Genomic DNA, 72,089 nt, shown 5'->3' with positions numbered 1-72,089 from the left:
TGATTTACAGTATTTACATCACTCTACTCTAACTACTCTGATTTACAGTATTTACATCACTCTACTCTAACTACTCTGATTTACAGTATTTACACCACTCTAACTACTCTGATTTACAGTATTTACACCACTCTAACCACTCTGATTTACAGTATTTACATCACTCTACTCTAACTACTCTGATTTACAGTATTTACATCACTCTACTCTAACTACTCTGATTTACAGTATTTACATCACTCTACTCTAACTACTCTGATTTACAGTATTTACACCACTAACAACTCTGATTTACAGTATTTACACCACTCTAACTACTCTGATTTACAGTATTTACACCACTCTAACTACTCTGATTTACAGTATTTACACCACTCTAACTACTCTGATTTAGAGTATTTACATCACTCTAACTACTCTGATTTACAGTATTTACATCACTAACTACTCTGATTTACAGTATTTACATCACTAACTACTCTGATTTACAGTATTTACATCACTCTACTCTAACTACTCTGATTTACAGTATTTACATCACTCTACTCTAACTACTCTGATTTACAGTATTTACATCACTCTACTCTAACTACTCTGATTTACAGTATTTACATCACTCTACTCTAACTACTCTGATTTACAGTATTTACATCACTAACTACTCTGATTTACAGTATTTACATCACTCTACTCTAACTACTCTGATTTACAGTATTTACACCACTCTAACTACTCTGATTTACAGTATTTACACCACTCTGATTTACAGTATTTACATCACTCTAACTACTCTGATTTACAGTATTTACATCACTCTACTCTAACTACTCTGATTTACAGTATTTACATCACTCTACTCTAACTACTCTGATTTACAGTATTTACATCACTCTACTCTAACTACTCTGATTTACAGTATTTACATCACTCTACTCTAACTACTCTGATTTACAGTATTTACACCACTCTAACTACTCTGATTTACAGTATTTACACCACTCTAACTACTCTGATTTACAGTATTTACATCACTCTACTCTAACTACTCTGATTTACAGTATTTACATCACACTACTCTGATTTACAGTATTTACATCACTCTACTCTAACTACTCTGATTTACAGTATTTACATCACTCTACTCTAACTACTCTGATTTACAGTATTTACACCACTAACAACTCTGATTTACAGTATTTACACCACTCTAACTACTCTGATTTACAGTATTTACACCACTCTAACTACTCTGATTTACAGTATTTACACCACTCTAACTACTCTGATTTACAGTATTTACATCACTCTAACTACTCTGATTTACAGTATTTACATCACTAACTACTCTGATTTACAGTATTTACATCACTCTACTCTAACTACTCTGATTTACAGTAGTTACATCACTCTTCTCTAACTACTCTGATTTACAGTATTTACACCACTCTAACTACTCTGATTTACAGTATTTACACCACTCTAACTACTCTGATTTACAGTATTTACACCACTCTACTCTAACTACTCTGATTTACAGTATTTACATCACTCTACTCTAACTACTCTGATTTACAGTATTTACATCACTCTACTCTAACTACTCTGATTTACAGTATTTACATCACTAACTACTCTGATTTACAGTATTTACATCACTCTACTCTAACTACTCTGATTTACAGTATTTACATCACTCTACTCTAACTACTCTGATTTACAGTATTTACATCACTCTACTATAACTACTCTGATTTACAGTATTTACACCACTCTAACTACTCTGATTTACAGTATTTACACCACTCTAACTACTCTGATTTACAGTATTTACACCACTCTAACTACTCTGATTTACAGTATTTACACCACTCTAACTACTCTGATTTACAGTATTTACATCACTCTAACTACTCTGATTTACAGTATTTACATCACTCTACTCTAACTACTCTGATTTACAGTATTTACATCACTCTACTCTAACTACTCTGATTTACAGTATTTACACCACTCTAACTACTCTGATTTACAGTATTTACATCACTCTACTCTAACTACTCTGATTTACAGTATTTACACCACTCTTCTCTGATGTACTCTCCATTGTGGCTGATGAGAATCTGAGGAATGGCCACCTTTTTCTGCTTCACCCCCACCCTGGTCACATGACAGGGGTCATTACAATTACTACCAAGCATCTGGCAAATCAGAGGCGTGGGTGGTTGGGTGGGCAGTTTGAGCTCTCCTTTCCGGACGGTCCTGTGGTTAGGAGCTCTGAGGAGCTCACTGTGTGTGGTGTGTGCGCAAGCCAGCCAGCTGTCTGTCAGTAACTCTGGTACACTTGGTCTGGCTTGGCAAGGTTTGGCCCTGCTTGGAGAATACACCACAGCAACACCTTGGTCTGGCTTGGTAAGGTTTGGCCCAGTTTGGAGAATACACCACAACAACAACACCTTGGTCTGGCTTGGCACGGTTTGGCCCAGTTTGGAGAATACACCACATCAACAACACCTTGGTCTGGCTTGGCACGGTTTGGCCCAGTTTGGACACTACACCACAGCAACAACACCTTGCTGAAGAATGAAAAGGACAGTGGCATAAATAGGGAACAGAAATGACTGGCACCCTGCCTGGTAAACAGTCCCTTCAAAGCAAAGGGCCTAGTTTCCTGACCTTGACTACCACTACTGAAACCTGACCACAGACACACCAGCCTCATTTACAAGTTGCCATTATGTCTGTAATGGTGTTAAAGAGAGTCCCCCCACCCCACCCCCCCCCATTCCAACACTCCATTAAATGCCATCATTCACAGACGAGCACGGGTCACTCACACCATATTCAAATATAGCTTCATGTCATGTGCTCTCACTCTTAAGGACAGGATCTGTAACCTACTACACTTTAGTCACAGGAGGCTGGTGGCACCTTCATTGAGGAGGACCAGGCTCATAGTAATGTCTGGAATGGAATGTTAATCAAACACATCACACACGTGGTTTCCATTGAAGTCCATTAGTTTGAGTTAGTTTCCCTTCACCAACATCTTGTGACTTTAATAGTTAACCTACTTAATGTTACTGGGACAGTCAGGCGATTACCAGTTTTAGAGGGGAAGGGCTTTGAGTAAATAACATGAATCATACCAGCCTAGATCCTTTGTCTGAACTCCAGCAGCCAGAGGAAGAGGTTCATTTATATTTCAACAACCAAAGAGAGAGAGAGGTGGGGTGACAGGGAGATTCTCGTTTGGCCAAAAGACTGTCTTCTGTTAACCGGAAAACGATGTGGTTGAGGAGTGTGTCAATCAATTAGTAGGTGAACGGAAGACTGTCCTCCCCTCCTACACCAGCCACCTTTGATCGAGGATACATGTGTGTCCTACCGCAGAACAGTTTGGAAATCTACCACACTTTTGAATCTGCTGTTGTTTTGTCGGAAGAGAGAAATGTGCACGTTTTTAAAAACAATATGCTACTTATTAACTGTGTGGGTTTTTGTTTTTACCTCCTCAAAGCTCCTCTGCTCAGCTGCTTCCTGTGTAAACTGTCACAACCAGGAAGTTTTTTTATAGCAGTATTGTGGCAGGAGGCAGGCACATTGCGAGACAAATGTCCCCTTCACGCCACCGTACAGAGCATCTCTGGGGTTACACAGATGTCCCCTTCAAGCCACCGTACAGCTCATCTCTAGGGTTACACAGATGTCCCGTTCAAGCCACCATACAGAGCATCTCTGGGGTTACACACATGTCCCCTTCAAGCCACCGTACAGCTCATCTCTAGGGTTACACACATGTCCCCTTCAAGCCACCGTACAGTTCATCTCCAGGGTTACACAGATGTCCCCTTCAAGCCACAGTACAGTTCATCTCCAGGTTTACACACATGTCCCCTTCAAGCCACCGTACAGCTCATCTCTGGGGTTACACAGATGTCCCCTTCAAGCCACCGTACAGTTCATCTCTGGGGTTACACAGATGTCCCCTTCAAGCCACCGTACAGAGCATCTCCAGGGTTAAACAGATGTCCCCTTCAAGCCACCGTACAGCTCATCTCTGGGGTTACACAGATGTCCCCTTCAAGCCACCGTACAGTTCATCTCTGGGGTTATACAGATGTCCCCTTCAAGCCACCGTACAGCTCATCTCTAGGGTTACACAGATGTCCCCTTCAAGCCACCGTACAGTTCATCTCCAGGGTTACACAGATGTCCCCTTCAAGCCACCGTACAGAGCATCTCTAGGGTTACACAGATGTCCCCTTCAAGCCACCGTACAGCTCATCTCTAGGGTTACACAGATGTCCCCTTCAAGCCACCGTACAGCTCATCTCTAGGGTTACACAGATGTCCCCTTCAAGCCACCGTACAGCTCATCTCTAGGGTTACACACATGTCCCCTTCAAGCCACCGTACAGCTCATCTCTGGGGTTACACAGATGTCCCCTTCAGGCCACCGTACAGTTCATCTCCAGGGTTACACACATGTCCCCTTCAAGCCACCATACAGCTCATCTCCAGGGTTACACAGATGTCCCCTTCAAGCCACCGTACAGTTCATCTCCAGGGTTACACACATGTCCCCTTCAAGCCACCATACAGCTCATCTCCAGGGTTACACAGATGTCCCCTTCAAGCCACCGTACAGTTCATCTCTGGGGTTATACACATGTCCCCTTCAGGCCACCGTACAGTTCATCTCCAGGGTTACACACATGTCCCCTTCAAGCCACCATACAGCTCATCTCCAGGGTTACACAGATGTCCCCTTCAAGCCACCGTACAGTTCATCTCTGGGGTTATACAGATGTCCCCTTCAAGCCACCGTACAGCTCATCTCTAGGGTTACACAGATGTCCCCTTCAAGCCACCGTACAGTTCATCTCCAGGGTTACACAGATGTCCCCTTCAAGCCACCGTACAGAGCATCTCTAGGGTTACACAGATGTCCCCTTCAAGCCACCGTACAGCTCATCTCTAGGGTTACACAGATGTCCCCTTCAAGCCACCATACAGCTCATCTCTAGGGTTACACAGATGTCCCCTTCAAGCCACCGTACAGCTCATCTCTAGGGTTACACACATGTCCCCTTCAAGCCACCGTACAGCTCATCTCTGGGGTTACACAGATGTCCCCTTCAGGCCACCGTACAGTTCATCTCCAGGGTTACACACATGTCCCCTTCAAGCCACCATACAGCTCATCTCCAGGGTTACACAGATGTCCCCTTCAGGCCACCGTACAGCTCATCTCCAGGGTTACACAGATGTCCCCTTCAGGCCACCGTACAGTTCATCTCTGGGGTTACACAGATGTCCCCTTCAAGCCACCATACAGAGCATCTCCAGGGTTACACAGATGTCCACTTCAAGCCAACATACAGCTCATCTCTGGGGTTACACAGATGTCCCCTTCAAGCCACCGTACAGTTCATCTCCAGGGTTACACAGATGTCCCCTTCAAGCCACCGTACAGAGCATCTCTAGGGTTACACAGATGTCCCCTTCAAGCCACCGTACAGAGCATCTCCAGGGTTAAACAGATGTCCCCTTCAAGCCACCGTACAGCTCATCTCTGGGGTTACACCGATGTCCCCTTCAAGCCACCGTACAGTTCATCTCTGGGGTTACACAGATGTCCCCTTCAGGCCACCGTACAGAGCATCTCTAGGGTTACACAGATGTCCCCTTCAAGCCACCGTACAGAGCATCTCTAGGGTTACACAGATGTCCCCTTCAAGCCACCGTACAGCTCATCTCTAGGGTTACACACATGTCCCCTTCAAGCCACCGTACAGCTCATCTCTGGGGTTACACAGATGTCCCCTTCAAGCCACCGTACAGTTCATCTCCAGGGTTACACAGATGTCCCCTTCAAGCCACCGTACAGTTCATCTCCAGGGTTACACAGATGTCCCCTTCAGGCCACCGTACAGTTCATCTCCAGGGTTACACAGATGCCCCCTTCAAGCCACCGTACAGTTCATCTCCAGGGTTACACAGATGTCCCCTTCAAGCCACCATACAGCTCATCTCCAGGGTTACACAGATGTCCCCTTCAAGCCACCGTACAGAGCATCTCTAGGGTTACACAGATGTCCCCTTCAAGCCACCGTACAGCTCATCTCTAGGGTTACACACATGTCCCCTTCAAGCCACCGTACAGCTCATCTCTGGGGTTACACAGATGTCCCCTTCACGCCACCGTACAGATCATCTCTGGGGTTACACAGATGTCCCCTTCAAGCCACCGTACAGCTCATCTCTAGGGTTACACAGATGTCCCGTTCAAGCCACCATACAGAGCATCTCTGGGGTTACACACATGTCCCCTTCAAGCCACCGTACAGCTCATCTCTAGGGTTACACACATGTCCCCTTCAAGCCACCGTACAGTTCATCTCCAGGGTTACACAGATGTCCCCTTCAAGCCACAGTACAGTTCATCTCCAGGTTTACACACATGTCCCCTTCAAGCCACCGTACAGCTCATCTCTGGGGTTACACAGATGTCCCCTTCAAGCCACCGTACAGTTCATCTCTGGGGTTACACAGATGTCCCCTTCAAGCCACCGTACAGAGCATCTCCAGGGTTAAACAGATGTCCCCTTCAAGCCACCGTACAGCTCATCTCTGGGGTTACACAGATGTCCCCTTCAAGCCACCGTACAGTTCATCTCTGGGGTTATACAGATGTCCCCTTCAAGCCACCGTACAGCTCATCTCTAGGGTTACACAGATGTCCCCTTCAAGCCACCGTACAGTTCATCTCCAGGGTTACACAAATGTCCCCTTCAAGCCACCGTACAGAGCATCTCTAGGGTTACACAGATGTCCCCTTCAAGCCACCGTACAGCTCATCTCTAGGGTTACACAGATGTCCCCTTCAAGCCACCGTACAGCTCATCTCTAGGGTTACACAGATGTCCCCTTCAAGCCACCGTACAGCTCATCTCTAGGGTTACACACATGTCCCCTTCAAGCCACCATACAGCTCATCTCCAGGGTTACACAGATGTCCCCTTCAGGCCACCGTACAGCTCATCTCCAGGGTTACACAGATGTCCCCTTCAGGCCACCGTACAGTTCATCTCTGGGGTTACACAGATGTCCCCTTCAAGCCACTGTACAGTTCATCTCCAGGGTTACACAGATGTCCCCTTCAAGCCACCGTACAGAGCATCTCTAGGGTTACACAGATGTCCCCTTCAAGCCACCGTACAGAGCATCTCCAGGGTTAAACAGATGTCCCCTTCAAGCCACCGTACAGCTCATCTCTGGGGTTACACCGATGTCCCCTTCAAGCCACCGTACAGTTCATCTCTGGGGTTACACAGATGTCCCCTTCAGGCCACCGTACAGAGCATCTCTAGGGTTACACAGATGTCCCCTTCAAGCCACCGTACAGAGCATCTCTAGGGTTACATAGATGTCCCCTTCAAGCCACCGTACAGCTCATCTCTAGGGTTACACACATGTCCCCTTCAAGCCACCGTACAGCTCATCTCTGGGGTTACACAGATGTCCCCTTCAAGCCACCGTACAGTTCATCTCCAGGGTTACACAGATGTCCCCTTCAAGCCACCGTACAGTTCATCTCCAGGGTTACACAGATGTCCCCTTCAGGCCACCGTACAGTTCATCTCCAGGGTTACACAGATGCCCCCTTCAAGCCACCGTACAGTTCATCTCCAGGGTTACACAGATGTCCCCTTCAAGCCACCATACAGCTCATCTCTAGGGTTACACAGATGTCCCCTTCAAGCCACCGTACAGTTCATCTCCAGGGTTACACAGATGTCCCCTTCAAGCCACCGTACAGAGCATCTCTAGGGTTACACAGATGTCCCCTTCAAGCCACCGTACAGCTCATCTCTAGGGTTACACAGATGTCCCCTTCAAGCCACCGTACAGTTCATCTCCAGGGTTACACAGATGTCCCCTTCAAGCCACCGTACAGAGCATCTCTAGGGTTACACAGATGTCCCCTTCAAGCCACCGTACAGCTCATCTCTAGGGTTACACAGATGTCCCCTTCAAGCCACCGTACAGCTCATCTCTAGGGTTACACAGATGTCCCCTTCAAGCCACCGTACAGCTCATCTCTAGGGTTACACACATGTCCCCTTCAAGCCACCGTACAGCTCATCTCTGGGGTTACACAGATGTCCCCTTCAGGCCACCGTACAGTTCATCTCCAGGGTTACACACATGTCCCCTTCAAGCCACCATACAGCTCATCTCCAGGGTTACACAGATGTCCCCTTCAGGCCACCGTACAGCTCATCTCCAGGGTTACACAGATGTCCCCTTCAGGCCACCGTACAGTTCATCTCTGGGGTTACACAGATGTCCCCTTCAAGCCACCATACAGAGCATCTCCAGGGTTACACAGATGTCCCCTTCAAGCCAACATACAGCTCATCTCTGGGGTTACACAGATGTCCCCTTCAAGCCACCGTACAGTTCATCTCCAGGGATACACAGATGTCCCCTTCAAGCCACCGTACAGAGCATCTCCAGGGTTAAACAGATGTCCCCTTCAAGCCACCGTACAGCTCATCTCTGGGGTTACACCGATGTCCCCTTCAAGCCACCGTACAGTTAATCTCTGGGGTTACACAGATGTCCCCTTCAGGCCACCGTACAGAGCATCTCTAGGGTTACACAGATGTCCCCTTCAAGCCACCGTACAGAGCATCTCTAGGGTTACACAGATGTCCCCTTCAAGCCACCGTACAGCTCATCTCTAGGGTTACACACATGTCCCCTTCAAGCCACCGTACAGCTCATCTCTGGGGTTACACAGATGTCCCCTTCAAGCCACCGTACAGTTCATCTCCAGGGTTACACAGATGTCCCCTTCAAGCCACCGTACAGCTCATCTCTGGGGTTACACAGATGTCCCCTTCAAGCCACCGTACAGTTCATCTCCAGGGTTACACAGATGTCCCCTTCAAGCCACCGTACAGTTCATCTCCAGGGTTACACAGATGTCCCCTTCAGGCCACCGTACAGTTCATCTCCAGGGTTACACAGATGCCCCCTTCAAGCCACCGTACAGTTCATCTCCAGGGTTACACAGATGTCCCCTTCAAGCCACCATACAGCTCATCTCTAGGGTTACACAGATGTCCCCTTCAAGCCACCGTACAGTTCATCTCCAGGGTTACACAGATGTCCCCTTCAAGCCACCGTACAGAGCATCTCTAGGGTTACACAGATGTCCCCTTCAAGCCACCGTACAGCTCATCTCTGGGGTTACACAGATGTCCCCTTCAGGCCACCGTACAGTTCATCTCCAGGGTTACACAGATGTCCCCTTCAGGCCACCGTACAGTTCATCTCCAGGGTTACACACATGTCCCCTTCAAGCCACCATACAGAGCATCTCCAGGGTTACACAGATGTCCCCTTCAAGCCACCATACAGAGCATCTCCAGGGTTACACAGATGTCCCCTTCAAGCCACCATACAGAGCATCTCTAGGGTTACACAGATGTCCCCTTCAAGCCACCGTACAGCTCATCTCTAGGGTTACACAGATGTCCCCTTCAAGCCACCGTACAGTTCATCTCCAGGGTTACACAGATGTCCCCTTCAAGCCACCATACAGCTCATCTCTAGGGTTACACAGATGTCCCCTTCAAGCTACCGTACAGTTCATCTCCAGGGTTACACAGATGTCCCCTTCAAGCCACCGTACAGAGCATCTCTAGGGTTACACAGATGTCCCCTTCAAGCCACCGTACAGCTCATCTCTGGGGTTACACAGATGTCCCCTTCAAGCCACCGTACAGTTCATCTCCAGGGTTACACAGATGTCCCCTTCAGGCCACCGTACAGTTCATCTCCAGGGTTACACAGATGCCCCCTTCAAGCCACCGTACAGTTCATCTCCAGGGTTACACAGATGTCCCCTTCAAGCCACCATACAGCTCATCTCTAGGGTTACACAGATGTCCCCTTCAAGCCACCGTACAGTTCATCTCCAGGGTTACACAGATGTCCCCTTCAAGCCACCGTACAGAGCATCTCTAGGGTTACACAGATGTCCCCTTCAAGCCACCGTACAGCTCATCTCTAGGGTTACACACATGTCCCCTTCAAGCCACCGTACAGCTCATCTCTGGGGTTACACAGATGTCCCCTTCAGGCCACCGTACAGTTCATCTCCAGGGTTACACAGATGTCCCCTTCAGGCCACCGTACAGTTCATCTCTGGGGTTACACAGATGTCCCCTTCAGGCCACCGTACAGTTCATCTCCAGGGTTACACACATGTCCCCTTCAAGCCACCATACAGAGCATCTCCAGGGTTACACAGATGTCCCCTTCAAGCCACCATACAGAGCATCTCTAGGGTTACACAGATGTCCCCTTCAAGCCACCGTACAGCTCATCTCTAGGGTTACACAGATGTCCCCTTCAAGCCACCGTACAGTTCATCTCCAGGGTTACACAGATGTCCCCTTCAAGCCACCGTACAGCTCATCTCTAGGGTTACACAGATGTCCCCTTCAAGCCACCGTACAGCTCATCTCTAGGGTTACACAGATGTCCCCTTCAAGCCACCGTACAGTTCATCTCTAGGGTTACACAGATGTCCCCTTCAAGCCACCGTACAGCTCATCTCTGGGGTTACACAGATGTCCCCTTCAAGCCACCGTACAGCTCATCTCTGGGGTTACACACATGTCCCCTTCAAGCCACCGTACAGAGCATCTCCACAGAACAAATCAACAAGGAAACAGGAGGAGGAGAACTAAATGGACAGTGTGTACTCTTCTTCATCGTAATCTGACTCTTCGTCTTCTGTGTTTCTTTTTAACATTAGACCTGTTATTCTAAGACTGGGTCACCGTGTGGCCTGGACGGGTGGAGCATTAGACATTAGATCTGTTATTCTAAGACTGGGTCACCGTGTGGCCTGGACGGGTGGAGCATTAGACATTAGATCTGTTATTCTAAGACTGGGTCACCGTGTGGCCTGGACGGGTGGAGCATTAGACATTAGATCTGTTATTCTAAGACTGGGTCACAGTGTGGCCTGGACGGGTGGAGCATTAGACATTAGATCTGTTATTCTAAGACTGGGTCACAGTGTGGCCTGGACGGGTGGAGCATTAGACATTAGATCTGTTATTCTAAGACTGGGTCACCGTGTGGCCTGGACGGGTGGAGCATTAGACATTAGATCTGTTATTCTAAGACTGGGTCACCGTGTGGCCTGGACGGGTGGAGCATTAGACATTAGATCTGTTATTCTAAGACTGGGTCACAGTGTGGCCTGGACGGGTGGAGCATTAGACATTAGATCTGTTATTCTAAGACTGGGTCACAGTGTGGCCTGGACGGGTGGAGCATTAGACATTAGATCTGTTATTCTAAGACTGGGTCACCGTGTGGCCTGGACGGGTGGAGCATTAGACATTAGATCTGTTATTCTAAGACTGGGTCACAGTGTGGCCTGGACGGGTGGAGCATTAGACATTAGATCTGTTATTCTAAGACTGGGTCACCGTGTGGCCTGGACGGGTGGAGCATTAGACATTAGATCTGTTATTCTAAGACTGGGTCACAGTGTGGCCTGGACGGGTGGAGCATTAGACATTAGATCTGTTATTCTAAGACTGGGTCACCGTGTGGCCTGGACGGGTGGAGCATTAGACATTAGATCTGTTATTCTAAGACTGGGTCACCGTGTGGCCTGGACGGGTGGAGCATTAGACATTAGATCTGTTATTCTAAGACTGGGTCACCGTGTGGCCTGGACGGGTGGAGCATTAGACATTAGATCTGTTATTCTAAGACTGGGTCACAGTGTGGCCTGGACGGGTGGAGCATTAGACATTAGATCTGTTATTCTAAGACTGGGTCACCGTGTGGCCTGGACGGGTGGAGCATTAGACATTAGATCTGTTATTCTAAGACTGGGTCACAGTGTGGCCTGGACGGGTGGAGCATTAGACATTAGATCTGTTATTCTAAGACTGGGTCACCGTGTGGCCTGGACGGGTGGAGCATTAGACATTAGATCTGTTATTCTAAGACTGGGTCACAGTGTGGCCTGGACGGGTGGAGCATTAGACATTAGATCTGTTATTCTAAGACTGGGTCACCGTGTGGCCTGGACGGGTGGAGCATTAGACATTAGATCTGTTATTCTAAGACTGGGTCACAGTGTGTACCGGACGGGTGGAGCATTAGACACTGGAGGGATCGTTACATTGAATACAATACAATGCTATATAATGTCACTCACTCAAAGATATATCATAATGCCTGCACCAGCACCCCCCCACCCCCCCCACCCCCCCCAAGACCAACTGTAAATTATTGATTTTGACTGTGATGCATTTGGACAAAACAATGAGACTTTTCATTTGATCGGCATCAATACGTCATGTGATTAAATCCTTTATATCTGTGCGTGACAATGAAGGGCCTGTAGTTCATTTATATTTCAACAACCAAATTAGATTTTGAACTGAGAGCGAAAATACATGGAAGGAAGAGTGTTGTGCTGCCACGGCATACCTCCCGTGTGTGTGTGTGTGGGGGGTGGGGGAATCTGTGTGTGTGTGTGCCTGTGTGTGTGTGTGTGCCTGTGTGTGTGTGTGTGTGTGCGTGCCTGTGTGTGTATGTGTGCCTGTGTGTATGTGTGCCTGTGTGTGTGTGTGTGTGTGCCTGTGTGTGTGTGTGTGTGTGCCTGTGTGTGTGTGCCTGTGTGTGTGTGCCTGTGTGTGTGCCTGTGTGTATGTGTGTGTGTGTGTGTGTGTGTGTCAGCATTAATATGTGTCTATCCCAGTGACGGTTGGTGCCGTTTTAAGATGGGGGAGGACGGCCCTTATTTCTATTACAGCATATTGAAATGACTGTCATTCATATTCCATTCACCCAGTTCAATGTAACCATAGAGACACATAGAGGTCTGGACCATAGAGACACATAGAGGTCTGGACCATAGAGACACATAGAGGTCCGGACCATAGAGACACATAGAGGTCCGGACCATAGAGACACATAGAGGTCTGGACCATAGAGACACATAGAGGTCCGGACCATAGAGACACATAGAGGTCTGGACCATAGAGACACATAGAGGTCTGGACCATAGAGACACATGGAGGTCTGGACCATAGAGACACATAGAGGTCTGGACCATAGAGACACATAGAGGTCTGGACCATAGAGACACATGGAGGTCCGGACCATAGAGACACATAGAGGTCTGGACCATAGAGACACATAGAGGTCTGGACCATAGAGACACATAGAGGTCTGGACCATAGACACATGGAGGTCTGGACCATAGAGACACATAGAGGTCTGGACCATAGAGACACATGGAGGTCTGGACCATAGAGACACATAGAGGTCTGGACCATAGAGACACATAGAGGTCTGGACCATAGAGACACATAGAGGTCTGGACCATAGAGACACATAGAGGTCTGGACCATAGAGACACATGGAGGTCTGGACCATAGAGACACATAGAGGTCTGGACCATAGAGACACATAGAGGTCTGGACCATAGAGACACATAGAGGTCTGGACCATAGAGACACATAGAGGTCTGGACCATAGAGACACAGAGGTCTGGACCATAGAGACACATTCATCTGTCAAGTAGACGGGTCAAGTAGGGTCAAGTAGAGGTAGACGGGTCAAGTAGAGGAGGACGGGTCAAGTAGCAGTAGACGGGTCAAGTAGAGGTAGACGGGTCAAGTAGCAGTAGACGGGTCAAGTAGAGGAGGACGGGTCGAGTAGAAGTAGACGGGTCAAGTAGAGGTAGACGGGTCAAATAGAGAGGGACGGGTCAAGTAGCAGTAGACGGGTCAAGTAGCAGGAGACGGGTCAAGTAGCAGTAGACGGGTCAAGTAGCAGGAGACGGGTCAAGTAGCAGTAGACGGGTCAAGTAGGAGAGGTCTATAACAGGCTGAGGTCTAGCAGTAACAGGCTGAGGTCTAGCAGTAACAGGCTGTGGTCTATAACAGGCTGTGGTCTATAACAGGCTGTGGTCTATAACAGGCTGAGGTCTATAACAGGCTGAGGTCTATAACAGGCTGAGGTCTATAACAGGCTGAGGTCTATAACAGGCTGAGGTCTAGCAGTAACAGACAGGTCTATAACAGGATGAGGTCTAGCAGTAACATGCTGAGGTCTAGCAGTAACATGCTGAGGTCTAGCAGTAACATGCTGAGGTCTAGCAGTAACATGCTGAGGTCTAGCAGTAACAGGCTGAGGTCTAGCAGTAACATGCTGAGGTCTAGCAGTAACATGCTGAGGTCTAGCAGTAACAGGCTGAGGTCTAGCAGTAACAGGCTGAGGTCTAGCAGTAACAGGCTGAGGTCTAGCAGTAACAGGCTGAGGTCTAGCAGTAACATGCTGAGGTCTAGCAGTAACATGCTGAGGTCTAGCAGTAACAGGCTGAGGTCTAGCAGTAACATGCTGAGGTCTAGCAGTAACATGCTGAGGTCTAGCAGTAACAGGCTGAGGTCTAGCAGTAACATGCTGAGGTCTAGCAGTAACATGCTGAGGTCTAGCAGTAACATGCTGAGGTCTAGCAGTAACATGCTGAGGTCTAGCAGTAACATGCTGAGGTCTAGCAGTAACATGCTGAGGTCTAGCAGTAACATGCTGAGGTCTAGCAGTAACAGGCTGAGGTCTAGCAGTAACATGCTGAGGTCTAGCAGTAACAGGCTGAGGTCTAGCAGTAACATGCTGAGGTCTAGCAGTAACATGCTGAGGTCTAGCAGTAACAGGCTGAGGTCTAGCAGTAACATGCTGAGGTCTAGCAGTAACATGCTGAGGTCTAGCAGTAACATGCTGAGGTCTAGCAGTAACAGGCTGAGGTCTAGCAGTAACATGCTGAGGTCTAGCAGTAACAGGCTGAGGTCTAGCAGTAACAGGCTGAGGTCTAGCAGTAACATGCTGAGGTCTAGCAGTAACATGCTGAGGTCTAGCAGTAACATGCTGAGGTCTAGCAGTAACAGGCTGAGGTCTAGCAGTAACATGCTGAGGTCTAGCAGTAACATGCTGAGGTCTAGCAGTAACAGGCTGAGGTCTAGCAGTAACATGCTGAGGTCTAGCAGTAACAGGCTGAGGTCTAGCAGTAACATGCTGAGGTCTAGCAGTAACAGGCTGAGGTCTAGCAGTAACATGCTGAGGTCTAGCAGTAACAGGCTGAGGTCTAGCAGTAACATGCTGAGGTCTAGTGTGAAGTGTTGGTTATTCAATAGGAGGGTTCGTTCAGTTCATTGGGTTGACAGTTGCTGCCACCTGACTCCTTTTACTGCTACGCTAGTGACAATTCGTTGGCGTGTGTTGCGTGTGTGTGTGTGTGTCTGTGTGTGTGTGCGTGTGTGTGTGTGTGTTTGCGTGTGTGTGTTGCGTGCGTATGTGTGTTGCGTGTGTGTGTGTGTTGCGTGTGTGTGTGTGTTGCGTGTGTGTGTGTTGCGTGTGTGTGTGTGTTGCGTGTGTGTGTTGCGTGCGTGTGTGTTGCGTGTGTGTGTTGCGTGTGTGCGTGCGTGTGTGTGTGAGCGCACGTGCCCACATGCCTCCTTGTGTTTTATTTATATATTGAACCCGGTATTTGATTTCACCAGGTAAGTTGTCTGAGAACACATTCTGATTTACAGCAACGACCTGGGGAATAGTTACAGGGGAGAGGAGGGGCGATGAATGAGCCAATTGGAAACTGGGGAGGATTAGGTGGCCATGATGGTATGAAGGAAATGTATCCATGGACATCGTAGTTAACACCCCTACAATTATGATAAGTGCCACGGACTCTTTAGTGACCACAGAGAGTCAGGATACCCGTTTAACGTTCCATCCGACACACGATACACAGGGCAATGTCCCCATCACTGCCCTGGGGCATTGGGTTGTGTTCGGCGGGGGGAGACATCATCCACCCGATGACAAGTATCATTAACCCCAGCTGCTCAGCCCGCTCTTCTGTCATGTGGGAGAGAGAGGAGGAGAGAGTGAGGTGAGAGAGGACACATTTCATCACCCACACATGCCTGTGTGCGTGGGGGGGTGAGCGGAAGCCCTGGAATGTTCTTTGTTAACCACAGACTCCAGGGTAAAGTCATCCTGAACCACAGACTCCAGGGTAAAGTCATCCTGAACCACAGACTCCAGGGTAAAGTCATCCTGAACCACAGACTCCAGGGTAAAGTCATCCTGAACCACAGACTCCAGGGTAAAGTCATCCTGAACCACAGACTCCAGGGTAAAGTCATCCTGAACCACAGACTCCAGGGTAAAGTCATCCTGAACCACAGACTCCAGGGTAAAGTCATCCTGAACCACAGACTCCAGAGTAAAGTCACCCTGGACCACAGACTCCAGGGTAAAGTCATCCTGAACCACAGACTCCAGGGTAAAGTCATCCTGAACCACAGACTCCAGGGTAAACTCATCCTGAACCACAGACTCCAGGGTAAAGTCATCCTGAACCACAGACTCCAGGGTAAACTCATCCTGAACCACAGACTCCAGGGTAAAGTCATCCTGAACCACAGACTCCAGGGTAAAGTCATCCTGAACCACAGACTCCAGGGTAAAGTCATCCTGAAGCCAAAAATCGGGTGCTTCATTTTTCCAGGATGTTTCCTCAGACCGCCACTGTCCTCATTGTGCGTTGACACAAATATACTTACCAATATATACCACAAAATATATCTACCGATATATACCACAAATATACTTACCAATATATACCACAAAATATATCTACCAGTATATACAACAAATATACTTACCAATATATACCACAAAATATATCTACCAATATATACCACAAATATACTTACCAATATATACCACAAAATATATCTACCAATATATACCACAAAATATACCTACCAATATATACCACAAAACACCTACCAATATATACCACAAATATATATACCAATATGTACCACATATATATCTACCAATATATACCACACATATATCTACCAATATAGACCACGCATATATATACACCAATATGTACCACACCTATATCTACCAATATATATACCACAATTATATCTACCAATAGAAACACCAAGATCTGGGTCAATTTGAGCTGGGTTTTTTTTTGTTGTGTTGCTTATTTCGATGTGGTAAGTAACTTCAAAACTGCAAAACAAACATTTACACTTCAAACCCACAAACTTTCCTCTAACCTTAATCTATCAGCTAACCTCTCTCTCGCCTCGCCGGATGATTCATTCAAGGCTTTAAATAAAACAGGGAGGGTTGATTAATCATATAGCAGGGTGAGGTGCTGACTGTCCCTGCTGCCATGTCATGCCCCCCCCCCCCCCTCCTCTGTGAATGTGCAAAGCCAGCATGGGACCTGGGTCCTGTGTAAAAAGCATACAGGGTGAAGAGCCAGCTGGCAGCGTGGAGCAGCGTGGGACAGTCTGCTGCCGTGACCGGCTAGAACAAGGGATCATCAACTATCAACGACGGGACCATTTAGTTTTTTCTTGAGCGGATGGTCGAGGGGGCCAGAACATAATTACAAAATCATTTGTAGACTGCAATTTGACCGCAAGAAACCTAAAAGAGATATGACGTGCATAAACCTAAAAGAGATATGACGTGCATTCGTAAAGTATTCAGACCCCTTCCCTTTCTCCACATTTTGTTACGTTACAGCCTCATTCCAAAATTGATTAAATAGCTTCCCCCCCCCCCCCCCCCCCCCCATCAATCTACACACAATACTCCGTAATGACATCATAATAACCCATAATGACATCACAATACCCCATAATGAGGGGGGGCCCCCTATCCCCCCGTGAAGGTTGCGCCACCTGAATGATAACATTGTGAACCATGAGAAATAATTCCATTTTTTTTCAACAGAATCTGTCAAATGTGTCTTTTTTTTCCGATATATATATATATTGTGTGTACTTCCCTCAGAGAGAAGGTCTGTTTTGTTTCCTGACCTTGACTACCACTACTGAAACCTGACCACAGACACACCAGCCTCATTTATAAGTTGCCATTATGTCTGTAATGGTGTTAAAGAGAGTCCCGTCCCCCCCCACCCTCCCCCATTCCAACACTCCATTAAATGCCATCATTCACAGACGAGCACGGGTCACTCACACCATATTCAAATATAGCTTCATGTCATGTGCTCTCACTCTTAAGGACAGGATCTGTGACCTACTACACTTTAGTCACAGGAGGCTGGTGGCACCTTCATTGAGGAGGACCAGGCTCATAGTAATGTCTGGAATGGAATGGTAATCAAACACATCACACACGTGGTTTCCATTGAAGTCCATTAGTTTGAGTTAGTTTCCCTTCACCAACATCTTGTGACTTTAATAGTTAACCTACTTAATGTTACTGGGACAGTCAGGCGATTACCAGTTTTAGAGGGGAATGGCTTTGAGTAAATAACATGAATCTTCCTGGGCTCTGACAGGGTTAGGACTAGATGGGATACAGCTTGGAGTAAATAACATGAATCTGCCTGGGCTCTGACAGGGTTAGGACTAGATGGGATACAGCTTGGAGTAAATAACATGAATCTGCCTGGGCTCTGACAGGGTTAGAACTAGATGGGATACAGCTTGGAGTAAATAACATGAATCTGCCTGGGCTCTGACAGGGTGTGGACTAGATGGGATACAGCTTGGAGTGAATAACATGAATCTGCCTGGGCTCTGACAGGGTTAGGACTAGATGGGATACAGCTTTATGTCAGAACTGGAGTGTGTTAACTCAGGATCACCTCTAGCAGCAGCTAGTCTTCCTGGAGTCCAGACAGGGGACCTGATCAACAACACATGATTACACATTTACAATATAACATACACAATACCACAACATCACTGGGTGAGTGTGTGTGTAGAGTGCACGTGTTAGTGTGTGTGTGTAGAGTGCACGTGTTAGTGTGTGTGTGTAGAGTGCACGTGTTAGTGTGTGTGTGTAGAGTGCACGTGTCAGTGGGGGGGGGGGGGGGGGGATGTCTCGTCTTGTGGGGGGGGTTGTCTCGTCTTGTGGGGAGGTATGCCTTGTCTTTGGGGGGGGGCGGGGTGTGCCTTGTCTTTGGGGGGGGGGGGGGGGGGGGGTTTGTCTCGTCTTGTGGTGGGGGGGGATATGCATGGGTGAATGAGCCGTGTGCTAGTCGGTTTTTGAACAGACAGTTCGCTGCTCTCAACACGTCAACGCCTCTCATAATAACAAGTAGTGATGAAGTCAATCTCTCCTCCACTTTGAGCCAGAAGAGATTGACAAGCATGTTATTGATGTTATCTCTCTGTTATGTTATCGCTATCTCTCGCTCTCTGTCTACTTCTAAGTGCTGCCCTGTTCTGAGCCAATTGCAATTTTCCTAAGTCCCTCTTTGTGGCACCTGACCATATGACTGGGCAGTCGTCCAGGTGAGACAAAACCAGGGCCTGTAGGACCTGCCTTGTTGATGGCGTTGTTAAGAAGGTAGAAACTAGGGCCTGTAGGACCTGCCTTGTTGATAGTGTTGTTAAGAAGGTAGAAACTAGGGCCTGTAGGACCTGCCTTGTTGATAGTGCTGTTAAGAAGGTAGAAACTAGGGCCTGTAGGACCTGCCTTGTTGATAGTGTTGTTAAGAAGGTAGAAACTAGGGCCTGTAGGACTTGCCTTGTTGATAGTGTTGTTAAGAAGGTAGAAACTAGGGCCTGTAGGACCTGCCTTGTTGATAGTGCTGTTAAGAAGGTAGAAACTAGGGCCTGTAGGACCTGCCTTGTTGATAGTGTTGTTAAGAAGGTAGAAACTAGGGCCTGTAGGACCTGCCTTGTTGATAGCGTTGTTAAGAAGGTAGAAACTAGGGTCTGTAGGACCTGCCTTGTTGATAGTGCTGTTAAGAAGGTAGAAACTAGGGCCTGTAGGACCTGCCTTGTTGATAGTGTTGTTAAGAAGGTAGAAACTAGGGCCTGTAGGACCTGCCTTGTTGATAGTGTTGTTAAGAAGGTAGAAACTAGGGCCTGTAGGACCTGCCTTGTTGATGGCGTTGTTAAGAAGGTAGAAACTAGGGCCTGTAGGACCTGCCTTGTTGATAGTGTTGTTAAGAAGGTAGAAACTAGGGCCTGTAGGACCTGCCTTGTTGATAGTGTTGTTAAGAAGGTAGAAACTAGGGCCTGTAGGACCTGCCTTGTTGATACTGTTGTTAAGAAGGTAGAAACTAGGGCCTGTAGGACCTGCCTTGTTGATAGTGCTGTTAAGAAGGTAGAAACTAGGGCCTGTAGGACCTGCCTTGTTGATAGTGCTGTTAAGAAGGTAGAAACTAGGGCCTGTAGGACCTGCCTTGTTGATAGTGTTGTTAAGAAGGTAGAAACTAGGGCCTGTAGGACCTGCCTTGTTGATAGCGTTGTTAAGAAGGTAGAAACTAGGGTCTGTAGGACCTGCCTTGTTGATAGTGTTGTTAAGAAGGTAGAAACTAGGGCCTGTAGGACTTGCCTTGTTGATAGTGTTGTTAAGAAGGTAGAAACTAGGGCCTGTAGGACCTGCCTTGTTGATAGTGTTGTTAAGAAGGTAGAAACTATGGCCTGTAGGACCTGCCTTGTTGATAGTCTGGTTAAGAAGGTAGAAACTAGGGCCTGTAGGACCTGCCTTGTTGATAGTGTTGTTAAGAAGGTAGAAACTAGGGCCTGTAGGACCTGCCTTGTTGATAGTGATGTTAAGAAGGTAGAAACTAGGGCCTGTAGGACCTGCCTTGTTGATAGTGTTGTTAAGAAGGTAGAAACTATGACCTGTAGGACCTGCCTTGTTGATAGTGCTGTTAAGAAGGTAGAAACTAGGACCTGTAGGACCTGCCTTGTTGATAGTGTTGTTAAGAAGGTAGAAACTAGGGCCTGTAGGACCTGCCTTGTTGATAGTGTTGTTAAGAAGGTAGAAACTAGGACCTGTAGGACCTACCTTGTTGATAGTGTTGTTAAGAAGGTAGAAACTAGGACCTGTAGGACCTGCCTTGTTGATAGTGCTGTTAAGAAGGTAGAAACTGACTGCAGCTCTTTGTTAAGTGTTGCAGTGATGTCACTTGTTGTGGTAGAAGGTTAGGGAGAATTAAAGTAGAAGGTTAGGGAGAATTAACGTAGTAGGATAGGATAATTAACGTAGCAGGTTAGGAGAACTAATGTAGCAGGTTAGGAGAACTAACGTAGCAGGTTAGGAGAACTAACGTAGCAGGTTAGGAGAATTAACGTAGCAGGTTAGGAGAATTAACGTAGCGGGTTAGGAGAACTAATGTAGCAGGTTAGGAGAACTAACCCATCAGGTTAGGAGAACTAACGTAGCAGGTTAGGAGAATTAACGTAGCAGGTTAGGAGAATTAACGTAGCGGGTTAGGAGAACTAATGTAGCAGGTTAGGAAAACTAACGTAGCAGGTTAGGAGAATTAAAGTAGAGGGTTAGGAGAATTAACGTAGCAGGTTAGGAGAACTAACGTAGCAGGTTAGGAGAACTAACGTAGCAGGTTAGGAGAACTAACGTAGCGGGTTAGGATAATTAACGTAGCAGGTTAGGAGAATTAGGAAAATGGTTAGGTCAAGGGTCGGTTAAAATGCAAACCTTTGATGTACATTTGACAAAAGCTGTATCCCATCTAGCCATGACGCCCTTACAGGCCTTACCCTTTTTTACCTGCTTTGTTTCATCTGCCTCCAGCAGTGTCCGGTCCTGTCTGCCAGGCCTCCAGCAGTGTCCGGTCCTGTCTGCCAGGCCTCCAGCAGTGTCCGGTCCTCTCTGCCAGGCCTCCAGCAGTGTCCGGTCCTCTCTGCCAGGCCTCCAGCAGTGTCCGGTCCTCTCTGCCAGGCCTCCAGCAGTGTCCGGTCCTCTCTGCCAGGCCTCCAGCAGTGTCCGGTCCTCTCTGCCAGGCCTCCAGCAGTGTCCGGTCCTCTCTGCCAGGCCTCCAGCAGTGTCAGGTCCTCTCTGCCAGGCCTCCAGCAGTGTCCGGTCCTCTCTGCCAGGCCTCCAGCAGTGTCCGGTCCTCTCTGCCAGGCCTCCAGCAGTGTCCGGTCCTCTCTGCCAGGCCTCCAGCAGTGTCCGGTCCTCTCTGCCAGGCCTCCAGCAGTGTCAGGTCCTCTCTGCCAGGCCTCCAGCAGTGTCCGGTCCTCTCTGCCAGGCCTCCAGCAGTGTCCGGTCCTCTCTGCCAGGCCTCCAGCAGTGTCCGGTCCTCTCTGCCAGGCCTCCAGCAGTGTCCGGTCCTCTCTGCCAGGCCTCCAGCAGTGTCTGGTCCTCTCTGCCAGGCCTCCAGCAGTGTCCGGTCCTCTCTGCCAGGCCTCCAGCAGTGTCCGGTCCTCTCTGCCAGGCCTCCAGCAGTGTCTGGTCCTCTCTGCCAGGCCTCCAGCAGTGTCCGGTCCTCTCTGCCAGGCCTCCAGCAGTGTCCGGTCCTCTCTGCCAGGCCTCCAGCAGTGTCCGGTCCTCTCTGCCAGGCCTCCAGCAGTGTCCGGTCCTCTCTGCCAGGCCTCCAGCAGTGTCAGGTCCTCTCTGCCAGGCCTCCAGCAGTGTCCGGTCCTCTCTGCCAGGCCTCCAGCAGTGTCCGGTCCTCTCTGCCAGGCCTCCAGCAGTGTCCGGTCCTGTCTGCCAGGCCTCCAGCAGTGTCCCGTCCTCTCTGCCAGGCCTCCAGCAGTGTCCGGTCCTGTCTGCCAGGCCCACAGCATTATACAGTGCAGGAGGTAGGTGCCGGAGGTAGGTGCAGGGGGTAGGTGCAGGAGGTAGGTGCAGGAGGTAGGTGCAGGGGGTAGGTGCAGGAGGTAGGTGCAGGAGGTAGGTGGGTATGAGTTATACAACGACAGCCCTGTGATTGACGCGGTGTTGACACGCTGCTTCCTGTGTGAACTGTCACAATCAGGAAGTATTTATAAGAGACGGGACGGTCGGGAGGCAGGCACACGGCGTACAGTGCGTCTCTCTGGGGGTTAAACACAACCCAGAGGCCTTTGCTTTCAAGCAGCACGACAAGCTGTTGAGTGACTAATCAAGGAGGATGAGAACTAAATCAACAGCTTCATAATCCCATTCACGCCGACTGTATTACTGTAGGAAGGAAGGGCTTTTGTCACTGGGCTTTTACTTGTTCTTTTGGGGGCCTTGTTGTTACCGTAGCGACTATAAATCACTATCACAAAGTACCCGGTGACATAAAAAAAAAAAACATTATAAATACATTTGATTGGATAAATCTTTACTTTATTACAGTTTTTTTTTACCCAACATGCATCTGAGGGCCGAAGCGTTCATCTCACCTCCAAAACTCACTCAAAACCACCAAGTATTTCATGATATATATTGTTTGTCCTTCAAGTTCGAATACTTTAATGTTACTCCTTTCTTGTATTCCTTGTGTTTATTGTAAAAGATAATTATTTTAAATATATATATATATTTTTATGAATTCCATTATAGAATAAGAATAACACCTTTTCACGTTATTGACTGTACTAAAGTATGTGTAACAATAATGAATCAGAAATTCCAGTAATGTGCTTGAATAATCTTTATTTTTTTTCTATATATTTGAATATAGTAATTTACTTGTGAAAAATAAAACGTTTTTAAAAAATCCTGAAATTCCAGGGGATCAATTAAAAAACAACAACACGGTCAATAATTGTGGCCCTCGTCTCGTCAGTGACCACTTCTCTTGGTCTTCCTCTCCTTTGTCCTCCACGCTGTCTCCCTCTCCCTGCCACTCTTCTCTCCCCCACCAACCTGTCTCCCTCTCCCTGCCACTCTTCTCTCCCCACCAACCTGTCTCCCTCTCCCTGCCACTCTTCTTCCCCCACCAACCTGTCTCCCTCTCCCTGCCTCTCTTCTTCCCCCACCAACCTGTCTCCCTCTCCCTGCCTCTCTTCTTCCCCCACCAACCTGTCTTCCTCTACGTTGTCCTCCACGCTGTCTCCCTCTCCCTACCTCTCTTCTTTCCTCACCAACCTGTCTCCCTCTCCCTACCTCTCTTCTTTCCTCACCAACCTGTCTCCCTCTCCATGCCTCTCTTCTCTCCCCACCAACCTGTCTCTCTCCCCCTCTCCCTGCCACTCTTCTTCCCCCACCAACCTGTCTCCCTCTCCCTGCCACTCTTCTTCCCCCACCAACCTGTCTCCCTCTCCCTGCCTCTCTTCTGCCCCACCAACCTGTCTCCCTCTCCCTGCCACTCTTCTATCCCCACCAACCTGTCTCTCTCCCCCTCTCCCTGCCACTCTTCTTCCCCCACCAACCTGTCTCCCTCTCCCTGCCACTCTTCTTCCCCCACCAACCTGTCTCCCTCTCCCTGCCACTCTTCTATCCCCCACCAACCTGTCTCCCTCTCCCTACCACTCTTCTCTCCTCACCAACCTGTCTCCCTCTCCCTGCCACTCTTCTTCCCCCACCAACCTGTCTCCCTCTCCCTGCCACTCTTCTGCCCCACCAACCTGTCTCCCTCTCCCTCTCACTCTTCTTTCCCCACCAACCTGTCTCCCTCTCCCTGCCACTCTTCTTCCCCCACCAACCTGTCTCCCTCTCCCTGCCACTCTTCTTCCCCCACCAACCTGTCTCCCTCTCCCTGTCACTCTTCTTTCCCCACCAACCTGTCTCCCTCTCCCTGTCACTCTTCTTTCCCCACCAACCTGTCTCCCTCTCCCTGCCACTCTTCTTTCCCCACCAACCTGTCTCCCTCTCCCTGCCACTCTTCTTCCCCCACCAACCTGTCGCCCTCTCCCTCTCCCTGCCACTCTTCTTCCCCCACCAACATGTCTCCCTCTCCCTCTCCCTGCCACTCTTCTTCCCCCACCAACCTGTCTCTCTCTCCCTCTCCCTGCCACTCTTCTTCCCCCACCAACCTGTCTCCCTCTCCCTGCCACTCTTCTTCCCCCACCAACCTGTCTCCCTCTCCCTCTCCCTGCCACTCTTCTTCCCCCACCAACCTGTCTCCCTCTCCCTGCCACTCTTCTATCTCCACCAACCTGTCTCTCTCTCCCTGCCACTCTTCTTCCCCCACCAACCTGTCTCCCTCTCCCTCTCCCTGCCACTCTTCCTCCCCTGCCAACCTGTCTCCCTCTCCCTGCCACTCTTCTTCCCCCACCAACCTGTCTCCCTCTCCCTGCCACTCTTCTATCCCCACCAACCTGTCTCCCTCTCCCTCTCCCTGCCACTCTTCTATCCCCACCAACCTGTCTCCCTCTCCCTGCCTCTCTTCTTCCCCTACCAACCTGTTTCCCTCTCCCTGCCACTCTTCTTCCCCCACCAACCTGTCTCCCTCTCCCTGCCACTCTTCTGCCCCACCAACCTGTCTCCCTCTCCCTCTCACTCTTCTTTCCCCACCAACCTGTCTCCCTCTCCCTGCCACTCTTCTTCCCCCACCAACCTGTCTCCCTCTCCCTGCCACTCTTCTTCCCCCACCAACCTGTCTCCCTCTCCCTGTCACTCTTCTTTCCCCACCAACCTGTCTCCCTCTCCCTGTCACTCTTCTTTCCCCACCAACCTGTCTCCCTCTCCCTGCCACTCTTCTTTCCCCACCAACCTGTCTCCCTCTCCCTGCCACTCTTCTTCCCCCACCAACCTGTCGCCCTCTCCCTCTCCCTGCCACTCTTCTTCCCCCACCAACATGTCTCCCTCTCCCTCTCCCTGCCACTCTTCTTCCCCCACCAACCTGTCTCTCTCTCCCTCTCCCTGCCACTCTTCTTCCCCCACCAACCTGTCTCCCTCTCCCTGCCACTCTTCTTCCCCCACCAACCTGTCTCCCTCTCCCTCTCCCTGCCACTCTTCTTCCCCCACCAACCTGTCTCCCTCTCCCTGCCACTCTTCTATCTCCACCAACCTGTCTCTCTCTCCCTGCCACTCTTCTTCCCCCACCAACCTGTCTCCCTCTCCCTCTCCCTGCCACTCTTCCTCCCCTGCCAACCTGTCTCCCTCTCCCTGCCACTCTTCTTCCCCCACCAACCTGTCTCCCTCTCCCTGCCACTCTTCTATCCCCACCAACCTGTCTCCCTCTCCCTCTCCCTGCCACTCTTCTATCCCCACCAACCTGTCTCCCTCTCCCTGCCTCTCTTCTTCCCCTACCAACCTGTTTCCCTCTCCCTGCCACTCTTCTATCCCCACCAACCTGTCTCCCTCTCCCTCTCCCTGCCACTCTTCTTCCCCCACCAACCTGTCTCCCTCTCCCTACCACTCTTCTTCCCCCACCAACCTGTCTCCCTCTCCCTGCCACGCTTCTTCCCCCACCAACCTGTCTCCCTCTCCGTGCCACTCTTCTTCCCCCACCAACCTGTCTCCCTCTCCCTGCCTCTCTTCTTCCCCCACCAACCTGTCTCCTTTGGTCCATGTTTCCAAACTAAATCATTCCCGAAGCCGTCCTCTTTTTGTCTGTTTGGTAAGGAGACTAAAAACAGTGGGTAGGCTTTCAGCTGAAATTGCAATCAGCTGTGTTTGGAACGATTAAATATGCTGCTGATATTTTCTCCGTGTTTCCATCTGGTTCCTGCAGAATTGCATGACATTTTCCACCATTCTGTTTTGAATGTGTTTTTAACGGTTTTGAAAACGTGCTGCAGACATATATGATATATGGTTTAGCAGGTGGGTACGGAGGAGAAAAGAGAATGGAGGAGAATGTGCTGCAGACATATATGATATATGGTTTAGCAGGTGGGTATGGAGGAGAAAAGAGAATGGAGGAGAATGTGCTGCAGACATATATGATATATGGTTTAGCAGGTGGGTATGGAGGAGAAAAGAGAATGGAGGAGAATGTGCTGCAGACATATAGATATATGGTTTAGCAGGTGGGTACGGAGGAGAAAAGAGAATGGAGGAGAATGTGCTGCAGACATATATGATATATGGTTTAGCAGGTGGGTACGGAGGAGAAAAGAGAATGGAGGAGAATGTGCTGCAGACATGTAGATATATGGTTTAGCAGGTGGGTACGGAGGAGAAAAGAGAATGGAGGAGAATGTGCTGCAGACATATATGATATATGGTTTAGCAGGTGGGTACGGAGGAGAAAAGAGAATGGAGGAGAATGTGGTGCAGACATATATGATATATGGTTTAGCAGGTGGGTACGGAGGAGAAAAGAGAATGGAGGAGAATGTGCTGCAGACATATAGATATATGGTTTAGCAGGTGGGTACGGAGGAGAAAAGAGAATGGAGGAGAATGTGCTGCAGACATATAGATATATGGTTTAGCAGGTGGGTACGGAGGAGAAAAGAGAATGGAGGAGAATGTGCTGCAGACATATAGATATATGGTTTAGCAGGTGGGTATGGAGGAGAAAAGAGAATGGAGGAGAATGTGCTGCAGACATATATGATATATGGTTTAGCAGGTGGGTACGGAGGAGAAAAGAGAATGGAGGAGAATGTGCTGCAGACATATATGATATATGGTTTAGCAGGTGGGTATGGAGGAGAAAAGAGAATGGAGGAGAATGTGCTGCAGACATATATGATATATGGTTTAGCAGGTGGGTACGGAGGAGAAAAGAGAATGGAGGAGAATGTGGTGCAGACATATATGATATATGGTTTAGCAGGTGGGTACGGAGGAGAAAAGAGAATGGAGGAGAATGTGCTGCAGACATATATGATATATGGTTTAGCAGGTGGGTACGGAGGAGAAAAGAGAATGGAGGAGAATGTGCTGCAGACATATATGATATATGGTTTAGCAGGTGGGTACGGAGGAGAAAAGAGAATGGAGGAGAATGTGCTGCAGATATGTAGATATATGGTTTAGCAGGTGGGTACGGAGGAGAAAAGAGAATGGAGGAGAATGTGCTGCAGATATGTAGATATATGGTTTAGCAGGTGGGTACGGAGGAGAAAAGAGAATGGAGGAGAATGTGCTGCAGATATGTAGATATATGGTTTAGCAGGTGGGTATGGAGGAGAAAAGAGAATGGAGGAGAATGTGCTGCAGACATATAGATATATGGTTTAGCAGGTGGGTACGGAGGAGAAAAGAGAATGGAGGAGAATGAGGTCTTTAAATGCATTTTGTGTGAAACCAATGAGGGCCATGTACACTTCTGTTTCACTGACCGTGTGAACAGTTTTGACCAATGAGGCTTCAGCTTTGACCCATGTGACTTCAGTTTTGACCAATGGGACTTCAGCTTTGACCCATGGGACTTCAGCTTTGACCCATGTGACTTCAGCTTTGACCAATGGGACTTCAGTTTTGACAAATGGGACTTCAGCTTTGACCAATGGGACTTGAGCTTTGACCAATGGGACTTGAGCTTTGACCAATGGGACTTGAGCTTTGACCAATGGGACTTCAGCTTTCACCAATGGGACTTCAGTTTTGACCAATGGGACTTCAGCTTTGACCCATGGGACTTCAGCTTTGACCCATGGGACTTCAGCTTTGACCAATGGGACTTCAGCTTTGACCCATGGGACTTCAGCTTTGACCCATGTGACTTCAGCTTTGACCAATGGGACTTCAGCTTTGACCAATGGGACTTCAGCTTTGACCCATGGGACTTCAGCTTTGACCAATGGGACTTCAGCTTTGACCAATGGGACTTCAGCTTTGACCAATGGGACTTCAGCTTTGACCCATGGGACTTCAGCTTTGACCAATGGGACTTCAGCTTTGACCAATGGGACTTTGTTGAAGGATGCAGTGCACCATACTCCATCACCTCCCATGAAGAGACAAGGGCAACTTCACAACAAGAGGGTAACTTCACAACAAGAGGGTAACTTCACAACAAGAGGGTAACTTCACAAGAAGAGGGCAACTTCACAACAAGAGGGTAACTTCACAACAAGAGGGTAACTTCACAACAAGAGGGTAACTTCACAACAAGAGGGCAACAACAAGAGGGTAACTTCACAACAAGAGGGCAACTTCACAACAAGAGGGCAACTTCACAACAAGAGGGTAACTTCACAACAAGAGGGTAACTTCACAACAAGAGGGTAACTTCACAACAAGAGGGCAACAACAAGAGGGTAACTTCACAACAAGAGGGCAACTTCACAACAAGAGGGCAACTTCACAACAAGAGGGTAACTTCACAACAAGAGGGCAACTTCACAAGAAGAGGGTAACTTCACAACAAGAGGGTAACTTCACAACAAGAGGGTAACTTCACAACAAGAGGGTAACTTCACAACAAGAGGGCAACAACAAGAGGGTAACTTCACAACAAGAGGGCAACTTCACAACAAGAGGGTAACTTCACAACAAGAGGGTAACTTCACAACAAGAGGGCAACTTCACAACAAGAGGGTAACTTCACAACAAGAGGGCAACAACAAGAGGGTAACTTCACAACAAGAGGGCAACTTCACAACAAGAGGGTAACTTCACAACAAGAGGGTAACTTCACAACAAGAGGGCAACAACAAGAGGGTAACTTCACAACAAGAGGGTAACTTCACAACAAGAGGGTAACTTCACAACAAGAGGGCAACTTCACAACAAGAGGGTAACTTCACAACAAGAGGGTAACTTCACAACAAGAGGGCAACTTCACAACAAGAGGGTAACTTCACAACAAGAGGGTAACTTCACAACAAGAGGGCAACTTCACAACAAGAGGGTAACTTCACAACAAGAGGGCAACTTCACAACAAGAGGGTAACTTCACAACAAGAGGGTAACTTCACAACAAGAGGGCAACTTCACAACAAGAGGGTAACTTCACAACAAGAGGGTAACTTCACAACAAGAGGGTAACTTCACAACAAGAGGGTAACTTCACAACAAGAGGGTAACTTCACAACAAGAGGGTAACTTCACAACAAGAGGGCAACAACAAGAGGGTAACTTCACAACAAGAGGGCAACTTCACAACAAGAGGGTAACTTCACAACAAGAGGGCAACTTCACAAGAAGAGGGTAACTTCACAACAAGAGGGTAACTTCACAACAAGAGGGTAACTTCACAACAAGAGGGTAACTTCACAACAAGAGGGCAACAACAAGAGGGTAACTTCACAACAAGAGGGCAACTTCACAACAAGAGGGTAACTTCACAACAAGAGGGTAACTTCACAACAAGAGGGCAACAACAAGAGGGTAACTTCACAACAAGAGGGTAACTTCACAACAAGAGGGTAACTTCACAACAAGAGGGTAACTTCACAACAAGAGGGTAACTTCACAACAAGAGGGCAACTTCACAACAAGAGGGTAACTTCACAACAAGAGGGTAACTTCACAACAAGAGGGCAACTTCACAACAAGAGGGTAACTTCACAACAAGAGGGTAACTTCACAACAAGAGGGCAACTTCACAACAAGAGGGTAACTTCACAACAAGAGGGCAACTTCACAACAAGAGGGTAACTTCACAACAAGAGGGTAACTTCACAACAAGAGGGCAACTTCACAACAAGAGGGTAACTTCACAACAAGAGGGTAACTTCACAACAAGAGGGTAACTTCACAACAAGAGGGTAACTTCACAACAAGAGGGTAACTTCACAACAAGAGGGCAACTTCACAACAAGAGGGTAACTTCACAACAAGAGGGTAACTTCACAACAAGAGGGTAACTTCACAACAAGAGGGTAACTTCACAACAAGAGGGTAACTTCACAACAAGAGGGTAACTTCACAACAAGAGGGCAACTTCACAACAAGAGGGTAACTTCACAACAAGAGGGTAACTTCACAACAAGAGGGTAACTTCACAACAAGAGGGTAACTTCACAACAAGAGGGTAACTTCACAACAAGAGGGTAACTTCACAACAAGAGGGTAACTTCACAACAAGAGGGCAACTTCACAACAAGAGGGTAACTTCACAACAAGAGGGTAACTTCACAACAAGAGGGTAACTTCACAACAAGAGGGTAACTTCACAACAAGAGGGTAACTTCACAACAAGAGGGTAACTTCACAACAAGAGGGTAACTTCACAACAAGAGGGTAACTTCACAACAAGAGGGCAACTTCACAACAAGAGGGCAACTTCACAACAAGAGGGTAACTTCACAACAAGAGGGTAACTTCACAACAAGAGGGTAACTTCACAACAAGAGGGTAACTTCACAACAAGAGGGTAACTTCACAACAAGAGGGTAACTTCACAAGAAGAGGGCAACTTCACAACAAGAGGGTAACTTCACAACAAGAGGGTAACTTCACAACAAGAGGGCAACTTCACAACAAGAGGGTAACTTCACAACAAGAGGGTAACTTCACAACAAGAGGGTAACTTCACAACAAGAGGGTAACTTCACAACAAGAGGGCAACTTCACAACAAGAGGGTAACTTCACAACAAGAGGGCAACTTCACAACAAGAGGGTAACTTCACAACAAGAGGGTAACTTCACAACAAGAGGGCAACTTCACAACAAGAGGGTAACTTCACAACAAGAGGGCAACTTCACAACAAGAGGGTAACTTCACAACAAGAGGGCAACTTCACAACAAGAGGGTAACTTCACAACAAGAGGGCAACTTCACAAGAAGAGGGTAACTTCACAACAAGAGGGTAACTTCACAACAAGAGGGTAACTTCACAACAAGAGGGTAACTTCACAACAAGAGGGCAACAACAAGAGGGTAACTTCACAACAAGAGGGCAACTTCACAACAAGAGGGTAACTTCACAACAAGAGGGTAACTTCACAACAAGAGGGCAACAACAAGAGGGTAACTTCACAACAAGAGGGTAACTTCACAACAAGAGGGTAACTTCACAACAAGAGGGTAACTTCACAACAAGAGGGTAACTTCACAACAAGAGGGCAACTTCACAACAAGAGGGTAACTTCACAACAAGAGGGTAACTTCACAACAAGAGGGCAACTTCACAACAAGAGGGTAACTTCACAACAAGAGGGTAACTTCACAACAAGAGGGCAACTTCACAACAAGAGGGTAACTTCACAACAAGAGGGCAACTTCACAACAAGAGGGTAACTTCACAACAAGAGGGTAACTTCACAACAAGAGGGCAACTTCACAACAAGAGGGTAACTTCACAACAAGAGGGTAACTTCACAACAAGAGGGTAACTTCACAACAAGAGGGTAACTTCACAACAAGAGGGTAACTTCACAACAAGAGGGCAACTTCACAACAAGAGGGTAACTTCACAACAAGAGGGTAACTTCACAACAAGAGGGTAACTTCACAACAAGAGGGTAACTTCACAACAAGAGGGTAACTTCACAACAAGAGGGTAACTTCACAACAAGAGGGCAACTTCACAACAAGAGGGTAACTTCACAACAAGAGGGTAACTTCACAACAAGAGGGTAACTTCACAACAAGAGGGTAACTTCACAACAAGAGGGTAACTTCACAACAAGAGGGTAACTTCACAACAAGAGGGTAACTTCACAACAAGAGGGCAACTTCACAACAAGAGGGCAACTTCACAACAAGAGGGTAACTTCACAACAAGAGGGTAACTTCACAACAAGAGGGTAACTTCACAACAAGAGGGTAACTTCACAACAAGAGGGTAACTTCACAACAAGAGGGTAACTTCACAACAAGAGGGTAACTTCACAACAAGAGGGTAACTTCACAACAAGAGGGCAACTTCACAACAAGAGGGCAACTTCACAACAAGAGGGTAACTTCACAACAAGAGGGTAACTTCACAACAAGAGGGTAACTTCACAACAAGAGGGTAACTTCACAACAAGAGGGTAACTTCACAAGAAGAGGGCAACTTCACAACAAGAGGGTAACTTCACAACAAGAGGGTAACTTCACAACAAGAGGGCAACTTCACAACAAGAGGGTAACTTCACAACAAGAGGGTAACTTCACAACAAGAGGGTAACTTCACAACAAGAGGGTAACTTCACAACAAGAGGGCAACTTCACAACAAGAGGGTAACTTCACAACAAGAGGGCAACTTCACAACAAGAGGGTAACTTCACAACAAGAGGGTAACTTCACAACAAGAGGGCAACTTCACAACAAGAGGGTAACTTCACAACAAGAGGGCAACTTCACAACAAGAGGGTAACTTCACAACAAGAGGGCAACTTCACAACAAGAGGGTAACTTCACAACAAGAGGGTAACTTCACAACAAGAGGGTAACTTCACAACAAGAGGGTAACTTCACAACAAGAGGGTAACTTCACAACAAGAGGGTAACTTCACAACAAGAGGGTAACTTCACAACAAGAGGGTAACTTCACAACAAGAGGGCAACTTCACAACAAGAGGGTAACTTCACAACAAGAGGGCAACTTCACAACAAGAGGGTAACTTCACAACAAGAGGGTAACTTCACAACAAGAGGGTAACTTCACAACAAGAGGGTAACTTCACAACAAGAGGGTAACTTCACAACAAGAGGGTAACTTCACAACAAGAGGGTAACTTCACAACAAGAGGGCAACTTCACAACAAGAGGGTAACTTCACAACAAGAGGGTAACTTCACAACAAGAGGGTAACTTCACAACAAGAGGGTAACTTCACAACAAGAGGGCAACTTCACAACAAGAGGGTAACTTCACAACCAGAGGGTAACTTCACAACAAGAGGGTAACTTCACAACAAGAGGGTAACTTCACAACAAGAGGGTAACAACAAGAGGGTAACTTCACAACAAGAGGGTAACTTCACAACAAGAGGGTAACTTCACAACAAGAGGGTAACAACAAGAGGGTAACTTCACAACAAGAGGGTAACTTCACAACAAGAGGGTAACTTCACAAGAAGAGGGTAACTTCACAACAAGAGGGTAACTTCACAACAAGAGGGTAACTTCACAACAAGAGGGTAACTTCACAACAAGAGGGTAACTTCACAACAAGAGGGTAACTTCACAAGAAGAGGGTAACTTCACAACAAGAGGGTAACTTCACAACCAGAGGGTAACTTCACAACAAGAGGGTAACTTCACAACAAGAGGGTAACTTCACAACAAGAGGGTAACAACAAGAGGGTAACTTCACAACAAGAGGGTAACTTCACAACAAGAGGGTAACTTCACAACAAGAGGGTAACAACAAGAGGGTAACTTCACAACAAGAGGGTAACTTCACAACAAGAGGGTAACTTCACAAGAAGAGGGTAACTTCACAACAAGAGGGTAACTTCACAACAAGAGGGTAACTTCACAACAAGAGGGTAACTTCACAACAAGAGGGTAACTTCACAACAAGAGGGTAACTTCACAAGAAGAGGGTAACTTCACAACAAGAGGGTAACTTCACAACTGAGGGTAACTTCACAAGAAGAGGGTAACTTCACAACAAGAGGGTAACTTCACAACAAGAGGGTAACTTCACAACAAGAGGGCAACTTCACAACAAGAGGGCAACTTCACAACAAGAGGGCAACTTCACAACAAGAGGGTAACTTCACAACAAGAGGGTAACTTCACAACAAGAGGGCAACTTCACAACAAGAGGGCAACTTCACAACAAGAGGGTAACTTCACAACAAGAGGGCAACTTCACAACAAGAGGGCAACAACAAGAGGGTAACTTCACAACAAGAGGGCAACTTCACAACAAGAGGGTAACTTCACAACAAGAGGGCAACTTCACAACAAGAGGGTAACTTCACAACAAGAGGGCAACTTCACAACAAGAGGGCAACTTCACAACAAGAGGGTAACTTCACAACAAGAGGGCAACTTCACAAGAAGAGGGTAACTTCACAACAAGAGGGTAACTTCACAACAAGAGGGTAACTTCACAACAAGAGGGTAACTTCACAACAAGAGGGTAACTTCACAACAAGAGGGTAACTTCACAACAAGAGGGCAACTTCACAACAAGAGGGTAACTTCACAACAAGAGGGTAACTTCACAACAAGAGGGTAACTTCACAACAAGAGGGTAACTTCACAACAAGAGGGCAACTTCACAACAAGAGGGCAACTTCACAACAAGAGGGTAACTTCACAACAAGAGGGCAACTTCACAACAAGAGGGCAACTTCACAACAAGAGGGCAACTTCACAACAAGAGGGCAACTTCACAACAAGAGGGCAACTTCACAACAAGAGGGCAACTTCACAACAAGAGGGTAACTTCACAACAAGAGGGTAACTTCACAACAAGAGGGTAACTTCACAACAAGAGGGTAACTTCACAAGAAGAGGGTAACTTCACAACAAGAGGGTAACTTCACAACAAGAGGGTAACTTCACAACAAGAGGGTAACTTCACAACAAGAGGGTAACTTCACAACAAGAGGGTAACTTCACAACAAGAGGGCAACTTCACAAGAAGAGGGCAACTTCACAACAAGAGGGTAACTTCACAAGAAGAGGGCAACTTCACAACAAGAGGGTAACTTCACAACAAGAGGGTAACTTCACAAGAAGAGGGCAACTTCACAACAAGAGGGTAACTTCACAACAAGAGGGTAACTTCACAACAAGAGGGCAACTTCACAACAAGAGGGTAACTTCACAACAAGAGGGCAACTTCACAACAAGAGGGTAACTTCACAACAAGAGGGTAACTTCACAACAAGAGGGTAACTTCACAACAAGAGGGCAACTTCACAACAAGAGGGCAACTTCACAACAAGAGGGCAACTTCACAACAAGAGGGTAACTTCACAACAAGAGGGTAACTTCACAACAAGAGGGTAACTTCACAAGAAGAGGGTAACTTCACAACAAGAGGGCAACTTCACAACAAGAGGGTAACTTCACAAGAAGATGGCAACTTCACAACAAGAGGGTAACTTCACAACAAGAGGGCAACTTCACAACAAGAGGGCAACTTCACAACAAGAGGGTAACTTCACAACAAGAGGGTAACTTCACAACAAGAGGGTAACTTCACAAGAAGAGGGTAACTTCACAACAAGAGGGCAACTTCACAACAAGAGGGTAACTTCACAAGAAGAGGGCAACTTCACAACAAGAGGGTAACTTCACAACAAGAGGGCAACTTCACAACAAGAGGGCAACTTCACAACAAGAGGGTAACTTCACAACAAGAGGGTAACTTCACAACAAGAGGGTAACTTCACAACAAGAGGGCAACTTCACAACAAGAGGGTAACTTCACAACAAGAGGGCAACTTCACAACAAGAGGGTAACTTCACAACAAGAGGGTAACTTCACAACAAGAGGGCAACTTCACAACAAGAGGGTAACTTCACAACAAGAGGGCAACTTCACAACAAGAGGGTAACTTCACAACAAGAGGGCAACTTCACAACAAGAGGGTAACTTCACAACAAGAGGGCAACTTCACAACAAGAGGGCAACTTCACAACAAGAGGGTAACTTCACAACAAGAGGGTAACTTCACAACAAGAGGGTAACTTCACAAGAAGAGGGTAACTTCACAACAAGAGGGCAACTTCACAACAAGAGGGTAACTTCACAAGAAGAGGGCAACTTCACAACAAGAGGGTAACTTCACAACAAGAGGGCAACTTCACAACAAGAGGGCAACTTCACAACAAGAGGGTAACTTCACAACAAGAGGGTAACTTCACAACAAGAGGGTAACTTCACAACAAGAGGGCAACAACAAGAGGGTAACTTCACAACAAGAGGGCAACTTCACAACAAGAGGGTAACTTCACAACAAGAGGGCAACTTCCCAACAAGAGGGTAACTTCACAACAAGAGGGCATCTTCACAACAAGAGGGCAACTTCACAACAAGAGGCTAACTTCACAACAAGAGGGCAACTTCACAACAAGAGGGTAACTTCACAACAAGAGGGCAACTTCCCAACAGATTTGTACCTTGTCAGGCTCAGGGATTTGAACTTGCAACCTTTCGGTTGCTAGCCGAACACTCTAACCACTAGGCTACCCTACCCACTAGGCTACCCGCCCAATATCAGTCACCATGGGGGGCTGGTGGAACATCAGACAAAGGAGGATTGTTACGTTATAGTTATTTATAAGAAGCTCTTATGCAGAGCAACATACCGTACGTAGTGAGTTTCTTGCTGGTCCCCCGTGGGAATCGAACCCACAACCCTGGCATTGTGACAAAGGGTCATGCTCTATCAACTGATCCACACGGGACAAACATACATACAACATACATACAACACACATACAACACAATGTCATGCTAGCGCGAAGATACATCACAACACCCCCTCCCCCCCCCCCCCCCCCCCAAGACCAACTGTAAATTATTGATTTTGACGGTGATGCTTTTGGACAAAACAATGAGACTTTTTCCACCAGATTTGTCATCAATAAAGTCATGTGATTAAATTCTTCATATCTGTGCAACTTCAGCTGACAACGAAGAGATTCATTTATATTTCAACACGGCAATTACTTTAGAGTGTGTGTGTGTGTGTGTGATTGCGTCAGTGTGTGTGTGTGTGATTGCGTCAGTGTGTGTGTGAGTGTGTGTGTGTGTGTGTGTGTGTGTGTGTGTGATTGTGTGTGTGATTGTGTGTGTGTGTGTGTGTGTGTGTGTGTGTGTGTGTGTGTGTGTGTGATTGTGTGTGTGTGTGTGTGTGTGTGTGTGCGATTGCGTCAGTGTGTGTGTGTGTGTGTGTGTGTGTGATTGCGTCAGTGTGTGTGTGTTTGCGTCTGTGTGTGTGTGTGATTGCGTCAGTGTGTGTGTGTGTGTGTGTGTGATTGCGCGTCAGTGTGTGTGTGTGTGTGATTGCGTCAGTGTGTGTGTGTGTGTGTGTGTGATTGCATCAGTGTGTGTGTGTGTGTGTGTGTGTGTGTGTGTGTGTGTGTGTGATTGCGTTAGTGTGTGTAACTACTTTGAGGTTGAAGTGTAGACTGTCAATTTTAATTTATTATATTTTTCATCCATATGAGGCGAACTTGTTGTACATAGGAATTATCCGTAGAACTCCGAGACAGGATTGTGTCGAGGTACAGATCTTAGGAAGGATACCAAAACCTTTCTGCATCATCGTAGCTCCCCAAGAACACAGTTCCATCATTCTTAAATGGAAGAAATTTGGAACCACCAAGACTCTTCCTAGAGCTGACCTCTCTGCCAAACTGAGCAATCGGGGAGGGGAGAAGGGCCTTGGTCAGGGAGGTGACCAAAAACCTGATGTTCACTCTGACAGAGCTCTAGAGTTCCTCTGTGGAGATGGGAGAACCTTCCAGAAGAAACACGATTCTCTGGTCTGATGAAACCAAGGTTGAACTCTTTGGCCTGAATGCCAAGCATCACGTCTGGAGGAAACCTGGCACCATCCCTACGGTGAAGCATGGGCCAGGGTCAGTAACTGATATGAGACATTATGAGACGTTATTTCTGTATCGGAGTCGGAGAACCCTAATTCAGATTTCGATTAACCAGAATATCTTGTTTCAAATTATGTTGGCTATCGTGATTATATGGTCTCATTTTCAGATTGAGAACAAGAATGGTTGTGACAGGGTTTTATCAGAGCCGCCATCCACAGGAAATATCTAGCCAAGAGAGAGTGGATATTCTGGTTTCCTCCATGATGGCCGAGTTCTGACTTAAATTTTTTGGGCTTTCTTGTTTTTTTGGCAGAGCAGTGACTGATTTGGGTCCTTGAAAAAAAAAGCAATATAATATTATTATTAACATTATCTTGTGAGAATTTCATGTGAACTTGCATTCATTCAGTTTTGAAATGTTTCAAGAAAGCCACGTTTGAGTTATGTAAAGGAGTACAACTAGTGTGTGTGACGGGTGAAATCTATCTGGCAGTAGTCTTTGTGGAGACTGGATTATCTCACTTAAATTTTACTCTCTCTGTCTCTCTCTCGCTCTCATCTCTCTCTCTCTCTGTCTCTCTCTGTCTCTCTCTCTCTGTCTCTCTCTCTCTGTCTCTGTCTCTCTCTGTCTCTCTCTCTCTCTCTCTCTCTGTCTCTCTGTCTCTCTCTCTCTCTCTCTGTCTCTCTCTCTCTCTCTGTCTCTCTCTCTCTGTCTCTCTGTCTCTCTCTCTCTCTCTCTCTCTCATTCTCTCTCTCTCTGTCTCTCTCTCTCTCTGTGTCTCTCTCTCTCTCTCTGTCTCTCTCTCTCTTTCTCCCCCCCATCTCTCTCTCTCTCTCATTCTCTCTCTCTCTCTCTCTCTCTCTCTCTCTCTCTCTCTCTCTCTCTCTCTCGTCCTTATGCTCCCCCTTCTGTCGACGCAGACTGGCTCGACTGTACTCAACAAACAAACTCAACAAAAAAATGATTATTAATGACGGCCTGAAGAAAATAAATGTATCCTGGAGTAATTTCTTCCCCCGCCAAGACCACCTACGAGAAATATTTGTTCAGTATTTTAGGGGATTCTCACCCTTCCATGGTGAGTCTGGCAGGAAGCTGTACATCTCACCCTCCCATGGTGGGTCTGGCAGGAAGCTGTACATCTCACCCTCCCATGGTGGGTCTGGCAGGAAGCTGTACATCTCACCCTTCCATGGTGAGTCTGGCAGGAAGCTGTACATCTCACCCTTCCATGGTGAGTCTGGCAGGAAGCTGTACATCTCACCCTTCCATGGTGAGTCTGGCAGGAAGCTGTACATCTCACCCTCCCATGGTGGGTCTGGCAGGAAGCTGTACATCTCACCCTTCCATGGTGGGTCTGGCAGGAAGCTGTACATCTCACCCTTCCATGGTGAGTCTGGCAGGAAGCTGTACATCGCACCCTCCCATGGTGGGTCTGGCAGGAAGTTGTACATCTCACCCTCCCATGGTGAGTCTGGCAGGAAGCTGTACATCTCACCCTCCCATGGTGGGTCTGGCAGGAAGCTGTACATCTCACCCTTCCATGGTGAGTCTGGCAGGAAGCTGTACATCTCACCCTTCCATGGTGAGTCTGGCAGGAAGCTGTACATCTCACCCTCCCATGGTGGGTCTGGCAGGAAGCTGTACATCTCACCCTTCCATGGTGGGTCTGGCAGGAAGCTGTACATCTCACCCTTCCATGGTGAGTCTGGCAGGAAGCTGTACATCGCACCCTCCCATGGTGGGTCTGGCAGGAAGTTGTACATCTCACCCTCCCATGGTGAGTCTGGCAGGAAGCTGTACATCTCACCCTCCCATGGTGGGTCTGGCAGGAAGCTGTACATCTCACCCTTCCATGGTGAGTCTGGCAGGAAGCTGTACATCTCACCCTTCCATGGTGAGTCTGGCAGGAAGCTGTACATCTCACCCTTCCATGGTGAGTCTGGCAGGAAGCTGTACATCTCACCCTTCCATGGTGTGTCTGGCAGGAAGCTGTACATCTCACCCTCCCATGGTGAGTCTAACAGGAAGCTGTACATCTCACCCTTCCATGGTGAGTCTGGCAGGAAGCTGTACATCTCACCCTTCCATGGTGGGTCTGGCAGGAAGCTGTACATCTCACCCTTCCATGGTGGGTCTGGCAGGATGCTGTACATCTCACCCTTCCATGGTGAGTCTGGCAGGAAGCTGTACATCTCACCCTTCCATGGTGAGTCTGGCAGGAAGCTGTACATCTCACCCTCCCATGGTGAGTCTGGCAGGAAGCTGTACATCTCACCCTTCCATGGTGAGTCTGGCAGGAAGCTGTACATCTCACCCTCCCATGGTGAGTCTGGCAGGAAGCTGTACATCTCACCCTTCCATGGTGAGTCTGGCAGGAAGCTGTACATCTTGTGTGCATCTTTTTATTTCTATTGTATTATTTGGTTTAACCTTTAACCTTTAACCTTTATTAAAGCAGTGAGTCACCATTGAGATCAGGGATCAGGGCTGTTTGTGCCTTCATCACCACACTGTCTGAGTGGGTGGACCATTTCAGTTTGTCCGTGATGTGTACGCCGAGGAACTTTCCACCTTCTTCACTACTGTCCCATCGATGTGGATAGGGGGGGGGGGGGGGGGGGGGCGGGGTGCTCCCTCTGCTGTTCCCTGAAGTCCATGATCATCTCCTTTGTTTAGTTGACGTTGAGTGTGAGGTTATTTTCCTGACACCACACTCCGAGGGCCCTCACCTCCTCCCTGTAGGCCGTCTCGTCGTTGTTGGTAATCAAGCCCACTACTGTAGTGTCGTCTGCAAACTTGATGATTGAGTTGGAGGCGTGCATGGCCACGCAGTCATGGGTGAACAAGGAGCACAGGAGAGGGCTCAGAACGCACCCTTGTGGGGCCCCAGTGTTGAGGATCAGCGGGGTGGAGATGTTGTTACCTACCCTCACCACCTGGGGACGGCCCATCAGGATGTCCAGTACCCAGTTGCACAGGGCGGGGTCGAGACCCAGGGTCTCATGCTTAATGACGAGTTTGGAGGGTACTATGGTGTTAAATGCTGAGCTGTAGTCGATGAACCGCATTCTCACATAGGTATTCCTCTTGTCCAGATGGGATAGGGAAGTGTGCAGTGTGATTGTAATTGCGTCGTCTGTGGACCTACAGTGGGGCAAACAAGTATTTAGTCAGCCACCAATTGTGCAAGTTCTCCCACTTAAAAAGACGAGAGAGGCCTGTAATTTTCATCATAGGTACACTTCAACTATGACAGACAAAATGAGAAGAAAAAAAATCCAGAAAATCACATTGTAGGATTTTTAATGAATTTATTTGCAAATTATGGTGGAGAATAAGTATTTGGTCACCTACAAACAAGCAAGATTTCTGGCATCTTTTTAAGTGGGAGAACTTGCACAATTGGTGGCTGACTAAATATTTTTTTGCCCCACTGTATATCCAGTATGTGTTATTTCATAGTTTTGATCACTATTATTTAACAAAATAGTTGAGTCCAAAACTTGATTGTATATTTCACATCTTGATAATATTAAGACAAATATTTTTTGGAAAATAGAGAGTGTTGAGGTTGTCCCATCTTTCAAGAATCCCTGAACTCTAAAACCAAAATGTTTCTCAGCCTCATGGCCAAATGTGTAAAACACGAGATGAGCACATTTTACACTCTGCCCCCCCCTTCCCTGCGAAACTGCAATGCGACACTGACCTCAATTACCTCGTACCCCTTGCACATCGTCTCGGTATCCTGTGTATTTAGCCAAGTTTATATTTATTTCTTATTATTATTGTGTTATTATTATTATTATTATTATTATTTGTATAAAATGTCTCTTTTTCTCTCTGCATTGTTGTAAGGATTTCACTATTAATCTACCCTGTTGTTTATGAAGCATGTGACACACAACATTTGATTTGATTTTCAGTGTGTGTGTGTGTGTGTGTGTGTTCGTGTGTGTGTGTGTGTGTGTGTGTGTGTGTGGCTGTTTAGTTACATTTGGCTTTGGACTCCATTTTCTTTATTTTAAAATCTTCCCTAGTGATCCTTGTTTGGAAACTTGGATGGTGGCTGAACAGGCAAGACAGATCCAATTCCCTTCCATCACTAATCCCCATCTCCTCTCCTCTCCCCTTCTCTCTCCCCTCCCCTCGCGCCTCTCCTCTCCCCTCCTCTCTCCCCTCCCCTCGCCTCTCCTCTCCCCTCGCCTCCGCTCTCTCTCTTTCCTCTCATCTTCTCTCCTCTCCTCTCTTCCCTCCTCTCTTTCTCTTCCTCCCTCCCTCTCCTCTCATCTTCTCTCCTCTCCTCTCTTTCCTCCTCTCCTCTCTTAACTCCTCTCCTCTCCTCTCTTCCCTCCTCTCATCTTCTCTTCCCTCCTCTCATCTTCTCTCCTCTCCCCTCCTCTCTCCTCTCTTATCTTCTCTCCTCTCATCTTCTCTCATCTTCTCTCATCTTCCCTCCTCTCCTCTCTTCCCTCCTCTCTTTCTCTCTTCCCTCTCACAAACCTATCCCCCTTACAGGTCTGGAACACAACTCTCCCTTTGATGGTTACCACAAAGAGCCATGCAAGGCCAGGCTACATCACTGTCTTGTTAGCTGGAATGTAAAGAGAGTATTGTTGCAATAATGTTAGTCAAGGGTTTGTCTGTCTACAGGGTTCCATTGTAATGTAGCCAAGGTCTCAGATCTATGTGTGTGTTGTCTGTTGTCAAATGGAGAGAATACCCATTCTGTTGTTGGCCCCGTGGTTGGTGGCTTCCTCCCTCATTCCCTGTCAGTGCCAAGCTGTGATGCGATGATCGTCTATCTTCCCTGTGCCACTAATCCTGCTCTTTGCACCCCTACTAATCCTGCCTGTTCTGTTCTGTTTGTTTGAACAATGGAGCTGTCTTCTTGTCGACTCATTTAGAAACAAACATTTGCCCTGCCTGACTGACTGACTGACTGACTGACTGACTGCCTGACAGCCTGCCTGCCTGCCTGACTGACTGAATGTCTGTCTGTCTGACTGAGTTGTAAACAACAAGCTCTCTCAGGAAAACTATTAATAGGGCAATTAAGCAGTGTGTGTGTGTGTGTGTGTGTGTGTGTGTGCGTGTGTGTGTGTGTGTGTGTGTGTGTGTGTGTGTGTGTGTGTGTGTGTGTGTGTGTGTGTGTGTGTGTGTGTGTGTGTGTGTGTGTGTGTTAATTAAGCAGAGCGGTAATGAGTTGGATTAGTGCTAATTATGACAAGATTTGCTTTGGCATTTGGCTGAGAGTCGGCAGTAGTGAAAGTGTGCAGCACACAAAGAGAGAGAGAGAGACAGAGAGAGAGAGAGAGAGAGAGACAGACAGACAGAGAAAGAGAGAGAGAGAGATACAGAGAGATACCGTGAGGGGGAGAGAGAGAGAGAGAGAGAGAGAAGAGAGAAAGAGAGAGAGATACTGTGGGAGAGAGAGAGAGATACCGGGAGAGAGAGAGAGAGAGAGAGAGAGAGAGATACCGGGAGAGAAACATCCCAATTTGCCCCCCAAAAATTCAATCAGTTATAGAATCCATAGCACTCTGGGGTCCACTCACCAACCAATAATTCACAAAATGGGACAAGGACAAACATTGTGTACAATGTAAAACACCAAATAATGCATGCAGAGCAGAATTAGGACTAGACCCCCTAGTTATCAACATCCAGAAAAGAGCTGTTAAATTCTACAACCACTTTAAAGGAAGTGATTCCAACACGTTCCACCACAAAGCCCTCACTTACAGAGAGATGAACCTGGAGAAGAGTCACCTCAGCCAGCTGGTCCTGGGGCTCTGTTCACAAACACAGACCAAATCATTGTTGCAACACTTAACATAGACAACAATATAACATTTGACATGTCTAATATTGTTGTAAAACTTTTGTTTACTGATGTGTTTATTTCCCTTTTGTTTATCGTCTATATCCATTTGCTTTGGCAACGTAAACATATGCTTCCCATGCCAATTAAGCCCTTTGGATGGAATGGAATTGAATGGAATGGAATGGAATTGAATGGATTTGAAAGGAATGGAATGGAATGGAATTGAATGGAATGGAATTGAATGGATTTGAATGGAATGGAATGGATTTGAATGGAATGGAATTGAATGGATTTGAATGGAATGGAATGGAATGGAATTGAATGGAATGGAATTGAATGGATTTGAATGGAATGGAATTGAATGGAATGGAATTGAATGGATTTGAATGGAATGGAATGGAATGGAATGGAATTGAATGGAATGGAATTGAATGGATTGGAATTGAAAGGATTTGAATGGAATGGAATGGAATGGAATTGAATGGAATGGAATTGAATGGATTGGAATTGAATGGATTTGAATGGAATTGAATGGAATGGAATGGAATGGAATTGAATGGAATGGAATTGAATGGATTTGAATGGAATGGAATGGAATTGAATGGAATGGAATTGAATGGATTTGAATGGAATGGAATTGAATGGAATGGAATGGAATGGATTTGAATGGAATGGAATTGAATGGAATGGAATTGAATGGAATTGAATGGATTTGAATGGAATGGAATTGAATGGAATTGAATGGAATTGAATGGATTTGAATGGAATGGAATTGAATGGAATGGAATTGAATGGAATTGAATGGATTTGAATGGAATGGAATTGAATGGATTTGAATGGAATGGAATGGATTTGAATGGATTTGAATGGAATGGAATTGAATGGATTTGAATGGAATTGAATGGAATTGAATGGAATTGAATGGAATTGAATGGATTTGAATGGAATGGAATTGAATGGATTTGAATGGAATGGAATTGAATGGATTTGAATGGAATGGAATTGAATGGATTTGAATGGAATGGAATTGAATGGATTTGAATGGAATTGAATGGAATTGAATGGATTTGAATGGAATGGAATTGAATGGATTTGAATGGAATGGAATTGAATGGAATTGAATGGAATGGAATTGAATGGATTTGAATGGATTTGAATGGAATGGAATTGAATGGAATTGAATGGAATTGAATGGATTTGAATGGAATGGAATTGAATGGAGTTGAATGGATTTGAATGGATTTGAATTGAATGGAATTGAATGGATTTGAATGGAATGGAATTGAATGGAATTGAATGGAATTGAATGGAATGGAATTGAATGGATTTGAATTGAATGGAATTGAATGGATTTGAATGGAATGGAATTGAATGGAATTGAATGGAATGGAATTGAATGGAATTGAATGGAATTGAATTGTATTGAATTGAATGGATTTGAATGGAATGGAATTGAATGGAATGGATTTGAATGGATTGTAATGGATTTGAATGGAATGGAATTGAATGGAATTGAATGGATTTGAATGGAATGGAATTGAATGGAATTGAATGGATTTGAATGGAATGGAATTGAATGGAATTGAATGGATTTGAATGGAATGGAATTGAATGGAATTGAATGGAATGGAATTGAATGGAATTGAATGGATTTGAATGGAATGGAATTGAATGGAATTGAATGGAATTGAATGGAATGGAATTGAATGGAATTGAATGGAATTGAATGGAATGGAATTGAATGGAATTGAATGGAATTGAATTGTATTGAATTGAATGGATTTGAATGGAATGGAATTGAATGGATTTGAATGGTATTGAATTGAATGGAATTGAATGGAATTGAATGGAATTGAATGGAATTGAATTGAGAGAGAGCGAGCGAGGAGTTCATCAGCACTGACCAGGATTAACAGAGAGTCACAGGAAGACAATAGAAAACAGCCTAACTACAACACAATCACGAGGAGGACACCGGGATAATTCCAGGTCGATGGCGGATATGATTGTAGCTCTTGATAACACGATGGGTATTATTACTAGTATGTTCAGTTTTTGCTCATAACTTCAAAGATATATTTTCCATCTCAAAAGGATATTTTCGCAGACAGAGCCTTATATTCTGTGCGTGCGTGCGTATGTGTGTGTGTGTGTGTCTATGTGTGTGTGTCTGTCTGTCTGTGACTGTGTGTGTGTGTGTGTGTGTGTGTATGTGTGTATGTCTGTGTGTCTGTGTGTGTGTTCAAATCAAATTCTATGGGACAGAGGTTCACCTTCCAGCAGGACAATGACACATATTTAGCAGATGTTATTGTGGGTGTAGCGAAATACTTGTGTTTCTAGCTCCAATAGTGCAGTAGTATCTAACAATTTAGAAACAATATACACACAAATCTAAAAGTAAATGAATGCTCATCCTAAAATGAAAAAACATTTCTTAATGTCGACTAAAGAATTTACATTGGCTTGCGAAAGTATTCACCCCCCTTGGCAATTTTCCTATTTTGTTGCCTTACAACCTGAAATTAAAATAGATTTTTGGTGGGTTTGTATCATTTGCGTTACACAACATGCCTACCACTTTGAAGATGCAAAATATTTTTTCTTGTGAAAAAAAACAAGAAATAAGAGAAAAAAACAGAAAAGTGGAGCTTGCATAACTATTCATCCCCCCAAGTCAATACTTCATACAGCCACATTTTGCTGCAATTACAGCTGCAAGTCCACTGGGATTTTTGCCCATTAAATAAGGCAAAACTGCTCCAGCTCCTTCAAGTTGGATGGGTTCCACTGGCGTACAGCAATCTTTAAGTCATACCACAGATTCTCAATTGGATTGAGGTCTGGGCTTTGATGAGGCCATTCCAAGACATTTAAATGTTTCCCCTTAAACCACTCGAGTGTTGCTTTAGCAGTATAGGGTCATTGTCCTGCTGGAAGGTGAACCTCCGTCCCAGTCTCAAATCTCTGGAAGACTGAAACAGGTTTCCCTTAAGAATTTCCCTGTATTTAGCACCATCCATCATTCCTTCAATTCTGACCAGTTTCCCAGTCCCTGCCGATGAAAAACATCCCCACAGCATGATGCTGCCACCACCATGCTTCACTGTGGGGATGGGGTTCTCGGGGTGATAAGAGGAGTTGGGTTTGCGCCAGACATAGTGTTTTCCTTGATAGCCAAAAAGCTACATTTTAGTCTCATCTGATCAGAGTACCTTCCTCCATATATTTGGGGAGCCTCCAACATGCCTTTTGACAAACACCAAACGTGTTTGCTTATTTTTTTCTTTAAGCAATGGCTTTTTTTCTGGACATTCTTCCGTAAAGCCCAGCTCTGTGGAGTCTACGGCTTAAAGTGGTCCTATGGACAGATACTCCAATCTCCGCTGTGGAGCTTTGCAGCTCCTTCAAGGTTATCTTTGGTCTCTTTGTTGCCTCTCTGATTAATGCCCTCCTTGCCTGGTCCGTGAGTTTTGGTGGGCGGTTTATTTGTTGGTTTGTGGGCTTCTAGACTGTGTGTGCGTGCGTGAGGCCTGGTGAAAGCCTTGCTCTTCTTTAAGCATATTTATTGAATTATAAAGAGTCTTAACGGATCAAAAATATGACTCAGGGATTTAAATATTTCCATTTCAAAGCACAACATCCAGGAAAGGCCTAAATGTCAGAAAACCGTTTTCATATGCAGCGACGGCTTTAACCGTGGAAGATTAACATGGAATGTTACGGGACTAAACAATCTGTCAATTATGTAAAAAAAAATATATATATTAGATTGGATGCTGGATAAACAATGGATGTGTTCCAAAATTCTACCCTATTCCTTTATAGTGCATAACTTCAGACCAGGGCCTATAAACAGAAGGGTATTATCAGGTATGTTTGTAAGACCCAAGTGCAGACTGTGTGAAGTAACAATGTTTAATGTAACCATGGGGGCAGGCAAACGACAGGTCAAGGCAGGCAGGGCTTGATAATCCAGAGTAGGAGCAAAGGTACAGGACAGCAGGCAGACTCAGGGCTAGGGACAGGGTCAGGGACAGGGTCAGGGTCAGGAACAGGGTCAGGGACAGGCAGAGTGGCCACTCTGCCTGTCCTGACCCTGTACCCGCCCGCCTGACCACTCTGCCTGTCCTGACCCTGTACCCGCCCGCCTGACCACTCTGCCTGTCCCTGACCCTGTCCCTAGCCCTGAGTCTGCCTGCTGTCCTGTACCTTTGCTCCTACTCTGGATTATCAAGCCCTGCCTGCCTTGACCTGTATAGGGTCAGGACAGGCAGAGTGGTCAGGCAGGCTCAGGGTCAGGGACAGGGACAGGGTCAGGGTCAGGGTCAGGGACATGCAGAGTGGTCAGGCGGGCGGGTATAGGGTCAGGACAGTCAAGCATAAATTAAAAAAAAAAAAAAACAGGAGGAGGAGAAAAAGAGAGGCAAAGACAGACGCTGACAAGAAAAACTCTGCTTGACCAATAAGACGAACTGGCAACAGACAGACAGAGAACACAGGTATAAATACCCAGGGGATAATGGGGAAGATGGGCGACACCTGGAGGGGAGTGGAGACAAGCACAAGGACAAGTGAAACAGATCAGAACGTGACAGGTATGAATATTAATTTTTAGGTTTCTATGTTATGAGTATTACTTATTATTTTATATATATAAAAACAACTAATATGTAAATGTACGCAACAGGCTATCATTACAGACGCCGATTGGGATTGGATGAAGCTCAGTGTTAATGGGATTCAAGCTAAGGTTAATCAATAAATGCAAGCAGATATTTTGATTAGCTAGGTAGCTACCTAGATGTTAGCTTGATTGTACAAAGTCTCGTAGCTAGCCTCTGTAGCTGAATGCTAGTTGGCTAACAAACAGGCAAAGAAAGGTAGCTAGCGTATCGGCGCCCTCTACTGGACGCGATCCTCTTGTGGCCACGCCCTCTACTGGACACGATCCTCTTGTGGCCACGCCCTCTACTGGACGCGATCCTCTTGTGGCCACGCCCTCTACTGGACACGATCCTCTTGTGGCCACGCCCTCTACTGGACGCGATCCTCTTGTGGCCACGCCCTCTACTGGACACGATCCTCTTGTGGCCACGCCCTCTACTGGACGCGATCCTCTTGTGGCCAAACCCTCTACTGGACACGATCCTCTTGTGGCCACGCCCTCTACTGGACGCAATCCTCTTGTGGCCACGCCCTCTACTGGACGCAATCCTCTTGTGGCCACACCCTCTACTGGACGCGATCCTCTTGTGGCCATGCCCTCTACTGGACGCGATCCTCTTGTGGCCACGCCCTCTACTGGACGCGATCCTCTTGTGGCCACGCCCTCTACTGGACGCCATCCTCTTGTGGCCACGCCCTCTACTGGACGCGACCCTCTTGTGGCCACGCCCTCTACTGGACACGATCCTCTTGTGGCCACGCCCTCTACTGGACGCGATCCTCTTGTGGCCACGCCCTCTACTGGACGCGATCCTCTTGTGGCCACGCCCTCTACTGGACGCGATCCTCTTGTGGCCACGCCCTCTACTGGACGCGATCCTCTTGTGGCCACGCCCTCTACTAGACGCGATCCTCTTGTGGCCACGCCCTCTCTGTGACGCTGCTTCTTCTATCTTCCCGTAAAAATGTGAAATCGCCATCAAAGACGGTAAATCACGTGACCTTGTACATGTTGAACCCTTTATATGCCACATATTTAGTTATCGTAAGACGGTCGGGTTTCAACTCATGATGTGACTAGGAGACTGCCATGGATCATAGTCACGTCATGAGATTTGTCAATGAAAGAGAAATATAATAATACTAATCAAAATGGAGTCTCCCCCATCTCCCCATTTAGACTTTCTGGCACAGCACAGACCTTATCCAGATGGTGAGACAAAGGCATTTCCTCACAGAGTTGCTAACTTTTTTTGTTGTTACTTTTAAGGTTGGAACCGACGTGCAGCGCCTCAAGCAGGAAGAGAGGCAAGAACCATTCGTCTCCCAGCTCAGGGACCAGCTACACTATTCACAGCCCTGTGTAATGTTCTATATAAGAGAGGTAAGGGACCAGCTACACTATTCACAGCCCTGTGTAATGTTCTATATAAGAGAGGTAAGGGACCAGCTACACTATTCACAGCCCTGTGTAATGTTCTATATAAGAGAGGTAAGGGACCAGCTACACTATTCACAGCTCTGTGTAATGTTCTATATAAGAGAGGTAAGGGACCAGCTACACTATTCACAGCCCTGTGTAATGTTCTATATAAGAGAGGTAAGGGACCAGCTACACTATTCACAGCCCTGTGTAATGTTCTATATAAGAGAGGTAAGGGACCAGCTACACTATTCACAGCCCTGTGTAATGTTCTATATAAGAGAGGTAAGGGACCAGCTACACTATTCACAGCCCTGTGTAATGTTCTATATAAGAGAGGTAAGGGACCAGCTACACTATTCACAACCCTGTGTAATGTTCTATATAAGAGAGGTAAGGGACCAGCTACACTATTCACAGCCCTGTGTAATGTTCTATATAAGAGAGGTAAGGGACCAGCTACACTATTCACAGCCCTGTGTAATGTTCTATATAAGAGAGGTAAGGGACCAGCTACACTATTCACAGCCCTGTGTAATGTTCTATATAAGAGAGGTAAGGGACCAGCTACACTATTCACAACCCTGTGTAATGTTCTATATAAGAGAGGTAAGGGACCAGCTACACTATTCACAGCCCTGTGTAATGTTCTATATCAGAGAGGTAAGGGACCAGCTACACTATTCACAGCCCTGTGTAATGTTCTATATAAGAGAGATAAGGGACCAGCTACACTATTCACAGCCCTGTGTAATGTTCTATATCAGAGAGGTAAGGGACCAGCTACACTATTCACAGCCCTGTGTAATGTTCTATATAAGAGAGGTAAGGGACCAGCTACACTATTCACAGCCCTGTGTAATGTTCTATATAAGAGAGGTAAGGGACCAGCTACACTATTCACAGCCCTGTGTAATGTTCTATATAAGAGAGGTAAGGGACCAGCTACACTATTCACAGCCCTGTGTAATGTTCTATATAAGAGAGGTAAGGGACCAGCTACACTATTCACAGCCCTGTGTAATGTTCTATATAAGAGAGGTAAGGGACCAGCTACACTATTCACAGCCCTGTGTAATGTTCAATGTCATTACATTGATGGACTTTATGAAACTCAATGTATTTCTATTGTTTTAAAAAAAAGTACAAATAAAAGGAAATGTTTAGGTTTAAACATGTTTTTAATGTTTATTTGCTTCAGCTGTTAGTGATAATTCCCTAAGTGTTTAATACATTTGCGTTTACATCATTAAGCCTTTATGTATGTGTCACGAATGAACAAACGGGGTCTCACTTTATAGTGAGTACAGCGTCATATAATATAAAGTATTTATGTACAGTACCAGTCAAAAGTTTAGACACATCTACTCATTCAAGGGTTTTTCTTTATTTTTACTATTTTCTACATTGTTGAATAATAGTGAAGACATAAAAACTATGAAATAACACATATCATGTAGTAACCCCCAAAAAAGTGTTAATAAACAAATCAAAATATATATATATATATTTGAGATTCTTCAAAGTAGCCACACTTTGCCTTTGATGACAGCTTTGCACACTCTTGGCATTCTCTCAACCAGCTTCATGAGGTAGTCACCTGGAATGCATTTCCACTACCACGAAGTCCAGTGTGTTCTCTGGCTTTCTTTGGGAAGTCAGTTTAAAGACTCTGATCAGAGTGATAGAAAGGAGGATTTCCCAGCTTTCCTCTGCGGTGAGGCTGAGACGCTGAGCTGAGGCCCTGGGCTGTTAGTGATAAACTGTACTGAGCCACATCCCGGGGTAAGAGGATCGACTAATCCAGGCTAATCCCAATCAAAAGACATACCATGTGAAATACATCCCAGAACAGGTTCGCTTACACAGATTAGGAAGACGGAGTGGAAATCCTGTCATAGTCTACTTAGCGCTCGCTGGGAAGACGAGGGCTGTCTTTAGCCGACAAAAACTTTGCTTCCTCTTCTTCCGTCCTTGTTTCTTCATTTGCTCTTAACCCTCGTTGGAGGAGGATCCCTTCTTCTAACGCACTCAGAGAAGAACTGAGTCAAGGGTTTGATGCAGAGTAACTTGTTCAGAGAGAGGTACAACCTGGAAGAGGAGAGAAATGAGTCAAGGTTTTGATGCAGAGTAACTTGTTCAGAGAGAGGTTCTACCTGGAAGAGGAGAGAAGAGAAAAGATCATCTTTACATCCTGCTAGCTGTAAACGCTGCAATGAGGCCGGGCACCTAGCTAGCTAGCTGTAAACGCTGCAATGAGGCCGGGCACCTAGCTAGCTAGCTGTAAACGCTGCAATGAGGCCGGGCACCTAGCTAGCTAGCTGTAAACGCTGCAATGAGGCCGGACACCTAGCTAGCTAGCTGTAAACGCTGCAATGAGGCCGGGAACCTAGCTAGCTAGCTATTAACGCTGCAATGAGGCCGGGCACCTAGCTAGCTAGCTGTAAACGCTGCAATGAGGCCGGGCACCTAGCTAGCTAGCTGTAAACGCTGCAATGAGGCCGGGCACCTAGCTAGCTAGCTGTTAACGCTGCAATGAGGCCGGGCACCTAGCTAGCTAGCTGTTAACGCTGCAATGAGGCCGGGCACCTAGCTAGCTAGCTGTAAACGCTGCAATGAGGCCGGGCACCTAGCTAGCTAGCTGTAAACGCTGCAATGAGGCCGGGCACCTAGCTAGCTAGCTGTAAACGCTGCAATGAGGCCGGGCACCTAGCTAGCTAGCTGTAAACGCTGCAATGAGGCCGGGCACCTAGCTAGCTAGCTGTAAACGCTGCAATGAGGCCGGGCACCTAGCTAGCTAGCTGTAAACGCTGCAATGAGGCCGGGCACCTAGCTAGCTAGCTGTAAACGCTGCAATGAGGCCGGGCACCTAGCTAGCTAGCTGTAAACGCTGCAATGAGGCCGGGCACCTAGCTAGCTAGCTGTAAACGCTGCAATGAGGCCGGGCACCTAGCTAGCTAGCTGTAAACGCTGCAATGAGGCCGGGCACCTAGCTAGCTAGCTGTAAACGCTGCAATGAGGCTGGGCACCTAGCTAGCTAGCTGTCAGTTTCTTTGATTGCATCCTCTGTCCAATGACAGGGTTATGACATTATTCTATTTCCTGTAAGGACAGGATCTGGGATCAGGGGCAGAAAGGCTGAAGCAGTAATTATCCTCATCATGTTCTGACAAAGGACAGACACTGAAGGGTTCAGAATAACACACTTCTAAGAGTGCTCACACCCACACTAAAGACTAGTAAAAACACCCACAGTAAATTCAAGTACACACACCCACATTAATCTCTAGTAAATACACCCACCCAAATCTCTAGTAAACACACCCACACTATACTCTAGCGTCAGGAGAGGATGGCCTGTAGAGTCAGGAGAAGACGGCCTGTAGAGTCAGGAGAGGACGGCCTGTAGAGTCAGGAGAGGACGGCCTGTAGAGTCAGGAGAGGACGGCCTGTAGAGTCAGGAGAAGATGGCCTGTAGAGTCAGGAGAAAACGGCCTGTAGAGTCAGGAGAAGACGGCCTGTAGAGTCAGAAAAAGACGGCCTGTAGAGTCAGGAGAAGACGGCCTGTAGAGTCAGGAGAAGACGGCCTGTAGAGTCAGGAGAAGACGGTCAGTAGAGTCAGGAGAGGATGGCCTGTACAGTCAGGAGAAGACGGCCTGTAGAGTCAGGAGAAGACGGCCTGTAGAGTCAGGAGAAGACGGCCTGTAGAGTCAGGAGAGGACGGCCTGTAGAGTCAGGAGAGGACGGCCTGTAGAGTCAGTAGAAGACGGCCTGTAGAGTCAGGAGAAGACGGCCTGTAGAGTCAGGAGAGGACGGCCTGTAGAGCCCTCTCTCCTGTCTATACTAATCTCTTTATGTAATTACTGTTTGCTGCTACGGCCAAGCGACCTGGGCCTTCCATCCCTCTCTCTCTACCACTCCTCTACCTCCTCTCCACCCCTCTCTCCTGCCTATACTAATCTCTTTATGTAATTACTGTTCGCTGCTATGGCCAAGCGACCTGGGCCTTCCTTCCCTCGCTCTCTGCATTTCTCTCTCCCATCTCTCTCCATCTCTCTTTCTCGTCTCTCTCCTCCCTCTGTGTCTCTCTTTACCCCCTCACTCACACCCCTCTCGTCCATCTCCCATCTTTCTCTCTCTCTATGAATCAGATTGGCTGACCAAAATCACACTCCTTCCTCTTATCCCCATCAAACAACCCCTTATCTACACCCAGACAGATAAACACAGACACCACCACTCCTCCCTCCCTCCCTCCCAGAAACACACAGACACCACCACTCCTCCCTCCCTCCCAGAAACACACAGACACCACCACTCCTCCCTTCCTCCCTCCCAGAAACACACAGACACCACCACTCCTCCCTCCCTCCCTCCCAGAAACACACAGACACCACCACCCCTCCCTCCCTCCCAGAAACACACAGACACCACCCCCCCCCCCCCCCCCCCCCCCCCCCCTCCCCAGAAACACACAGACACCACCACCCCTCCCTCCCTCCCAACAAACACACAGACACCACCACCCCTCCCTCCCTCCCTCCCAGAAACACACAGACTGAGACACCACTCCTCCCTCCCTCCCCCTCCTCCTTCCCTTCCTCCTTCCCAGAAACACACAGACTGAGACACCACTCCTCCCCTCCCCTCCCTCCCCTCCTCCTCCCCTCCCTCCCCTCCCCTCCCCTCCTTCTCTCCTCCCCTCCCCTCCTCCTCTCCTCCCCTCCCCTCCCTCCTTCCCAGAAACACACAGACTGAGACACCACTCCTCCCCTCCCCTCCCTCCCCCTCCTCCTCTCCCCTCCCCTCCCTCCCCTCCTCCCTCCCCTCCCCTCCCTCCCTCCCAGAAACACACAGACACCATCACCCCTCCCTCCCTCCCAGAAACACACAGACACCACCACCCCTCCCTCCCTCCCAGAAACACACAGACACCACCACTCCTCCCTCCCTCCCAGAAACACACAGACACCACTCCTCCCTCCCTCCCAGAAACACACAGACACCACCACCCCTCCCTCCCAGAAACACACAGACACCACCACTCCTCCCTCCCTCCCAGAAACACACAGACACCACCACCCTCCCTCCCTCCCAGAAACACACACACCACCACCCCTCCCTCCCTCCCAGAAACACACAGACACCACCACTCCTCCCTCCTTCCCAGAAACACACAGACTGAGACACCACCCCTCCCTCCCTCCCTCCCTCCCTCCCTCCCTCCCTCCCAGAAACACACAGACTGAGACACCACTCCTCCCTCCCTCCCTCCCTCCCTCCCTCCCCTCCCTCCCTCCCTCCCTCCCTCCCTCCCTCCCTCCCAGAAACACACAGACTGAGACACCACTCCTCCCCTCCCTCCCTCCACCCTTCCTCCCACGGGGGACAGAGACCAGGGAGGACAGAGACCACGGAGGCTGGGGACCACGGGAGGCTGGGGACCATGGGAGGTTGGGGACCACGGGAGGCTGGGGACCATGGGAGGTTGGGGACCACGGAGGACGGGGACCACGGAAGACAGAGCCCACGGAGGCTGGGGACCATGGGAGGACGGAGGACAGGGACCACGGAGGACGGGGACCACGGAGGACGGGGACCACGGAGGACAGGGACCACGGAGGACGGGGACCACGGGGACGGGGACAACGGAGGACGGGGACCATGGGGGACGGGGACAACGGAGGACAGGGACCACGTGGGACGGGGACAACGGAGGACGGGGACCACGGGGGACGGGGACAACGGAGGACGGGGACCACGGAGGACGGGGACCACGGGGGACGGGGACAACGGAGGACGGGGACCATTGGAGGCTAGGGACCATGGGAGGCTGGGGACCATGGGATGTTTGGGACCAGGGAGGTTGGGGACCATGGGAGGTTGGGGACCACGGAGGCTGGGGACCATGGGAGGCTGGAGACCATGGGAAGTTGGGAACCAGGGAGGCTGGAGACCATGGGAAGTTGGGAACCAGGGAGGCTGGGGACCATGGGAGGTTTGGGACCAGGGAGGCTGGGGACCATGGAGGACGGAGACCACGGGGGCTGGGGACCAGGGGAAGCTGGGGACCATGAGGACGGGAACCACGGAGGATGGGGACCACGGGACCTGGGGACAATGGGAGGCTGGGGACCAAGGGAGGCTGGGGACCATGGAGGCTGGGGACAATGGGAGGCTGGGGACCATGGAGGCTGGGGACCAGGGAGGCTGGGGGACCATGGAGGCTGGGGACCAGGGAGGCTGGGGACCATGGAGGCTGGGGACCAGGGAGGCTGGGGACCAGGGAGGCTGGGGCCAGGGAGGCTAGGGACCATGGAGGCTGGGGACCAGGAAGGCTGGGGACCATGGAGGCTGGGGACAAAGGGAAGCTGGGGACCGTGGGAGGCTGGGGACCACGGAGGCTGGAGACCATGGGAGGCTGGGAACCACGGAGGCTGGGGACCATGGGAGGCTGGGAACCAGGGAGGCTGGGGACAATGGAGGCTGGGAACCAGGGAGTCTGGGACCGGGGTCAATCCAGGGTCTTACAGGGTGGGTGCAGGGAGCAGGGTCTGCGGAGTTGATCTCCGGGGTCTCCACAGATGCGGGAAAATATTTAGGGGAGGCCCCCACGCTGAAAATTATTTGTTGAGAGAACTTTTCTCCCCGCACTGCTGATGGCCATTTTGGTCCGCTCAGTAAGGAGTAATGAAGTCCCGGGGGTTAAGTGAGAGATTATTTTTTTTTTAATTCACTGGGAATAGAGGCAGGTCCTCACTGGGAACAGAGACAGCTCCATAATGGGAATAGAGACAGCTCCATACTGGGAATAGAGACAGCTCAACACTGGGAATAGAGACAGCTCCACACTGGGAATAGAGACAGCTCAACACTGGGAATAGAGGCAGCCCCTCACTGGGAATAGAGGCAGCTCAACTCTGGGAATAGAGACAGGTCTTCACTGAGAATAGATACAGCTCTTCACTGGGAATAGAGGCAGCTCAACACTGGGAATAGAGACAGCTCTTCACTGGGAATAGAGACAGCTCTTCACTGGGAATAGAGACAGCTCTTCACTGGGAATAGAGACAGCTCAACACTGGGAATAGAGACAGCTCTTCACTGGGAATAGAGAAAGCTCAACCCTGGGAATAGAGACAGCTCTTCACTGGGAATAGAGACAGCTCTTCACTGGGAATAGAGACAGCTCTTCACTGGGAATAGAGACAGCTCAGCACTGGGAATAGAGACAGCTCAACACTGGGAATAGAGACAGCTTTTCACTGGGAATAGAGACAGCTCTTCACTGGGAATAGAGACAGCTCCACACTGGGAATAGAGACAGCTCTTCACTGGGAATAGAGACAGCTCTTCACTGGGAATAGAGACAGCTCTTCACTGGGAATAGAGACAGCTCTTCACTGGGAATAGAGACAGCTCTTCACTGGGAATAGAGACAGCTCTTCACTGGGAATAGACACAGCTCAACACTGGGAATAGAGACAGCTCCACACTGGGAATAGAGACAGCTTTTCACTGGGAATAGAGACAGCTCTTCACTGGGAATAGAGACAGCTCAACACTGGGAATAGAGACAGCTCTTCACTGGGAATAGAGACAGCTCAACACTGGGAATAGAGACAGCTCAACACTGGGAATAGAGACAGCTCAACACTGGGAATAGAGACAGCTCTTCACTGGGAATAGAGACAGCTCAACTCTGGGAATAGAGACAGCTCTTCACTGGGAATAGAGACAGCTCAACACTGGGAATAGAGACAGCTCAACACTGGGAATAGAGACAGTTCTTCACTGGGAATAGAGACAGCTCTTCACTGGGAATAGAGAGCTCTTCACTGGGAATAGAGACAGCTCTTCACTGGGAATAGAGACAGCTCTTCACTGGGAATAGAGACAGCTCTTCACTGGGAATAGAGACAGCTCAACACTGGGAATAGAGACAGCTCAACACTGGGAATAGAGACAGCTCTTCACTGGGAATAGAGACAGCTCTTCACTGGGAATAGAGACAGCTCAACACTGGGAATAGAGACAGCTCAACACTGGGAATAGAGACAGCTCTTCACTGGGAATAGAGACAGCTCTTCACTGGGAATAGAGACAGCGCTTTACTGGGAATAGAGACAGCTCTTCACTGGGAATAGAGACAGCTCTTCACTGGGAATAGAGACAGCTCTTCACTGGGAATAGAGACAGCTCAACACTGGGAATAGAGACAGCTCAACACTGGGAATAGAGACAGCTTTTCACTGGGAATAGAGACAGCTCTTCACTGGGAATAGAGACAGCTCTTCACTGGGAATAGAGACAGCTCTTCACTGGGAATAGAGGCAGCTCAACACTGGGAATAGAGACAGCTCAACACTGGGAATAGAGACAGCTCAACACTGGGAATAGAGACAGCTCTTCACTGGGAATAGAGACAGCTCTTCACTGGGAATAGAGACAGCGCTTCACTGGGAATAGAGACAGCTCTGAAGTAATAAGGGGGAACAAACGAGGTCTGTGATCTAACCTCCCCCCTCGTTTCCCTTTCCTCCCACCCAACCCCAATCATCCAGCACCAATGTTCTCTGTGAGACAGACAACCACGTCCTTGTTACTGTCTGAATGGAGGTTAAACATCCCTTGAAATCAGAGCTCTTTGGCTTTCTGCAGGCATAAAAGGGAGTGTCAGTCGGCCTTTATCCCAAATGGCACCCTATTCTCTAATAAGGCTCTGGCTCAACATTAGTGCACTATATAGGGATATAGATTTTATATACTGGTCTAAAGTAGTGCACTATATAAGGATGAAGGCCCAGTGTACCCAACGCCTTTCTCATGGTAATGTGAGTGTTTTTCCTCTCTTTGTAACCATGGTTACAGCAGTATCACGGCAGGAAGGAAGCTGGGTGGTGATAGGGGGCTTTGGTTAGAGCAGCAGTATCATAGCAGGAAGGAAGCTGGGTGGTGATACAGGGCTGTGGTTAGACCAGCAGATCAAGGCAGGGAGGAAGCTGGGTGGTGATAGGGGGCTTTGGTTAGACCAGCAGTATCACGGCAGGAAGGAAGCTGGGTGGTGAATACAGCAGGGAACTTTGGTTAGACCAGCAGTATCAGGCAGGGAGGAAGCTGGGTGGTGATAGGGGGCTTTGGTTAGACCAGCAGTATCACGGGCAGGAAGGAAGCTGGGTGGTGATAGGGGGCTTTGGTTAGACCAGCAGAATCAGGCAGGAGGAAGCTGGGTGGTGATAGGGGGCTTTGGTTAGACCAGCAGTATCACGGCAGGAAGGAAGCTGGGTGGTGATAGGGGGCTTTGGTTAGACCAGCAGTATCACGGCAGGAAGGAGCTGGGTGGTGATATGGGGCTTTGGTTAGACCAGCAGTATCACGGCAGGAAGGAAGCTGGGTGGTGATAGGGGGCTTTGGTTAAACCAGCAGTATCACGGCAGGAAGGAAGCTGGGTGGTGATAGGGGGCTTTGGTTAGAGCAGCAGTATCACGGCAGGAAGGAAGCTGGGGTGGTGATACAGGGCTTTGGTTAGACCAGCAGTATCACGGCAGGGAAGGAAGCTGGGTGGTGATAGGGGCCTTTCTCTCAGCTACTTTGCTACTTGTCTTACCCCCCCCTCTTCTCTCTCTCTCTCCATTCCTCTCTCTCTCTCTCTCTCTCTCCATTCCTCTCCCTCTCTCTCTCTCCCTCCCTCCCTCCCTCCCTCCCCTCCACCTCCATCCCTCTCTCTCTCTCTCTCTCTCTCTCTCTCTCTCTCTCTCTCTCTCTCTCCCCTCCCTCCTTCTCCCTCCACCCCCTCTTTATCCCTCTCTCTCTCTCTCTCTCACTCTCTCTCTCTCTCTCTCTCTCTCTCTCTCTCTCTCCCTCTCCCTCCCTCCCTCCTTCATCCCCTCCCCTCCATCCCCTCCCCTCCCTCTCTCTCTCTCTCTCTCCCCTCCCCTCCCTCCCCTCCCTCCATCTCTCTCCATCCCTCTCTCTCTCTCTCTCTCTCTCTCTCTCTCTCTCTCTCTCCCTCTCCCCTCCCTTCCCTCCCTCCCTCCCTCTCTCTCTCTCTCTCTCTCTCTCTCTCTCTCTCTCTCTCTCTCTCCTCCCCTCCCTCCCTCCTCCCTCTCCCTCCCCTCCCCTCCCTCTCTCTCCCTCTCTCTCTCTCTCTCTCTCTCTCTCTCCTCCCCTCCCTCCCTCTCTCCCTCTCTCTCTCTCTCTCTCTCTCTCTCTCTCTCTCTCTCTCTCTCTCTCTCCCTCCCCCCTCTCCCTCCCCTCCCTCCCCTCCCCTCCCTCCCCTCCCTCCCTCCCTCTCTCTCTCTCTCTCTCCATTCCTCTCTCTTTTATCATAATAATAATATATTATCTATATGCCATTTAGCAGACGGTTTCATCCAAAGTGACTCAGGGAGACCTAGGGACAACGTTAGGGACAACGTTAGGGACAACATTAGGGACAACTTAGGCAACAACGTTAGGGACGGACTGAGGGAGGTAAGTAGGGAGGGAGGGAAGGAGGGACAGAGGGAGGGAGGGACGGAGGGAGGTAAGTAGGGAGGGAGAAGGAGGGAGGGAGGAAGAGGAGGAGGAGGAGGAGGAGGTAGGTAGGTAGGTAGGTAGGAGGGAACGGACGGACGGAGGGAGGGAGTTAGGGAGGGACGGACGGACGGAGGGATGGAGGGGGGTAGGTAGGGAGGGACAGAGGGAGGGAGGTAAGTAGGGAGGGAGGGAGGGAGGTAGGTAGGTAGGTAGGTAGGGAGGGGACAGAGGGAGGGAGGGACGGAGGGAGGGAGGGAGGGAGGTAGGTAAGTAGGTAGGGACGGACGGAGGGAGTTAGGGAGGGACGGACGGAGGGATGGAGGGGGAGGGTAGGAGGGACAGAGGGAGGGAGGTAAGTAGGGAGGGAGGGAGGTAGATAGGAGGGAGGTATAGGGACAGAGGGAGGGAGGTAGGTAGGGAGGAAGGGATGGAGGGAGGGAGGGAGGGAGGGAGGGAGGGAGGGAGGGAGGGAGGGAGGGAGGGAGGGAGGGGAGGGAGGGAGGGAGGGAGGGAGGGAGGGAGGGAGGGAGGGAGGGAGGGAGGAGGGAGGGGGAGGAGAGGGAGTGATTTACTGGCGGAGTGTTGTGTTCCGGCTGCTGGAAAAACAGGGGTAATTATTGCCCACACTAAACTAAGAGATAAAGAGAGAGAGAAACACAGGGGTAATTATTGCCCACACTAAACTAAGAGATAAAGAGAGAGAGAAACACAGGGGTAATTATTGCCCACACTAAACTAAGAGATAAAGAGAGAGAGAAACACAGGGGTAATTATTGCCCAGACTAAACTAAGAGATAAAGAGAGAGAGAAACACAGGGGTAATTATTGCCCACACTAAACTAAGAGATAAAGAGAGAGAGAAACACAGGGGTAATTATTGCCCACACTAAACTAAGAGATAAAGAGAGAGAGAAACACAGGGGTAATTATTGCCCACACTAAACTAAGAGATAAAGAGAGAGATAAACACAGGGGTAATTATTGCCCACACTAAACTAAGAGATAAAGAGAGAGAGAAACACATGGGTAATTATTGCCCACACTAAACTCTAAACTGAGAGATAAAGAGAGAAAGAGAGAGAGAAGGAGAGAGAGAGAAACACAGGGGTAATTATCGCCCGCACTAAACTCTAAACTAAGAGATAGAGAGAGAAAGAGAGAAGGAGAGAGAGAGAAACACAGGGGTAATTATCGCCCACACTAAACTAAGAGATAAAGAGAGAGAGAAACACAGGGGTAATTATCGCCCGCACTAAACTCTAAACTAAGAGATAAAAAGAGAGAGAAACACAGGGGTAATTATTGCCCACACTAAACTAAGAGATAAAGAGAGAGAGAAACACAGGGGTAATTATCGCCCACACTAAACTAAGAGATAAAGAGAGAGAGAGAAACACAGGGGTAATTATCGCCCACACTAAACTAAGAGATAAAGAGAGAGAGAAACACAGGGGTAATTATCGCCCGCACTAAACTAAGAGATAAAGAGAGAGAGAAACACAGGGGTAATTATCGCCCACACTAAACTAAGAGATAAAGAGAGAGAGAAACACAGGGGTAATTATCGCCCGCACTAAACTCTAAACTAAGAGATAAAGAGAGAGAGAAACACAGGGGTAATTATTGCCCACACTAAACTAAGAGATAAAGAGAGAGAGAAACACAGGGGTAATTATTGCCCACACTAAACTAAGAGATAAAGAGAGAGAGAAACACAGGGGTAATTATCGCCCACACTAAACTAAGAGATAAAGAGAGAGAGAAACACAGGGGTAATTATTGCTCACACTAAACTAAGAGATAAAGAGAGAGAGAAACACAGGGGTAATTATTGCCCACACTTAACTCTAAACTGAGAGATAAAGAGAGAAAGAGAGAGAGAAAGAGAGAAGGAGAGAGAGAGAAACACAGGGGTAATTATCGCCCGCACTAAACTCTAAACTGAGAGATAAAGAGAGAAAGAGAGAAGGAGAGAGAGAGAAACACAGGGGTAAATATCGCCCACACTAAACTAAGAGATAAAGAGAGAGAGAAACACAGGGGTAATTATTGCCCACACTAAACTCTAAACTGAGAGATAAAGAGAGAAAGAGAGAGAGAAAGAGAGAAGGAGAGAGAGAGAAACACAGGGGTAATTATCGCCCACACTAAACTCTAAACTAAGAGATAAAAGAGAGGGAGAACGAGAGAAACAAAAGGAGAGCAGAATAATGTTTCAGACAGAGTCTCTCTGTGGCGTCTGAACACACAATAGATGATTAGATGGAAGGACTGAGGGACTGAGTGTGTCCGTGTCTGCTAGGGTGGATCTAGCTACTAATTTCATACTTAAAACCACACCAGTGTTTTCTTTAGTAATGATTCTTGTAGCTCACCTTCCCCTCGGCTGTGCCTTAATCAAATAATGTATGTGAACATCTAATTATGATTTTTAAGCATAAAGAGCATAACGATCCCAATAAAACACCTCTTCATCTTCACATCAAAGCAGCATAATTAATGTTCACTGGTACCTTCTCAGGGCAATGTAGCAAGCTAAGCTACGACACGAACCTAATTACGGGTTTTCATGATGGAATTACCGTTGTGGAATTCAGTCATTGGATAGTTGGAATGAACACAAAAACAAAAACAACAACAACAAGAGAGAAGTCTTTAATGTGTGACTTTCCAGATGAAGAACTGTGGGACTCTACTCAATAGTAAACAGTCTTTGCCAACAACAACAACAACATCAACAAGAATAACAACAACAAGAATAACAACAACAACAACATCAACAACAACAACAACAAGAATAACAACAACAACAACATCAACAACAACAAGAATAACAACATCAACAACAACAACATCAACAAAAAGGGAGAAGTCTTTAATGTGTGACTTTCCAGATGAAGAACTGTGGGACTCTACTCAATAGTAAACAGTCTTTGCCAACAACAACAACAACATCAACAACAAGAATAACAACAACAACAACAAGAATAACAACAACATCAACCACAACAACAACAACAAGAATAACAACATCAACAACAACAACAACATCAACAAAAAGGGCAGGGAGGGTCTGTGACCAACTGCTGATGTAACAAAAGCTTTATCAAATACATTTGACTCTAATATCCAACACACAGTGACTCTAATATCCAAAACACAGTGACTCTAATATCCAAAACACAGTGACTCTAATATCCAAAACACAGTGACTCTAATATCCAACACACAGCGACTCTAATATCCAACACACACAGTGACTCTAATATCCAACACACAGCGACTCTAATATCCAAAACACAGTGACTCTAATATCCAAAACACAGTGACTCTAATATCCAAAACACACAGTGACTCTAATATCCAAAACACAGTGACTCTAAAATCCAAAACACAGTGACTCTAATATCCAAAACACAGTGACTCTAATATCCAAAACACAGTGACTCTAATATCCAAAGCACACAGTGACTCTAATATCCAAAACACAGTGACTCTAATATCCAACACACAGTGACTCTAATATCCAAAACACAGTGACTCTAATATCCAAAACACAGTGACTCTAATATCCAAAACACAGTGACTCTAATATCCAACACACAGTGACTCTAATATCCAACACACAGTGACTCTAATATCCAAAACACAGTGACTCTAATATCCAACACACAGTGACTCTTAATATCCAACACACAGTGACTCTAATATCAACACACAGTGACTCAAATATCCAACACACAGTGACTCTAATATCCAAAACACAGTGACTCTAATATCCAACACACAGTGACTCTAATATCCAAAACACAGTGACTCTAATATCCAAAACACAGTGACTCTAATATCCAAAACACAGTGACTCTAATATCCAAAACACAGTGACTCTAATATCCAAAACACAGTGACTCTAATATCCAAAACACAGTGACTCTAATATCCAAAACACAGTGACTCTAATATCCAAAACACAGTGACTCTAATATCCAAAACACAGTGACTCTAATATCCAACACACAGTGACTCTAATATCCAACACACAGTGACTCTAATATCCAAAACACAGTGACTCTAATATCCAAAACACAGTGACTCTAATATCCAAAACACAGTGACTCTAATATCCAACACACAGTGACTCTAATATCCAAAACACAGTGACTCTAATATCCAAAACACAGTGACTCTAATATCCAAAACACAGTGACTCTAATATCCAAAACACAGTGACTCTAATATCCAAAACACAGTGACTCTTAATATCCAACACACAGTGACTCTAATATCCAACACACAGTGACTCAAATATCCAACACACAGTGACTCTAATATCCAAAACACAGTGACTCTAATATCCAACACACAGTGACTCTAATATCCAAAACACAGTGACTCTAATATCCAAAACACAGTGACTCTAATATCCAAAACACAGTGACTCTAATATCCAAAACACAGTGACTCTTAATATCCAACACACAGTGACTCTAATATCCAACACACAGTGACTCAAATATCCAACACACAGTGACTCTAATATCCAACACACAGTGACTCTAATATCCAACACACAGTGACTCAAATATCCAACACACAGTGACTCTAATATCCAAAACACAGTGACTCAAATATCCAAAACACAGTGACTCTAAAATCCAAAACACAGTGACTCTAATATCCAAAACACAGTGACTCTAATATCCAAAACACACAGTGACTCTAATATCCAAAACACAGTGACTCTAATATCCAAAACACAGTGACTCTAATATCCAAAACACACAGTGACTCTAATATCCAAAACACAGTGACTCTAATATCCAAAACACAGTGACTCTAATATCCAACACACAGTGACTCTAATATCCAAAACACAGTGACTCTAATATCCAAAACACAGTGACTCTAATATCCAAAACACAGTGACTCTAATATCCAAAACACACAGTGACTCTAATATCCAAAACACAGTGACTCTAATATCCAACACACAGTGACTCTAATATCCAAAACACAGTGACTCTAATATCCAAAACACAGTGACTCTAATATCCAAAACACAGTGACTCTAATATCCAACACACAGTGACTCTAATATCCAACATACAGTGACTCTAATATCCAACACACAGTGACTCTAATATCCAACACACAGTGACTCTAATATCCAACACACAGTGACTCTAATATCCAAAACACAGTGACTCTTAATATCCAACACACAGTGACTCTAATATCCAAAACACAGTGACTCTAATATCCAAAACACAGTGACTCTAATATCCAACACACAGTGACTCTAATATCCAACACACAGTGACTCTAATATCCAACACACAGTGACTCTAATATCCAAAACACAGTGACTCTAATATCCAAAACACAGTGACTCTAATATCCAAAACACAGTGACTCTTAATATCCAACACACAGTGACTCTAATATCCAACACACAGTGACTCAAATATCCAACACACAGTGACTCTAATATCCAACACACAGTGACTCTAATATCCAACACACAGTGACTCAAATATCCAACACACAGTGACTCTAATATCCAAAACACAGTGACTCAAATATCCAACACACAGTGACTCTAATATCCAACACACAGTGACTCTAATATCCACAACACAGTGACTCTAATATCCAAAACACAGTGACTCTAATATCCAACACACAGTGACTCTAATATCCAACACACAGTGACTCTAATATCCGAAACACAGTGACTCTAATATCCAAAACACACAGTGACTCTAATATCCAAAACACAGTGACTCTAATATCCAACACACAGTGACTCTAATATCCAAAACACAGTGACTCTAATATCCAAAACACAGTGACTCTAATATCCAAAACACAGTGACTCTAATATCCAACACACAGTGACTCTAATATCCAACATACAGTGACTCTAATATCCAACACACAGTGACTCTAATATCCAACACACAGTGACTCTAATATCCAACACACAGTGACTCTAATATCCAAAACACAGTGACTCTTAATATCCAACACACAGTGACTCTAATATCCAAAACACAGTGACTCTAATATCCAAAACACAGTGACTCTAATATCCAACACACAGTGACTCTAATATCCAACACACAGTGACTCTAATATCCAACACACAGTGACTCTAATATCCAAAACACAGTGACTCTAATATCCAAAACACAGTGACTCTAATATCCAAAACACAGTGACTCTTAATATCCAACACACAGTGACTCTAATATCCAACACACAGTGACTCAAATATCCAACACACAGTGACTCTAATATCCAACACACAGTGACTCTAATATCCAACACACAGTGACTCAAATATCCAACACACAGTGACTCTAATATCCAAAACACAGTGACTCAAATATCCAACACACAGTGACTCTAATATCCAACACACAGTGACTCTAATATCCACAACACAGTGACTCTAATATCCAAAACACAGTGACTCTAATATCCAACACACAGTGACTCTAATATCCAACACACAGTGACTCTAATATCCGAAACACAGTGACTCTAATATCCAAAACACAGTGACTCTAATATCCAAAACACAGTGACTCTAATATCCAACACACAGTGACTATAATATCCAAAACACAGTGACTCTAATATCCAAAACACAATGACTCTAATATCCAACACACAGCGACTCTAATATCCAAAACACAGTGACTCTAATATCCAAAATACAGTGACTCTAATATCCAAAACACAGTGACTCTAATATCCAACACACAGTGACTCTAATATCCAACACACAGTGACTCTAATATCCAACACACAGTGACTCTAATATCCAACACACAGTGACTCTAATATCCAGAATGCCCTCTCCTGGTAGAGAGCCACTCCGTTCTGCCTCCAAAATGTCCTCTCCTGGCAGAGAGCCACTCTGTTCTGCCTCCAAAAGGTCCTCTCCTGGCAGAGAGCCACTCCGTTCTGCCTCCAAAATGTCCTCTCCTGGCAGAGAGCCACTCCGTTCTGCCTCCAAAAGGTCCTCTCCTGGCAGAGAGCCACTCCGTTCTGCCTCCAAAAGGTCCTCTCCTGGCAGAGAGCCACTCCGTTCTGCCTCCAAAATGTCCTCTCCTGGCAGAGAGCCACTCCGTTCTGCCTCCAAAAGGTCCTCTCCTGGCAGAGAGCCACTCCGTTCTGCCTCCAAAAGGTCCTCTCCTGGCAGAGAGCCACTCCGTTCTGCCTCCAAAATGCCCTCAGGATGCTACACACACGTCCCTTTCTGGGATGTAGGAAACAAAAAGACTACAGGAGACTGTGAAGAACAAACGAATCCATAACAACAGCTAGAGGAGAGCTGGCTGCTATAACCTACATGTGAAGAGGGGGCAGTAATGTCAAATAACATTTCATTTGATGCAGTTATTACGTCAGGAAGCCTTAAAAAAAAAACCTGTTATAACACCTGTTATAACACGTTCATGACATGCTTATAGATGTGTAAGGAATGCGTTGTGGCTATGTAGTCAAAGTAAGTCGTTAGCCATACACTATGATTAATGTGGTCTGGATGAACCGATGACAGACATTTACCCTACGTATTGGACAGTTTAGTATCTCTGCAATTATTATCATCGCTGTAGTAGATATCTATGTTATGTACGTATATATATTCACATAGATATCTACTACAGCGATGATAATAATTGCAGAGATACTAAACTGTCCAATGTCACCAGTGTAAGTTCAAACCTCCCATATGAACTCTAGTTCTCCATTAGGTACCAATAGTAGGATTACAGCTAGCCTAGTACATAAAGATATAACTCTATAGGGTTAAACCCAATGCTAGAAGTCCCTCAGGGTCCCATTGTCTCCTCTCCCCACTGTTCAGTTCTCTTGGAACAGCTGTTTTAACTCACAGCAGAGATGAATTTAAAGCCATTTCCATTTAGTTCCTGTGTTTCAGTAGATGTGAGGCCGTGTCCAGAAACAACCCACAGCTCCTTTTACATGGATACCGAAGCACGCGCATCAGCCTTGAGGTGCATGTTAGAATGGTGTTTGTGTGCAGGGAGTGTTTCTATAGGCCTAATATCCAGGCCGTCTCAAGGGCTTTTCACACTGCTGAGCCTAACCAAGCTGGGCTGGGCTGTACTGGGCTGTACTGGGCTGTACTGGGCTGTACTGGGCTGGCCTGGGCTGGGCTGTACTGGGCTGTACTGGGCTGGCCTGGGCTGGCCTGGGCTGTACTGGGCTGTACTGGGCTGAACTGGGCTGTACTGGGCTGGCCTGGGCTGTACTGGGCTGGCCTGGGCTGTACTGGGCTGGGCTGGCCTGGGCTGAACTGGGCTGTACTGGGCTGGGCTGTACTGGGCTGTACTGGGCTGTACTGGGCTGGGCTGTAATGGGCTGGGCTGTACTGGGCTGTACTGGGCTGGGCTGTACTGGGCTGGGCTGTAATGGGCTGGGCTGTACTGGGCTGGGCTGTACTGGGCTGTACTGGGCTGGGCTGTACTGGGCTGTACTGGGCTGTACTGGGCTGGGCTGTACTGGGCTGTACTGGGCTGTACTGGGCTGGGCTGTACTGGGCTGTACTGGGCTGGGCTGTACTGGGCTGTACTGGGCTGTACTGGGCTGGGCTGTACTGGGCTGTACTGGGCTGTACTGGGCTGGGCTGTACTGGGCTGTACTGGGCTGTACTGGGATGTACTGGGCTGGGCTGTACTGGGCTGTACTGGGCTGTACTGGGCTGGGCTGTACTGGGCTGTACTGGGCTGTACTGGGCTGTACTGGGCTGGGCTGTACTGGGCTGTACTGGGCTGTACTGGGCTGGGCTGTACTGGGCTGTACTGGGCTGTACTGGGCTGTACTGGGCTGGGCTGTACTGGGCTGTACTGGGCTGTACTGGGCTGGGCTGTACTGGGCTGTACTGGGCTGGGCTGGGCTGTACTGGGCTGTACTGGGCTGGGCTGGGCTGTACTGGGCTGGGCTGGGCTGTACTGGGCTGTACTGGGCTGTACTGGGCTGGGCTGTACTGGGCTGGGCTGTACTGGGCTGGGCTGGTCTGTACTGGGCTGTACTGGGCTGTACTGGGCTGGCCTGGGCTGTACTGGGCTGGGCTGGGCTGTACTGGGCTGGGCTGTACTGGGCTGTACTGGGCTGAGCTGGGCTGGCCTGGGCTGGGCTGGCCTGGGCTGGGCTGTACTGGGCTGGGCTGAAATGGGCTGTACTGGTTCAACCACAGGACTTTACTTGCAGTAAAGAGGAAACTCATTGACGTGGTTTATAGTTTATAGTTTATAGTTTATAGTTTATAATTTATAGTTTATAGTTTATAGTTTATAGTTTATAGTTTATAATTTATAGTTTATAGTTTATAGTTTATAGTTTATAGTTTACAGTTTATAGTTTATAGTTTATAATTTATAGTTTATAATTTATAGTTTATAGTTTATAATTTATAGTTTATGGTTTATGGTTTATAGTTTACAGTTTATAGTTTATAGTTTATTATAGTTTATAGTTTATAATTTATAGTTTATAGTTTATAGTTTATAGTTTACAGTTTATAGTTTATAGTTTATTATAGTTTATAGTTTATAATTTATAGTTTATAATTTATACTTTATAGTTTATAATTTATAGTTTATTATAGTTTATAATTTATAGTTTATTATAGTTTATAATTTATAGTTTATAGTTTATAGTTTATAGTTTATAGTTTATTATAGTTTATAGTTTATAATTTATAGTTTATAATTTATAGTTTATAATTTATAGTTTATAGTTTATAGTTTATAGTTTACAGTTTATAGTTTACAACTGAAAGTGGCTAAAACAAAGCATTGTGGTTATTTTGGTGTAAAAAAACTGTACACATGGTCAGTGATGATGACAAAAATAACTTGCTACATAACGTTGAGGAACCCTCATCCCTTCTATCCAGTCCATAATGTTGAGGAACCCAACACCCCTTCTATCCAGTCCATAATGTTGAGGAACCCTCCCTCCTTCTATCCAGTCCATAATTTTGAGGAACCCTCACCTCTTCTATCCAGTCCATAATGTTTCAGTAGAAACACTCACCCCTTCTATCCAGTCCATAACGTTGAGAAACACACCCTTCTATCCAGTCCATAACGTTGAGGAACCCTCATCCCTTATATCCAGTCCATAATGTTGAGGAACCCTCACCTCTTCTATCCAGACCATAATATTGAGGAACCCTCAGCCTTTCTATCCAGTCCATAATGTTGAGAAACACACCCTTCTATCCAGACCATAACATTGAGGAACCCTCACCCCTTCTATCTAGTCCATAATGCTGAGGAACCCTCACCCCTTCTATCCAGTCCATAATATTGAGGAACCCTCACTCCTTCTATCCAGTCCATAATGTTGAGGGACCCTCACCCCTTCTATCCAGTCCATAATGTTGAGGGACCCTCACCCCTTCTATCCAGTCCATAATGTTGAGGGACCCTCACTCCTTCTATCCAGTCCATAATGTTGAGGGACCCTCACTCCTTCTATCCAGTCCATAATGTTGAGGAACCCTCACACCTTCTATCCAGTCCATAATATTGAGGGACCCTCACCCCTTCTATCCAGTCCATAATGTTGAGGAACCCTCAGCCTTTCTATCCAGTCCATAATGTTGAGAAACACACCCTTCTATCCAGACCATAACATTGAGGAACCCTCACCCCTTCTATCTAGTCCATAATGCTGAGGAACCCTCACCCCTTCTATCCAGTCCATAATATTGAGGAACCCTCACTCCTTCTATCCAGTCCATAATGTTGAGGGACCCTCACCCCTTCTATCCAGTCCATAATGTTGAGGGACCCTCACCCCTTCTATCCAGTCCATAATGTTGAGGGACCCTCACTCCTTCTATCCAGTCCATAATGTTGAGGGACCCTCACTCCTTCTATCCAGTCCATAATGTTGAGGAACCCTCACACCTTCTATCCAGTCCATAATATTGAGGGACCCTCACCCCTTCTATCCAGTCCATAATGTTGAGGAACCCTCACACCTTCTATCCAGTCCATAACGTTGAAGAACCCTCACCCCTTCTATCCAGTCCATAATGTTGAGGAACCCCAACCCCTTCTATCCAGTCCATAATATTGAGGAACCCTCACCCCTTCTATCCAGTCCATAATATTGAGGAACCCTCACCCCTTCTATCCAGTCCATAATATTGAGGAACCCTCACTCCTTCTATCCAGTCCATAATGTTGAGGGACCCTCACCCCTTCTATCCAGTCCATAATGTTGAGGGACCCTCACCCCTTCTATCCAGTCCATAATGTTGAGGAACCCCAACCCCTTCTATCCAGTCCATAACGTTGAGGAACCCTCATCCCTTCTATCCAGTCCATAACGTTGAGGGACCCTCATCCCTTCTATCCAGTCCATAACGTTGAGGAACCCTCATCCCTTCTATCCAGTCCATAACGTTGAGGAACCCTCATCCCTTCTATCCAGTCCATAACGTTGAGGAACCCTCATCCCTTCTATCCAGTCCATAACGTTGAGGGACCCTCATCCCTTCTA

Source organism: Oncorhynchus mykiss, chromosome 4 (genome assembly GCF_057628025.1).
Source record: "Oncorhynchus mykiss isolate SJ-2025 chromosome 4, ASM5762802v1, whole genome shotgun sequence".
Lineage (NCBI taxonomy): Eukaryota > Metazoa > Chordata > Actinopteri > Salmoniformes > Salmonidae > Oncorhynchus > Oncorhynchus mykiss.
The sequence above is the reverse complement of the archived record's forward strand: the minus strand, read 5'-3'. Positions refer to the sequence as shown.